At 36.6% G+C, this 72,089-nt stretch overlaps 4 protein-coding genes across 4 annotated transcripts; 3 read left to right on the top strand and 1 right to left on the bottom strand.

The window, feature by feature from the left end:
- Positions 1–15,226: 15,226 nt before the first annotated feature.
- On the bottom strand, positions 15,227–32,731 carry LOC132630074 (26S proteasome regulatory subunit 8 homolog A-like). Its single transcript, XM_060345594.1, has 9 exons — positions 32,432–32,731; positions 29,713–29,810; positions 18,075–18,299; positions 17,905–17,967; positions 17,630–17,793; positions 16,797–16,953; positions 16,581–16,679; positions 15,924–16,034; positions 15,227–15,718 (listed from the first exon to the last, which is right to left on the bottom strand). Exons 1-9 carry the CDS (start codon positions 32,646–32,648, stop codon positions 15,578–15,580), a joined length of 1,275 nt encoding a protein of 424 aa, XP_060201577.1. The 5' UTR covers positions 32,649–32,731; the 3' UTR covers positions 15,227–15,577.
- Positions 32,732–52,517: 19,786 nt separating this feature from the next.
- Positions 52,518–53,519, top strand: LOC132630200 (F-box protein CPR1-like). The gene has a single exon (XM_060345781.1). The coding sequence runs from the start codon at positions 52,518–52,520 to the stop codon at positions 53,517–53,519; it is 1,002 nt and encodes a 333-aa protein (XP_060201764.1).
- Positions 53,520–57,967: 4,448 nt separating this feature from the next.
- On the top strand, positions 57,968–64,765 carry LOC132630072 (dnaJ protein P58IPK homolog). Its single transcript, XM_060345592.1, has 9 exons — positions 57,968–58,200; positions 59,600–59,765; positions 60,883–61,084; positions 61,187–61,347; positions 61,709–61,802; positions 62,209–62,421; positions 62,582–62,662; positions 63,383–63,601; positions 64,267–64,765. The coding sequence occupies exons 1-9, from the start codon at positions 58,095–58,097 to the stop codon at positions 64,441–64,443; spliced, it is 1,419 nt and encodes a 472-aa protein (XP_060201575.1). The 5' UTR covers positions 57,968–58,094; the 3' UTR covers positions 64,444–64,765.
- A 1,736-nt stretch (positions 64,766–66,501) lies between these two features.
- On the top strand, positions 66,502–68,380 carry LOC132630071 (serine carboxypeptidase-like 50). Its single transcript, XM_060345591.1, has 2 exons — positions 66,502–67,667; positions 67,884–68,380. The coding sequence occupies exons 1-2, from the start codon at positions 66,628–66,630 to the stop codon at positions 68,236–68,238; spliced, it is 1,395 nt and encodes a 464-aa protein (XP_060201574.1). The 5' UTR covers positions 66,502–66,627; the 3' UTR covers positions 68,239–68,380.
- The last annotated feature ends 3,709 nt before the right edge of the window (positions 68,381–72,089 follow it).

Genomic DNA, 72,089 nt, shown 5'->3' with positions numbered 1-72,089 from the left:
TCCAGTCCTAGGAGGGACCACAGCAGAAGCATAATCAGCTTCATTGATGAAAATTCTGCAAATATATTCTCATCTTCATCCTCTTCTGGTGCAGGTGGGTTCACTTGGAGTCCACCTTGGTTTCCTTGATTTCGATTCTGTCTTCCTGCCATGTTCACCTAGTTCACCACAACAGCAAACAAGGTGTGATGGAATAGAAAAAGTTTTAAAGAAGAATACGCAACAATCAGTAATTTCAAAACCGTATTCCCCGGCAACGGCGCCAAAATTTGATACGCTCAAATTACATGTATGAGTGGCGTAAAGCGATCGTTGTCAAATATAATAACCCAAACAAAGTTGGGGTCAAAACCCACAGGAAATATGGAGAGAAAAGGGTACTAATTGTATGTGATACCAGTCTTTAATGACTTTAATCCTATTCCGAATAGTTTGAAATATTTGTTGTGTAATGTAATTGAATACTGTGACTTGAATTGTACTTAATGCGAGAGGGAGACTAAGGTTGTGTTCCCCACTTTGATTAGATATTATGCTTCAGGTTTCAATGTGATATACTTCTAATGGTTGTTCTAAGAGCATGTACTTGATCTCTTAAGGACTTCCTAATGTTTTCCAACAGTTAGGCCGTATTTCTTCTTTATGATTTTTTCAAATGTAAAAGAGTTGAACTCGAAGAGCGGCCAATAATTCCAATTAGACTTGTTCTTATCCCTAAGTTAGTCTATTAAACGAGGGTTAACGCCCCGAGTCATTGTTATTCAATCTTACTAATACTAACTCTCTTTCCCCAGAAAAGTTAGTATAATGGCTTAGGCTAATGCTTGCAATCATTACCCAATGCTAACGCACAAAGATAGAATAAATACCAACAACCATTATGCATATATCAATAGTAGAAACCCATTCACATAATACCCATCACGGGGTCCACAACCTTAGAACTAAAATTAGCTACTCACCATTTTGGTTAACAAAGAAAGCTTAAAAGTTAACATAATATACTTACAATGCTAATACAATATGGAATGAAGGTGAAGTTGGTGCTTTAAATGCTCCAACCACTTCACAAATATCCAAGGTTTAAAGTTAATGTTCCAAAAGATCAGAATGAATGTTAAAAACCTAACTTTAAGTATTTATAGGGCCAAAAATCGCGCCAAAGTTCTGGAAAAAAATACCCTTTCGCGGCATCGTTACGGACCGTAACACACGTTACGGTTCGTCCTTCGGTTCCGTCCTTTGTCAACTTGATATAAGTCAACCGTTACGGCTTCTTGCAATGGACCGTAACACAGGTTACGGTCCGTATCTTCTAGCGGATCTTGGCTTCAGTGTTTAGTGGCCAATGCGTTACGCCATGATGTTACGCCTCGTAACCTGCGTTACGGACCGTCCTTCTGGGCGTAACATGTGACACTACTTAGGCTTCTTACTGGAAATTACGGTACACGTTACGGCCCGTAGCATGAGTTACGGACCATCCTTTATAGCGGCACGTATCTAGATCTTCCTCTCTGGGTACGAATCACGTTACGGTCCGTAACTCGAGTTACGGACCGTCCTTTTGCTCCAAGTTTTTCATTTTTCAGCATTTCTTATCATTTTTGTTCCTTAGTCAACCAACCCTACAAAACACCAAAATAACATAAGAAACGATGTAAAAACACTTAAAAACAAGCAACACTTCTAGTGAAAAAGACATAAAATGTGCCAAAATTCATGGCACATCACTATCCAAAATGTATTTCAGTAAGAGTGAATCAGTCTCTAATATAAAAGTGTATACATGTTGATATAGACAGTATCTTGCAGCTTTAAGAAGAGCCATAGCCTCACTTTCAATATTTGTACTATCCTCTATTTCTTTTGCCCTTGCATACACCAGATCTCCTTTAGAATCTCTCACACAAAATGCAAATGAGCTTCTCCCAGGATTCCCCCTAGTGTGATAAGTATTGCACTTCAAGCATTCATCAGGAGGTAAGTTCCACCAAACCTTAGTAACTTACAACTTTGAGTATAATTCTCTAATATTCTCAGAATTGCAGGCCACCTATGAGGTACTATTTGAATACCTGGCTTCCTCACCCTTACCAAATGTTGAATATTGGTAGAGGCTTGATATATGACCCTCCTGATGGAAATATTGTTCCTATGCTTATCCCCATTCCTCTTCTTCCATAATTCCCAGACTATAATAGAAGGAATAGCATAGAAAATAGGTTTCATTCTAAGCAGCACATCAGCATACCACCACTTCACAATCACTTGATGCAAATGCATCCCTTCTATATTGATACCAGCAGCAGCACAGAAATAGGACCATGTTCTCTGAGCAGTTTCACATCTTAAGAAAATGTGAGGTACAGTTTCTTCCTTAGGTGATGCACAACAAGAACACATAGATGGCATATGATAACCCCAACTCCTGATCACATCATCCAATGGCACTTTGAAATGTCACACCCTCCACATCAAGAATGATATTTTAAATGGCAACCTTTTCACCCATATCTTCTTGTAAACATCCTTTTTTTCTCCTTTGCTTCTGATATACTCCCATGCAGACTTGATAGTAAAATCACCCTTAGTTTCAAGCATCCACCAAGGCTTATCTAATTCATCCCCTTTGGCAGGTGGTTGAATATCATTCAATATATAATCAGCAAGATCTTCAGGCAAATTATTTCTGATAGCAGGCTCATGCCACCTACCTTCTGTCGCTACATCAGAAACATTATTAATTTCTTCATTGCAGTAAAATTCAGCAGGTGTAAGGAAATAGAGAGGGCCTAAACCAGTCCAATTATCAAACCAAAACAGAGAAGACCCCATTCTAAGCTGCCACCATATCTGATGATCAATCAAATCTCTTGCTTGAAGCATTTTTCTCCATATATGTGAACCTTGTTTCCATGGCACCAAAATAGGATTGTTCTTCTTCAAATACTTGTTACTCATGAAAGAACTCCACAAAGATGGTTTGGTTCTAAAATTCCACCATAACTTAGCCATCAATGCGATGGACATGTCACTAAGCGATCTAAAACCCAAACCACCTTCATCACAAGGCAAGCAAACAGTATCCCATCCTGCCCAATGCCTATTCCGTTCACCAATTGTGTTGCTCCAATAAAATTGAGAAAATATTTTATGCAACTTCTTTATCACAAAAGAAGGTGGATCAACAGCAGAAATCAAGTGTATTGGCATATCCTGTAACACATGTTTCAACAAAATGGCCCTTCCACCAAATGATAGCAGCTTCCCTTTCCATCCTTGAAGTCTGTTTCTCACCTTAGTAATGAGCTCTGAATAAAATGACATCTTACTTCTTGCATAATAAATAGGCCAACCCAGATACATCAAAGGAAATTCCTTCCTTGCAATGCCAGTAACTCTTTCTACCTTCCGAAACTCCTCCTCGCCCACTCTATCATGCAAATATACTGAACTTTTAGCCTTGTTTATCAATTGACCAGAAGCATGTTCATATTCAGTCAAAACATTCATGATCAAACCCAAGGATATCTCACAAGCTGAAGAAAATATGATGGTATCATCTACATAAGCTAAATGATTAATCTTTGGACTCCACTTTGGCAGGCCAAATCCAGTAAACCACAAATTGTTATGTAATTCATTTAAGCTCCTAGACAACACCTCTATAGCAAGAATAAACAATGTAGGTGAAAAAGGATCACCTTGCTTGACACCCCTAGTAGAGTGAAAGAATCCATGTGGCTGACCATTAATAAGAACAGAATACCAGTTATTACCAACGATTTCATAAATCAGGCTGATAAACTGCTCATAGAATCCTATTTTCCTCAGGACATTTGTAAGAAAAATCCATGACAACCTATAATAGGCCTTTGTCATGTCCAATTTCATCACAATATTAAGAACAATAACATTAGCATTCTTCTTGCCTTTATTTGTTCTGAGCCTGATATCAGTGATTATTCCCTAAGTCAATAAGATGTTCTCTACAATGCTTCTACCCCTTACAAATCCTGCTTGATTCTGTGAAATCAAATCAGGCAACAAATGCACCATCCTCTCATGCACTACTCTGGAAAACACCTTGTTCACAAAGTTACTCAAACTAATTGGTCTCATGTCATTAAAAGTCTGAACATCCTTCTTCTTTGGCAACAACACAAGATTAGTATGAGTAATGTACCTTGGCAATTCAAAACCTCTGAAGAAATCCCAAACCATGTTGAAAACATCATCACCAACAATATCCCAACATGTTTGGAAAAAAGGCCAGTAAAACCATCAGGACCACCTGCACTTGCGCTATTTAAACCAAAAATAGCCTGTTTCACCTCTTCTTTGGTTGGAACTGCCACAAGCTCTTCATTTTGCTCTCTACTTATCATGGGAGGAACATGATTGAGAATATCAAACTGTGATGGTACAACAGTTTCATGGAACTGTGCCTAAAAAAATCTCACAGCCTCATCTGCAATTTCCTGCTCATTTTCCAGCCAATTTCCATCACTATTTTGTATTCTTCTAAGCTGCAAGAACTATCTCCTTCCATTTACATACGCATGAAAGAACTTAGAATTCTTGTCCCCATCTTGGAACCACACCATCCCAGCCTTTTGTTTCCAAAATTCCTGTTTCAAGTAGAGGAACCTAGTCATATCTGCCTGCACTTTCATAAGTTTTTCCCTATTTGCATATGAGGGATTAGCTTCAAACATTTCTTCATGGGCCTTAATAACTTCCTGCAAATTAGTAATCTGCTGAAAGATGTCACCATAAGTAGCTTTACTCCATGTTGACAACACTTTCTTCATCTTTTTTAGTTTTGTATTGAAAGTCATGAAAGAGTTAGCAACCACATCTATCTCCCAATTCTCTCTCACAACATATATGAATGTATCATGTTTGGTCCGAAAATTTAAGAATTTGAAGGATTTCTTAAATTGTTGAACCATCTGCTTGCATTCAAGTAACAAAGGGGAATGATCTGAGCCAAGCTTGATTAGATATGTAATTTCCAAGCCTGGGAACAACTGCTGAAATTCAAAATTACCCAAACACCTATCTAGCCTTTGAAAGATACAATCATCAGCCCCTCTGCCATTCCACCAAGTAAATACACTGCCTTTGTAACCCAAATCAGTGAGATTACTTGTTTGAATGCAATGTCTGAAATCCTCAACCTCATTCAATGAAACTGGAAGACCACCATACTTCTCATCTTCATCAGTGATAACATTAATGTCACCACCTACAAGCCATGGAGTGTTCATATCAACTGCAAGATTATACAAATTGTCCTAGAGTTCAATTCTTTCAGTTCTATCATACTTTGCATAGACTAGTGTGACAATCATCTCAATATTCAAATCCCAATTGAACAACTTCAGAGTTAACTATTGTATTGTATCCACGAGAACAGTTGTTGTATATTCTTCATCAACAAAGGCCCATATCTTCCCAGAAACATTACACAGAGCAGTCTCCAAACCAAGCCTTCTTCGATAAGATTCTAACTTATAAGCATGTTGAAAAGGTTCCATCAAGCCTATAAGAAAGAACTTATGTTTATTATGCATTGTAAAAAGCCTTTAAAATGTTTTTTTAGTAACCACTGATCTAATATTCCAAATTAAGGCATTCATCCTTACGAATTGGATTTAGACACAGTTCTCCTTGTTTGCACCCCTAGAACATGGGGCATAGTTGTGTATTTTCTTGTTTTTCTTCTAGACTTACCAGTAGCTTTTTCAATCTGTCTAGGGGATAAGTCACCATCTCTTGCTGCATTTTGAAAATTTTGAGCAGTAGATTCCTCCTCAAGGTTATCACTTCCACCTGGTACTGCAATTGCCAAAATTCCAGTATGTGCCTGATGTTTTACAACCTGATTTTGCTTCTTTTTGCTTGAAACATTACCCTGCAGTACAATCTGTTGTTGCTCATTATTTTTAACAATTTGGTTGCTCTTATTCCTCTGTTGCATACTGTCTTGCTTCTTTGCATTGTTATTGTTATCATGAGCCAGTAAAAACATCAGGAGGTTTCCCTTGTTTTCTACCAGTATCAGTTGGAGTCTCATGGACTGGACTCTCAACCATCCTTTCCATACCATCAATTGGTTTCCCAGCAATGTGCTGCTCTTCAGCACCTTTAACCACCTTTTCAGAGCCGACTGTTTGCCTCTTAACTCCAATCTGTACCTTAGTGCCAATCTCCATCTGGTCTTTCCTGTTATTGCCATCCATTATATCAACTAGGACAGCATTTTGTGGTACCTTTCCTGAATAATTCACCTCTTCATCAGTTGCTTGTGCCTTAAACATTGCATTTCTTTCTTGTGATGAATTTAATGAATCAAAGGATTGGTCTTCTTCCACTTTTTTGTCTGCTGCAACTTTCTCATCCTCCTCCACTTGTTCACTCCACATTTTTCTTTCACCACAGCTGATAGCATCAGTAGCATAGGTAGCTGAAGGAACCTCATTGCATTGTTGATTGACAATAACCAATGGTTCTATTGACTTTTGAAATGAGCTTAAAATCCATTATTTTGTGGCACCAGTGGAATGTCTTCTCTTAATAGGAGAGTAAATAGGAGCATTACTATTCAGAGTTCTTTCAGGACTTTTAACAACTAACTGCATTGCATCAGTGATATTCTCCTTAGATAACACAGTCAATTCTACCAACTGTTTCCATGTAGCATCTTCCTTTGGCAAATTTTCAACATCAACAACTTCCACTACATCTTCTTGTTCATCTACACTTTCACTTAATGCAGCAAACTTGTTGTTTATTTGCACAGTCGTATCATTACTTTTAGAAACAGCAATCCCCGACTTTCCTGCATCATTACCATTGATAGCACCTGGTAAAGTAAGTTGCTTTTGATTATTATTCTCCTCATTAATGTGATTCCTTCCAACTTGCTGCATAGGTGCAGATTTGAATAACCTACACCCTGTTTTTGCCCATTATCATTTGGCAAAGATAGTTGCTTTTGACCATCACCATTAATATTTTCTTGATTTCTGCCCTTTTGTTTTTGCCCCCTGTATATGTCTTGCACATCACCAACAACCTTCCCACTTTGTAGTATTCTAATAACACCTCTGTTGCCTCTGTTAAATTTTTTACCATGATCAGCCCTTTGTACTTTGTTATTCACCTTGCCATTTTCCTGAACATTATTAGCATGTGCAGCTTGTTTACCTTTGCCAACAGTGCTTGCATCTTGATTTTCCTCCACTCCATTATCTTCCTCATCAACTTCTTTCTCACGTAACAGTTATGGATGAAGTTTCCAACAAGTATCCTCCTCGTGTCCTTGCAAACCACACTCTTTACAGTACTTTGGCATGAAATCGTATTGTATATTCACCCACTTGGTTTTAAATTCTCCAGTAGCACTGTTAACAGCTTGAATAGCCACACGTTTAGGATGGTCCTCCATCAAATCAACCTCCACTTTGACACGAGCACAACTTGGTCGTGTTTTATTTTTGGTAGCCATATCCAATGTTAGTGGCTTACCTACTGCCAATGCCATTGAAAACAGTTGGGACTGACCAAAATAATTTGGTGCTAGAGTCGGGAATGATATCCAAGCAATGGCAATGCTCGTTTCTTTCTCCAGATCAAACCATGGGTCCCATTTGAGTGTTCGCATTGGATAATACCATTGTGACCCTTTAATCCAAAACGCAGGCTTGGACATGAGAGTCACATAATCCTCAAATAACTTGCATCGAATCAAAATGTATCTATTACATAGTAAACCAATAGTTGCTTCTATTTTAAGTTCGCATTGCCTAGCGAGTGATGTACGTAAAAACTGCATGTCAGGCAAACCATACGTAAACTTACCAATAACTGCGTATTGTAATTCTTCCTGTATGATCATTTGATCAATTTCTTCCATACTATATTGAATCGCTGGTTCCCCATGTATATAAATGATGGGTTTAAATGGAATTTGTGGGGCAGTGGCCTGATCACCACTGTTCGAATTGTTGGCAACCTGCATATTTGCGTTTAAAGTCACTGGTTTCAATAATTTTGCAAAATAGAGTGGTGGGTTGGGTTGGGGAAGGGGGGCGATCTCAGTAGGAGGAAGCCCATTGACCGGAGTGGCCATAGGCAGCCGAAAAAGTTCTAACTCCGGTGGGTTTTTAGTTCGCCATGAGAGAGAAGCTCTCTAGGGTTTTCCTTATCAATACTTACAGTTAGGCTGCCCTTTTTGATTGAAAGTATAAGTTTAATTTTTTAAACTCAGCTTAAGGGAAAAAAAAATGCATTCATCAGCTTTAGCAATAGGGATTTTTACACTATATATAAAGTCCACCAAAATAATAGCCAGCAAATGTGTGTGTGTGTATATATATATATATATATATATATATATATATATATATAGGAGTATATATTAATTGTATTATAAAAAAAAATACTTCATATTTTGTACATAATTAATATATATTTTCTATATATTAGCTAGTGACTGTAATTATTTTTGATCGAGCACTCAAATGTGTTAAAAGCCCTTAAGAACATGATTGAGCCAACAAATAAAATGGTAAGCCCGAGTTCCCAAAGCCGGTCAAGTAAACATGATGTTGAAATTGCTACCTAGTAGAGTTTTTTGTGGTTTTCACGAGGTGAGCAGTATTTACTTTGGAGCTTGACTAAAAATTCGTACCACAAGTTCTATTTAAGGTAAGACGTTTTCTATCAAAGAAAATTTCATTCTCAGAACTCAAACTCGAGTCCTCTAATAAGAATAAAGTGGTACTTTCTACTCTAGCACAACTTTTGAAGGTTGGAGTAAAAGGTTTCAATTTCATTTAAGACATGAGCTTTTTCTATTTTCACCTTTTCCACAATTGATCACTGGTAAACTCATCCAATTAAAAACAAAGTTCAAATAATCATGTAAATATGAAAAGCAACAAGTAAAAGAATGAGCTAAATCGGATCTGAATAGGCTATAAGTGTAAACAAAGACATGCCAGTGAAGAAATCGGGTAAATCATAAAAAACTTAAGTAGACAACAATATAAAAATATTTACATATTGTTAATAGGTAAATGCAGTAAACATTTAGTAGCACTTTAATTAAGAGTTCTATAATAAAACAACTTCCTATGTATGAGGAAACCTCTCATGTGCCTACTTTTTTGTTAGTAATATCTTCCAAATCGGTTACATCTAGTTTCAATACCAGAACTTCTTCATCCCTATTAAGTGCATATAAAAGGTAAACGAAACATTAATATATATAAAAATTGTATGATACATAATATTTTAAGCATATGCACGCTTGTAACTCTTTTGATTATATAAATATCATATAAGTAATATTCTAAAATTAAATTTCTAGCAGAAAAAACTTATACAAAATATTTATCAATTCTTCTGTAGTTGCTTTTTATATCTTATATACATTTAATTATACCTTGTACAAGTTTTTATTATATATTGTTTACATTTTATTAAACCTTGTATACAATTCATATACCACATATACTTTCATTATACCTTGTATAATAAATTTTATATACCTCGTATAATTTTGTTATACATTTTATTAAACCTTGTATACATTTTATATACCATGTATACATTTATTATATCTTGTGTGATAAATTTTTGTACATCGTATAATTTGATGTGCTCCAAATAATATTTATATAAGCAGTATACATAATATAATAATTCTCTTTCGAATCTGTTGTGAATTTGCTAGATATATTATTTTTTAATAAATATGATTTTTTAAAGATTGTGTCTAAGAAAGAGAATTGATAAAGATAGATATTTATCTGTTGAAGAAGAGAGATAAATGATATAATAGATATGGGTTTATCCCTTCAAGAAGGGAGATAAATGATAATACAAAATGAGTAAATATTATTGAATCCCTAATTTAGGGGGATTCTTTTTGGCATAATATTTTCCTAAATATATCATAAAGGTATAAAATTTGTTATTTTTGAAGAACTTCAAAAGTTGTGCTATTTATGTGCTTAACTCTAAAAGCTTGACTTATGATGTAATTTTCTCGATTATGTTTACAATAATGAAATGGGCCAGCATGACAGGCCGTGTGGTGTTAAATTCATTTTTTTTTGTGCGGATTACCCTTCATTTCGGGTGGTCTTTAAATTTTATCCCTCATATTTGTGGTCTTTAAGTTTTGTTCTTTGCTTGAAAAGGTGGGCGAATACCTGAGGTTCTGCGTTTGAAACCCACTCAGGCACAAAATAAAAAAATAATTTCGCAAGGCAAGGCTGGGGAGGAAAAACTAAAGTTATGCCGGATCCGGCATAACTAAAAGTCTGCCCCATAAGGCAGAACTTTTCCTTAAAGCATAGTTTAGTTATGCCTTATGGGGCAGACTTTTAATTAAGGCATAACCAAAAGTATGCCCCATAAGGCAGAACTTTTCCTTAAAGGCATAGAATTTGCCTTATAAGACAAATTTTTAGTTATGCCTTAAAGAAAAGTTCCACCTTATGGGGCATACTTTTAGTTATGTCTTATGGGGGCACACTTATAGTTAAGGCATAACTAAAAGTATGCTCCATAAGGCAGAGCTTTTTCTTAAGGCATAACTAAAAGTTTGCCTTGAAAAGTAAAAAAAAATATATATATGCCTCAAGGCAACGTCTGCCGGAGGGGGTAGAGCGAAATTCAAACTCTGCCTTGCGAATTTTTTTAAAAATTTTGATTGAATGGAGGTTCGAACCCGAAACCCGTAAATTTTAGACGAAGGGAAAAACTTAAAAACCAGCAATTTAAGGACTAAATTAAAGACCGGCCCAAAAGAAGGACAATATTGCGAATTTTCTCAAAAGAATATCCAGCCCACTAATAGCAATTTGGACTTGGGCCAATGTCATTCCAAGCTAATGGACCCCAATTGTTTTTCTTTAGGGAAAATTTGCACAAACAGGGACACTTTTTAACACTGTTTAAATTTTATCCAAATTTAAGGAATTTGTGCAAAAATAACTTCGGAGGTTATCTTAGGTGAACCACACTAAAGCGTCCTCACAATCTTAACCACAAAGAAAATCGGAGAAAAGGACATAAATGGTCCCATAACTATAAGAGTAGTTTCAAAATAATCCTTAAATTATGCACTTAACGATTTTGGTCTTTTAAGTTTGTCACAAGTTAATAAAAATGGTCCCTTAACTATGAGGGCTGGTTAAAAATAGTCCCTTAAGTATGCACTTAACAGTTTTGGTCCTTTAAGTTCGCCAAAAGTTAACACTTTTAGTCTCCGACAAAATATTCCTCGAATTCTGTTTGTTAGATTTGACGAGAATTATGAAAAAAAAGAGAAAAAAAAATAGCGAGAACTCACATTTAGAGGTACACGTTATTAAAGAAACGGTCAAATACCTCGGGACAGAACCGACGGACGTTAGTAGGTTATAGGGAAAGATCAAGGAATAACCTACAGACTTAATAATCTCAGAAAATAGTGTCTCGGAACATAAAGAGCGTCAGACTCGGTCGATTAAAACGAGGGAGTCCATCAGCTAAGTAAAATACATCAGACTTAAGAAATAAATTAGAAATAACAGAAACTACAAAAGTTGTCACTACTAAAAACAAGCGAAAAAATGATAGACGAAAACCGATGGATAAAATTGAGGAACGCTAGTTTTTAATTTTTATTGTTTTTTACGAAAACCAACGAACGTCCATCAGTTATTTTCGAGGAAAATGGGCGGGTTTTTTTTAAAAAAAAAGTTATCCGTACAATGGAAGTATTTATTTTTATATCAGATTTTCAGTGAAAATGAGTCTAGTGTATTTTATTTAGCCGATGGACTCCCTCAGTTTTAATCGACAGTCCGTCGATTTTTGTGTTCCGAGACACTATTTTCTGACATTATCAAGTTTGTAGGTTTTTCCTCGATTTTTCCCTATAACCGACTAACGTCAGTCGGTTCTATGCCGATGTATTTGACCATTTCTTTAATAATGTGTGCCTCTAAATGTGAGTTCTCGCTATTTTTTTTTTACTTTTTTTTTCATAGTTCTCGTCAAATCTAACAAACAGAGTTCGATGAATATTTTGTCAGAGACTAAAAGTGTTAACTTTTGGCGAACTTAAAGGACCAAAACTGTTTATTTTTAATGAACCCTCATAGTTAAAGGATCATTTTTGTTAACTTGTGACAAACTTAAAGGACCAAAACTGGTAAGTACATAGTTAAAGAATTATTTTGAACCTACTCTCATAGTTAAGGGGTTATTTATGTCCTTTTCTCAAGAAAATCGTTATCCTATTTAGCCATTTTACACCCAAAAAAAAAAAAACGTTAACCACGAAGCTAAAAGTTCCAATCTACAACTCAATGGCATCATCTTCTCTCCACGACCTCCTCTTTCTACAGGATCATTTTCACGATCGTCCTTCAAAAGAACTGATTTTTAATTTTTGATCTTCGCCTAATATTCGAGGTTCTAGGTTCGAATCCAGTCAAAAAAATAGATAAATTGCAAGACAGAGGTTTATAGCAAAATTAGACCTAAAGTTAGGACTTAAGGAAAAATTTTACCCAAAACAAAATTAGTTTGCCTTAAGGCCTATCTTTACCCAAACTTAGGCCTATTCAGCCAAAAGTTAGGTCTTAAGTTAGAGTTTTACCTAACGCAAACTTTGTCCAAACTCTGCCTCATAAGGTGCAAACTTTAACTCAAGGTGGAGTTTGAATCCAAAACTCTACCTTGTGATTTTTTTTTTTAACATTTGACTGAGCGGGTTCGAACTTGGAACCCATGAACTTAGGCGAAGTGCAAAAATTAAAGATCAACAATTTCAGGCAAAAATTAATGACCAGTGCCTTTGATGGACATTCTGCGCAAAAAATGCTTTCCACAATGCTGAAATTCCGGCCCATTCAGTTCAATTATAGGCCCGAAATGCTGAAGCCCGGCCCAATTAATTGACAGTGAAAGCCTTAGTACACCAATATTCACCAGGTATTGCTTACACTCTGTTTGGATGGTCGTTACCCATTGTTTCATAATGTATAGTATCTTATAACTTATCAATGAATACAATATTTGGATAGATGGTATCATTTGTTGTGGTTTTATAACATTTTTATTGTTTGGTTGATTGTATGGTACTGTATAATAATATGTAAGTTTAAAAATTTGTAACAGTGTGTACATATATTTTTGAATTTTTGAAGATAAATATCAAGTTTGAGAAAGTTATAAGATTTTATGTTGGTTAAATATTTTTTGTCAAAACTAATAAATTACTAAGTTTGCATGGATAAATTCTTAAAAAATAAAATTACATAATTTATTTGTAATGATTTTATTTGGAGGTCACGTCATGAACCAAAAATAAAAAATAAAAAGCGGTGAGTGTCCTTTTCTAATAAAAAAGAGAGCGTGGTGAGCAAGTTCGTCAATTATACAATTGACTGCCGTAACTTTTGACTGAGACCCCTTGTATAAATTTTTGGGTCCGTCATTGGTTATAAGTACGTAATTATAGGTAAACACAATGCATGCGAATTGTTATAAGCATGCAATGTCTAATAGCTATGTATTATTTCATCCCAAAATTTGTCGATTTTTCCTTTTCACCTTTCTATAAGTAAATCATGTACTCCAAAAACGCCCTAAATTTTTAGCGAACTTAGTGGAGTATAATAGTAGAAAACTTTTTGTGCTCCTATAATTAGGTAAATATGTAAGATCTTTTTTTTTTTTTAATTGTCTGAAACAGTCAAACAAGGATTCCTCAATCATAACAAGAATCAAGTTGAGGATTTGGGAATAGAAATCCTAAAAGGTGACGAAATGTGCAAAGCACCTGTGTCTTTTCACTCGGGCCTGTTTGAAAAGCCACCCAGGTAATTAGAATTGAGTATAATTGGGAGTAATTATAAAATTTAATTTATTTATTTGACTAAGTAATTACTTAGTTAGGTAAGAATTGGATGTAATTGAGAGGTGTAATTGGAATTTTTTTTGGCGCGGGGGAGGGGGGGGGGGGGGGGGGGGGGGAGTTGATAATTGAGTGTAATTACACCTTGTAATTATAAGATTACTTTTTACTAGTTTCTTTCTTTTTTGTTTTATTTTATTTTAATTTATTTTTATTTCTGTTTTTTTAACTTCTTTTTTATTTTTATTTTTAAGTATATTTTTCTTTGTACTATTTATCGTTCTTTCCCTTTTCTCATTCCCAACCTTCTTCTTGTGATTTCATCTAATTGCTCGTATTTTTTTTATTAGAAAGAATGAGCCATTAACAAACTTGCATATAATGACTGGTGTTATTAAAATAGAATTTCGTTGTAAATGAGATTATAGACTTATATTTTTCCTTTCTTTTAAATTATATGTACTTAAGTTATGTTGAAAATTACTCATGTAATTTTAAAATTTAACATAAGAGTATTATATTAAATTATATTAAACTTTTTTTGGATTTTGAATTTAGGTTATATTTTCGATTTTAATTTATTTATTTTAGTACTATTGACTTGTTATTTCACATTTCATACAGTTTATTTTTCACTTACAGTTGATAGATTTATTTTTGACAAACATTTGAATAATGTTAATAACATTAAATTTATGAATATTAATTTTTTTGTCAAACATCCGATCTATGATGTTCTCACAAAAAATCTACTTTTATTTTTTATGATTAATGAAAATTATTATTAATTTGAAAAAATATATATCAATTTTTTTAAAAATATTAGTTACAAATATATGATTATTGATTAATATAGTTTCAAGAATAATATGTTGTTAAATACATAATTTAATATCATTTATAAAGGAACATATTTTTTAAATATTTAATTATCAATGATAATTAAATTTTATTTTTAAAATAAACTGTGAAATTACACTTATCTAACCAAACAATACACTTGTAATTACACTGTAATTACGTGATGACAAACAAACAGGTCATTGTTATTAATCACAATATTGTGTAATTACTAGGCTGCATAATTATTATCCTAGTAATTACACCAATTCCAATTACCAGGTGACTTTCCAAAGATACCCTAAAAGCATGTGTTGTGTTGCTTTATGTGCATTTAAACCATCTGGTTTATGCGAGTGCATCGAGGCACAGGATGGTTATAGACATTTCAGATGCAAATATCCACATAAAAGAAAAGAAATGTAAAATTATGTCCAAACAGAAAGTACCAACTTATACTGAAGAAGTACTACTATAGATACGTAAAAAACACTTACGTGGTCTGAATTTCATGATCTTAACAGAAACGCATGAGAAAACAGCTACGGACAGGCAATAAGTACAATATCCAACTCGACTCATGATTAAATCAAATGCAAGACTAAAGCTCCATAAATCAGCCAAAAACAAGAAGCTAAGCTTCTATATTTGCTGGCTAAAGAAGTTAGTGGTTCCATATGTTTAGGCATTCCTTGAGCACGGAATGTATACGTTCAATATCCACGAATAGAAAAGTTGACACAGTAAATGCACTAACATCCACGAGTAGAATATTGTTTGCCATTTTGGTGTTCCCCCCGTCATTTATTTCCACAGCTTTCGCAGAGACATATTCTTCTCAGTCTCTTTCTTCATTACCTTGGCAACTGCCATCTCAAAATCTTCTTGTGTCACGTGTACCCTCCTCTCCCTTAGTGCAAACATTCCTGCTTCTGTACAGACAGCCTGCAGATAGATCATAAGACACATAAGAGCATGGAAACTATAAGGCAAGTAAAGATCTCTCACAAGGTAAAGGCCACAAAGTCCCTCAGATGTTAGATCACAAGTTTTAACAGGCTAAATAAGTAGGCTCTCAAGCAACCAAGTTGCGCATGAAAAGGTATGTTAAATATCAATAAAGCCAAATGGACATGCTATCAGTAAATACCTTAAGTTCTGCCCCGGAAGCACCATTCATCTTCTCAGCAATTTTCTTCAAGTCAATCCCTCGCATCAAGTTCATCTTCCTAGAATGAATCTTCAAAATGTCGAAACGGGACTGCAGAACAATGAACAGATAATTGATTAAGGTGAATCATCAGAGTGTTCTAGAACTAACGACAAAAAGCATGCAGCAATGTGAAGAAGCATAGAGGAATGCATAGATATTGCTGTATCCTTTCATACATGTTTAAACACCTCTGGTACTATACTCCTTCTGGTCCTATTCATCTGTGTTTATGGCACAACCCATTAAGAAAACCATTTAATAGCATTAATCTTGAGGGGTATTTTGACTAGATTACCTTTTATCTCTTCCTTAAGTGAGTAATTAACGACTGCCGTTTTGGAGTAATAAGGGTGGATTTGGAAAAAGATAATTAATTCCTTACTGGTAATATTTCAAACCAAAAAAAAATTCCTTACAGGTAATATTTCAAACCAAAAAAATTTTGGGCTAAAAAGACAGGGAGTAATAAACAAAACCAGAGAAGCACGCGACCAAGAAGGAGAGAGCTAAGATCCAAGAAGCTGGTAACAATATACTGAAACAATGGATACTGATGTTAACATCTTATATCTTCTAAACTATGAGAAACCACACCTCTTCATTGGGATTTGGAAATTCAATCTTCCTGTCAATTCTTCCAGGTCTCAGGAGTGCTTGATCCAGAATATCAATGCGGTTTGTAGCCATCAAAACCTGAAAGCCAGGACAAGAATTTTTTTTCTCAGCTTTACCATCTCCGAAAGATATACATGTAAACTAGGCAATATATATATATATATATATGCAAGCGATGCAGATAGCTAAACATGCCTTAATTTTGTTTGATGCTTCAAATCCATCAAGTTGATTAAGAAGCTCCAACATTGTTCTCTGCACTTCACTATCACCATTGCCACTTCCTGATTCCATTCTCGCAGATCCAATACTGTCTATTTCATCCATAAAAATGATAGAAGGAGCATGTTCCCTGATAATAAATTCAACATTAGCCATTTCTAGAACTGAGCTAATTGTACAACAAGCGAGAGAGAAAACAACGAATTTTTTATTCATGGAACACGTGTCAGCAAAAGGAAGATGAAAAAGAACTAAGAGAATTTAAATACTAATATAAGTGGCTAATGTATATGTGCCCCAAGAGTTTGATTTAATATATTTTTATATAATCACTTTTTAACTGATCAAAAGAACATTTACTTCATATCACCCCCCACCACCAGCCCCCCCCCCCCTTTTTTTTTTTGAATAACTGCGAAATCCATTATTTTCAACTTTGGAACTTGGTGGATAATGAGCTCGCCCCTCTACTCATCCCTACTTAAATACCAAACTTGGTTCACAGAAGTACTTGAACTCGTGACTCGCACCTACCACTCATCCCATGATGTACGCTACCTTCATATCAATTATGAATACCGAAGAATGAAACATGAACAAATTGCAGTTCCATATTGTAGGCTAACCCAATGTAGGGATCAAACTTGACCTTAGCAGCTTAACATATTGAGCCTAAAAAATTGCAGTCCAATGAATTTGATGGTAATAAGATCAGAAAGATACACAGACGGAATTGATTTGGGAATAAAACTCATGGACATCAGAGATAAATGTGCTGAGTACCAAAACTAAAATGAAGATCTAACCTGGCCATGACAAAGAGTTCTCTCACCATACGAGAACCTTCTCCAATATATTTCTGCACCAGTTCAGAACCAGAGACCCGAATGAAGGTACAATCAGTATGATGTGCAACTGCCCTCGCCAACAATGTTTTTCCTGTTCCTGGAGGCCCGTAAAGAAGCACTCCCTGTCATTTGAAAAGGAAGAGACAATAAGCACACAGAAAATTGTCCAACCACTGTTATGCTTGAAATACAGACTGAACAAATAGAGAAAACATGGTAAATTGTGAATATACCTTAGGCTGAGCTATTCCAAGAGACTCGAACAGCTCAGGATGTTTAATGGGAAGCTCAATAACCTAGTGCATGAAAAGGCCAAAGGACAAAAAGATTACACGAATCTAGACCAAGGTCTCAGGATAGATCGGCTAAACTACTAAATGCAATAACAGAAAGAAAGAAAAACCTCTTTGATCTCTTTAATTTGCTGGTCAAGGCCACCAATCATGTCATAAGTGGAATCAGGCACTTTCTCAACTTTCATTAGGTTGACCAATGGATCCACTTTGCTGGGCAAAATTAGATGGAGAACATAGCTGTCATTGCGGAGCGCTACTCTAGTTGATGGAGTAATCTTTGTAATGTCAATAGTCTTATCAATGTCAACAACATATTTTCCTTCAGGATGAACCTGGAGCATTACACAAGGTAAGAAGAATAAGCATACCCAATTAACAAGAGATGTATGAAGGATATGAAAACTTATATCCGATCAACATTTAAAGTTGAGTAGAAATTAACAGGCTTTAAGTCAATTAATTTCAGATTTTTAGCATGGGAGAATATTCTGCCTGTAGCCTAGCATCTTTGCTCCTCAACCCAGCTTTTAAATCCTTTTTTTCATCCTTCATTTTCGCATAAACAAAAATAGCAGTAGGAAGACAACTTTGGGCTACTAATACATAGAGCAGATTGTTAAACACAATGAAGCAAAATCTTTACCATATGAATGAGTAAAATATAGTAGAAGCTTCTCATAATCATCCTTTTCTAGGGAATCATATAGAAAGCATTCAAGCAACAGATAATGCTTATTTAGACCAAAATTAGATACTGGCACAGCAGACAAGCCTCTTTCCAGATTATCATGTCCTAATTTTACTTGTTTCTCCATAGAGACCCAATAGAAGGAAAATTTCACCTTCAGCAATTGCCACTGATCATCACCTCAAGACCTAGCCTTCCAAGGTGACATGATAGAATAACTGTACACCCTGAAATCTATGTTGCTCTGACTCTCCAAATTTATTCCTGCACCAGTGTCAGATCCTCCAAAATACACTACTTTCAGAAGATCCTGCACGCACCCGTCGACATTTTTGAAAAGTCCGAGCAACATAACCTAAATTACTCCTGTTCTATTTCATTTGATGCATTTCTTCTTAGTCCGTTTCATGGAGAATGATACATTTCTATATTTGGAAACAGTTTAACTTTCAAGTTCTCATTTTACCCTTAATGAGAGGCTTTTATAGCCAGTTGCCACACAAATGTCATGTCATGTCATGTTCAAATCCACGAGTTTCAAAAATCTTACACACCCGTGTTATGGGCTTATGGCATGCTTGAAACCACAAGTCTGAAGAGTCTCCCTTTCTTAAACTTTTTATCAAATCAAACCTTTCATATAATTTGGAACGGGAGGAGTAATTCTTTATATTCAGAATAAATGTACCACGCTTTCTTTTAGGGCTTTACCTCCTCCTCCTCCTCCTCTTCTCTGTCGTTGCTGCAGCTTCTTTTCCTGTTCTTCTCTCTGTTTTGTTGATTCTTCAGCTTTTATTTTATTTTTCTTTGTTCGTCTTTTTTTCCACATTGTTAATTTATTTAATCCTTTCTTCCTTTTTTCACATAATTCAGCTGGACATAAAAAAAAAAATTCAGTTTCAAGTTATATTAGTTTCAACTTATTCAGCTAATATTTTGTTTAATTATAAGAAAGTCAGCTTATAAATTGATTAATTGCTGCAGCTTTTTTTATTCCTTCTTTCTCTATTTTCCAAGTTGTATAACTAAAAAGGAAGCCCAAAATTAGTTTCTATATATTTGGCTAATCTCATGTTTAATAATAAAAAGTCAGCATATAAATTTGATAAACGACTTCTTCGTTTTTTCTAATAACAGCAATTTAAATGATGTCAACCAATAAATCCGACCGAAGGAGAGACCCAGATTGGGCTTATGGAAGCGAAGTCAATGAAAAAGACAGGACCTCCATTCAATGTATGTTTTGGGACAAAGTTACAAAGGTGGAATTTATCGCCACAGGCAGCATCTCGTTGTTGGTAACAGAAATGTCAAATTTTGTCCAAATGCCCAGAACATGTTAAGGAAGAATTTAAAAAGTATGTTGAGGAAAGTGGTGGTTAGACCGACTATGTTATATGGGGCGGAGTGTTGGCCGGTTAAGATCTCTCACGTTCAAAAGATGAAAGTTGCCGAGATGAGAATGTTAAGATGGATGTGTGGCCACACCAGGAGTGACAGGATTAGGAATGAGCATATTCGGGATAAGGTGGGGGTGGCCTCAGTGGAAGATAAGATGCGAGAAGCGAGATTGAGATGGTTTGGGCATGTGAAAAGGAGAGACACAGATGCCCCAGTGCGGAGGTGTGAGAGGTTGGCCATGGATGGTTTCAGACGAGGTAGGGGTAGACCGAAGAAGTATTGGGGAGAGGTAATTAGACACGACATGGCGCAACTACAGCTTACCGAGGACATGACCTTAGATAGGAGGGTTTGGAGGACCCAAATTAGGGTAGAAGGCTAGTAGATAGTCTCGTTTTCCGGTCTTATTAGTAGTCGCATTATCGCAATATAATTTCTTCTGCTCAGATTTCTGCTATTATCTGTTATTTCATGTGCTTTGATTATCCTGTGTTATCTGTGTCGCTTGCATTATTTCATTTCATATCACTTTGATTCTCTTAACCTTATCTGACTTCTTTTTATGCTTTTATTGAGCCGAGGGTCTTTCGGAAACAGCCGTCCTACCTTGGTAGGAGTAAGATCTACGTACACTCTACCCTCCCCAGACCCCACGATGTGGGATTTCACTGGGTGGTTGTTGTTGTTGTTGTTGTTGAGGAAATAATTGAGATAAGACATTAATCAAAAACTCCATAATGAGCTTCTATCAAGAACTCTACAAGGAATCAGAGAACTGGAGGCCTGATTTCAGCATTCAAGGAAATATTGGTATTACCATAGAAGAAGAAGGTTGGCTGGAAAGGCAGTTTGAAGAGGAGGAGATCTTCAATGGTATCAAATTATGTCCAATTGACAAAGCACCTGGACCAGATGGCCTTCCCAATGTCCTTTTTTCAAGCTTTCTGGGAGATGTTAAAGGATGATATACTTCAAATACTATGTCCAATTGACAAAGCACCTGGACCAGATGACTTCCCAATGTCCTTTTTTCAAGCTTTCGGGGAGATGTTGAAGGATGATATACTTCAAATACTGCAGAATTTTCATTCTCAACAGGTTTTTGAGAAGAGTTTTAATGGAACCTTTGTGGCTTTGATTCCAAAGAAGGTGGGAGCTATTGAGTTGAGGGATTTCAGACCCAACAGTCTCCTAACTGGAACGTACAAAATTATAGCCGAAGTGTTGGCAGAAAGACTAAAGAAGGTGATTGACAAGTTGATCAGTACTCATCAGATGGCTTTCATAAAGGGAAGACAAATTATGGATGCAGCCTTGAGCCAGGAGTAATGTGCAAAATTAGATATTGAGAAGGCTCTTATGACCACCTCAATTGGAACTTCCTACTCAGTATCCTCAAACAAATGGGATTTGGCAACAGATGGTTGAAATGGATAGAATTCTGCAACAAAACTACCAGGTTTTCAATTTTATTTAATGCAGAACCAGTTTTTTTTTCCCCGGCAGAGAGGGGTCTTAGACAGGGAGATCCTCTGTCACCCTTCCTATTTATCATAGCCATGGAGAGTTTCAACAGCATGATGAGGATTGCCACAGAGAATAGATGGGGACAAGGCTTTAGAATTGGAAATAGGGTTGACGAAACACGGGAAATCTGCCAAGCACTTTATGCAGATGGCACAATAGTTTTTTTTGTAATGCTAAGCCTGAGCAAATCAGTTATCTCAGGATGATATCATGATACTAATCATTTTCCAAGCTACATAAGGATTGAAAGTAAACTGGAGGAAAAGCAACATCTTTCCCATCAATGATGTTGCACAGATTCAGGTGTTGGCAAACATTTTGGGCTGTAGAGTGGAAAAGCTACCTACTGTATATCTTCGGATGCCTTTGGGTTCAAAACACAAGGCACTTGAAATTTGGGATGTATTATTGAGAAGACTGAAAAGAAGCTGGCATTGTGGAAGTCTCAGTATCTCTCTCTAGGAGGCAGATTAATTCTGATCAACTCTGTTTTGGACTCTTTGCCAACATATGTGATGTCATTATTTCCCATGCCAAGTAAGGTAATCAAAACTCTGGACATATTGAGAAGGAACTTTCTTTGGCATGGCAACAAAGAAGACAAAGGGGTTTAATCTGGTGAAGTGGGAGGTAGTACAACTGAACAAAGATCAAGGAGGTATGGGGGCCAAAAACTTGAAGCTGCAAAACAACAGTTTACTCATGGAATGGCTCTGGAGATATAATGAGGAGGGCCAAGCTCTTTGGAAGGAGGCCATTCAACAAAAGTATGGGCAGAATGAGCAACGGTGCACTGATGAAGTCACAGACAAAAAGGAGTTGGAGTGTGGAGGAATAATAGGTCCTTATGGGCACCTTTTAGTAGGAATATCAGCTATCATGTGGGCAATGGAAGAAAGATATTCTTCTGGGCAAGGCTCGTTGCAAGGAACTTTCCCTGATCTAGTTGCTATTTGCACAAATCCAGACATCACAATTGAAGAGATATGGACAGCAAAAGGATGGAATCTAGTCTTCAGAAAACTGTTGAACGACTGGGAAGTACAAAGGGTGGCTGAATTGCTAGGAAGAGTGGGAAATTTCACTGGAACGACCACTGAACCAAACACAATTAGATGGAAACACAATGAAGATGATCGGTTCTCAGTGAATAAAGTGGACAAAAGGAGCTTATTTGAGATGGCAAGAAATCCCAAGGGTCCATGGACAGCTACTTGGAAAAGCATGGCACCGACTGAGGTGAAATGTTCATGGCTAGGTGGTGAAGAAAGCATGCCTGACCCATAAAGCACTTCAGAAGACTCTAGATGCCCTTTATGGATGGAAGCAGCAGAAACAAATAGTCACTTGTTCCTTCATTGTAAGGTGACTGCACAAGTTTGGGCACTGACTCTTTATCTGTTTGGCCAAGGAGGAATGGATAATGCCAGAGCACACTGCAGATTTACTAAGCTGCTGGATAAGAAGTGGTAGGAGTAAGAGTCAAAAAAAGTGGTGGAGAACAGTATCAACCTGTATTTGGTGGAACATATGGAAGGAGAGAAATGAAAGAATTTTTAAGACAGATCGAGCTCCATACAAAAGATCAAAGGGAATTGTATCACAACTTCATGTTTTTGGTGTAAAGAGCAATGTATAGAAGATGAAGTACAGATAGTGGACTTCCTAGGAATTTTGTAATTAATATTCTCCTTGTAAGATCTTTTATGGAGGTGGCCAGCATATCCTTAATGCTGAGGAATACAAGTTACCAGTTTCATAAAAAATAAGACATTAAATGAACCATCAATTATTTGTGACTGGTCTTGATGATGAAGATGATGAAATGGCCAAAAATGAAGCCGATGATTCATCAATGCCACTTCCCGCAAAACTACAAAAAGGGAAAGTGTCTCTTCAAGTTGTAGATCCTACTGGTAGGTCTAAAGGTCCTACAGATTTTTATTTTCATGCAGAATCCAAAGGATGCAACTAGGGCAACGAAAAAAGGTGAATATCCGATAGAAGCTACCAAGAGACTTTGAGGGATTGTGCAATTAAAATGTTTGCACGATGCATGTTTGATGCAGGGCTCCCTTTCTATTGTGTAAATTATACGGATGGTTTTTTCAGCTCTCGTTGGGGTCGTAGGCCAATGTGGACCAGAACCAATTATCACGAAGTTAATGTCTTATCTTAAAAAAGGGAGGAGACAAACAAAATTGTAGAGAAAATAAAGTAAACTAGAAGAAGTTTTGATGTTCTATTATGATGGATAAGCGAACAGCAAGAAATGGAAAAATGATCATCGTTGTGTTCGCGAATTTTCCCAAAGGAAGTCTGTTTCTTGAATCCATTGATGTCAGTGACTCTTCTATTGATTTACCAAAATATTCTCCTCATTCAAGCAGATTACAGAGTATCGGGGCAATAAAGTTGTTCAATTGTTACCTACAATACTAGAGAAAATACTTGAAGTGGATGAGATGATGCGGGCAATGTGCCCCCCCCCCCCCCCCCCGGTGCAGCTCATCGTATAAATTTGATGTTCATTTTCAAGGAACGACTCAGTGTTCTTGAGAGCGCGTAGCGCCAAAAAGCAATAGGGGCTTGCTTTGCTTAAAACATGAAGCGCAATTCTTTAATAATTAAAAAAATAACGCTTGCACAGATAATAAATAAATTTCCAAATAAAAAAGAACTCAACCAAAATAATATATGTAAGCAAATGTTTCAATTTAAAATAAAAAATTAGATAGCTAAAAATCCTCCATAGGACGAGCAAAATCAAAACCAAAATATAAATGGATCATCCTATATTTCACATCAAAAAATGGATTAAAATGGTCGAATACATCGATAGCCCCTTAAACCTATTTGCATTTTTCATTTAAACACTTAGATTAAGCCTATATCCAACTGAACACTTATTCTGTGCTCAAACTATCTCTATTAAACATAACATGCTGACATGGCACCAGAAGCAGAAAGAACCCAGTAGATCCTGTTCAGCGAGAAGAAGCAGCCAATTCGAGCCCAAATCAGCAATTGACTTCTTCTGAAAGAGTCCTCAACCTGGACTCTTCTCCTTTATATTTCTATTTTTATTTATTTATTAAAAGGAGTCCCCAGGTTTCTTTTTTCTTCTAAAATCACCGCTTTTTTAAAGAGGCGCTCGCCTCACTTCACGCTTCAGTCGAAGAAGCGAGCGCTTCATACATCTTGCCTAGCCTCCGCATATGAAGCAGAAGACCCTAGCCTCCCTTCGCTTAAAGCGATGAAGAGAGCGCTTTTGACAATTCTAGAACAGCTAGTAAATCAAGTTTTTGATCAAGCAGTTAAGTTGCTTGCTTACATTAGCCAAATGTCACAAATCAAAAAAATTTGGTGAAACTTGCCAAGACAAGATTTGCAATTGCTTTATTGACCTTACAGAAAAACCACAAACAAAAGCACAACATGAAAAAGATGTTCACTTCTTCTGAATACAACAATAATAAATTTGCAAACAAAGCTGAGGGAAATAAACTGCAAGAATTGTTTTGATGCCTGCCTTTTGGAACAATGTTGTTCATGCACTTAAAGTTGGTGGCCATCTGATTAAAGTACTTTATTTGGTGGATGGGGAGAAAAAACCACCAATGTGCTACATTTATGAAGCATTGGATAGGGCTAAGGAAGCTATTCAAGCGGCATTTACTAGTGAGGATAAATATAGAAGAGCTTTTGAGATCATTGATCAAAGGTGGCTGGTTCAACTTGGAGAAGTGTTAGACCCGGCACTCTTTTATGATAACTCTGAGTTGGAAGAAGTTGGTAGAGAAGTGTGGGAGGGATTATTTAAATGTCTTGCTAAGTTGGTCCCTGAAATTATTGACCAAGATGTTATCTTGGATGAGTTTAGTAAATACAAGAAAGCCAATGGACCCTTTAGGATTCCAATGGCTATTAGACAAAGAAAGATAAAGTCACCAGGATATTCTAACTTTTCAATTTTATCTTTTAAGTTAATTCCTCATCCTTGTAGGTTTTTAGAATATTCACAAACCTTTATCATCCTTCCTAAGGAGTAAAAAGTCAATTTGAGTCTTAGCCACCGAACTACGGAAGGTTACCAAGTGTTCCTCCTTCTTTGGGAAACTCGAATTGGCTATCACCAATCCAAAAGCTCTTGCAAAATCCAAAAGGCTTATGACAAAGTTCCAAGACAGATCCTATGGAAATGCTTGGAGGCTAAAAGTGTACCTGTGGCGTACATTAGGGTGATCAAGGACATGTATGAGGGAGCCAAAACCAGGGTGAGGACAGTAGGAGGAGACTCAGAGCACTTTCCAGTTGTGATGGGGTTGCATCAAGGATCAGCTCTTAGTCCGTTTTTATTTGCCTTGGTGATGGATGGATTGACACGGCAAATTCAAGGTGAGGTGCCATGGTGTATGCTTTTCGCGGACGACATAGTCCTGATTGACGAGACTCGTAGCGGAGTTAACGCTAAGCTGGAGTGTTGGAGACATACTCTGGAGTCTAAAGGGTTTACGCTGAGTAGGACCAAGACAGAGTACTTGGAGTGTAAGTTCAGTGAAGCAACTCAGGAGGCTGACTTGGAAGTAAGGCTTGGTACCCAGGCCATCCAGAAGAAAAGTAGTTTCAAGTACCTTGGGTCTATTGTGCAAGGCAGCGGGGAGATTGACGATGATGTCACACATCGTATTGGGGCAGTGTGGATGAAATGGAGGCTTGCTTCCGGAGTGCTATGTGACAAAAAGGTGCCACCAAAACTTAAGGGCAAGTTCTACAAAGTGGTGGTTAGACCGACTATGTTGTATAGGGCGGAGTGTTGGCCAGTTAAGATCTCTCACGTTCAAAAGATGAAAGTTGCCGAGATGAGAATGTTGAGATGGATGTGTGGCCACACCAGGAGTGACAGGATTAGGAATAAGGATATTCGGGATAAGGTGGGGGTGGCCTCGGTGGAAGACAAGATGCGAGAAGCGAGATTGAGATGGTTTGGGCATATGAAGAGGAGAGATACAGATGCCCCAGTGCGGAGGTGTGAGAGGTTGGCCATGGATGGTTTCAGACGAGGTAGGGGTAGGCCGAAGAAGTATTGGGGAGAGGTAATTAGACACGACATGGCGCAATTACAGCTTACCGAGGACATGACCTTAGATAGGAGGGTTTGGAGGACCCAAATTAGGGTAGAAGGCTAGTAGATAGTCTCGTTATCCGTTCTTATTAGTAGTCGCATTATTGCAATATAATTTCTTGTGCTCCGATTTCTGTTATTATGTGTTATTTCCTGTGCTTTGGTTATCCTGTGTCATCTGCTCTGATTTCTGCTATTATCGGTTATTTTCTGTGCTCTGATTATCCTGTATTATCTGTGTCGCTTGCATTATTTCATTTCCATATCGCTTTAAATCTCTTATCCGAATCTCTTAACCTTATCTAACCGTATCTGACTTCTTTTTATGCTTTTATTGAGCCGGGGGTCTTTCGGAAACAGCCGTCCTACCTTGGTAGGAGTCAGGTCTGCGTACACTCTACCCTCCCCAGACCCTACGATGTGGGATTTCACTGGGTTGTTGTTGTTGTTGTTGTTGTTGTTCTACAGTTGAATGGTGGTCTTAATATGGTTTTTCCTCTCCAAACTTACAACAGTGTAGTCAAAGGCACGCTTAACCCTAAAGCTTAGCGCCAAATATGTTGAGCGCTTCGCATCGCCTAGTGGGCGCTGCAGTGTCGCCATCAAGGCTCTAAGACATACTTTTCCTTGCCAATGAGTGTAATCTTGAACAGGCGACATGTAATATTGATATTTCACTTTATCATAATTTTTTTTCCAGCTTCTTTGACCATATATTCATTCTCCAAGCTTAAAATTGTTAAGCGTGGACTAAACATACATATTTGTATTTTTTTTTTCCATATGCGTTTTACTTCATCAAAGTCCACGCTTTATTTGCGCTTTACGCTTAAAGCCCCAACGGACCTTAGAGTTTTTTGTGCTTTCCGCCTTTAATAACACCATTGAGAATGTGATTAGGAAATGGCTTTGGTGCTTCATGGTGCTGCCATTCTGTTGAGGTGGAAGAACACTTGGGATTCACTAGAGGCTCGAAGAGAAGATTTGTACGAACGAGATATCCAACAACAAGAAGGAAAAGGATTGAATAGAGGAACTCCCGAGCATTTGGCGATCTCTTGGTATTCTTCAAGTTTATTTATTCTATCATCTTTAACCACCAGAGAGAATAAAATCTTCATGAGTGTTTTTAGAAAAATCTTCATCTTTCTATATATTTTTATGTAGATAGAAAGCAAGAGAACATGGAGGTCTATTATTTTGGAAGAAAGTCCTGCTCGAACTGCCCAAGTTTAATCCCATTTACGAAAATGTCTTCATTCTAGTTCTCTTCGTTTTAGTTTTTTCTTACGTTCCCCGTGCTATGAAAATATGTTCTACACTTTTGTATTGTTGCCTTCGTATTTTGTTTTAATCAGTTGTCTTTGTATTACCTTTTGTTTGTAGATTCATCTGTATAAGAAATGGTGTACCTGATAGTCAGTTAGGAATTTGTTGTACACTGGTACTTAAAGGCCAAGGGTAGAATTGTGAACAAAATTCTATCCCACTTAATACCAAACACAGGTTTTAGATTATGCTTGGGGTATATCACCAAACAACTGAAAAGAAATAATCTCCCTCTTACAATCCCTGCATTACTAATCTATGTATTACAACCCCCACCCCCCCAACCCACATAGCTTGTTTCCAAACCAAACGACCCCTTACTACATTATTGGACTGGTAAGGGTATTGGGAAGGAGAAAAGAAGAATATGGGAGACCATTCCTTCTTGCATATGGTGGGTGATTCAGAAGGAAAGGAATCAACGATGTTTTGAAAGCAAATATGAAAATATTGATGTATATCTTTTTTGGCTTTTTGGTGTACACTAGAAGATGTTAATATAGCAAATAGGATGTTAGACTTTCTCAGTTTCCTACAGTGATGTAAAGGAACTGATTTAAATATATTTTGGCACAAACTTTATGCTTCTGTTTATAAAATCTTACCATTCTCAACAGAAAAAACCACTGAACGAGGTTATCAAAAAACGAACACTGGGAACAAGTCATAATAACATATCAACATGAAACTTTCAGCCTACATGACAGTTGATTGTCCCCGCCAACTCAACAAACCATTATAACCTTTCATTTGTGACGATACTCTTCAAAAGCATAATAAAAGTTGCTTTTACCTTCTTGTATTAATTTGGATTATCATCTGTCATTACAACCACGTAAGCACTTCAAAAGTTTTGATATAACCACATTTGCAGAAGGCAGGCATCCCACAAAATGCTCCAAATGCACATTGTGTAGATACATTCTTTTTTGTTTCGGTCAGTAAATAGGCGGGTACATGTGTATGTCTGTGTATAATGTATATGTGTAGATATGTATATGTGTGAGTATGTATGTATAAGTGTATGTGCATGTGTGTGCACTTACTAAAAGCAAATCATTTCAAGTCAACGATTTCATAAATTTTAGCGCGTCATCACAGAATATCTCCTCATCCCTGCCAAAGGAAGCTATTCCGGAGCGAAATCTATTTCTTTAAGCAGAAAAAAGAACGCAAATCAATTCGACTAAACAAGATTTATTCCATTCATCTGCAAAAGCAATTGCTAAGGGAGCACTATTGCTGGCAAACAACTCAACCAAGCACGTGACACATAAATGGTCGTGGCTACATGCATTAGTAACGTAGACATTATCGTGAATAGTACACGCTAAATGAACCAAATGCATCCTTTGCCAAGGAAAACTCACAGAAGTGAACCAAAAACACATGAACCATAAGTGGTTGTGGATACGCATTAGAAAAAAAAAAAACATTGATGGGAATAGTTTTCTGAAATATTGACAGGAATAGTAGACGCTACTTGAACCAAATGCATCCATTTACAAGGAAAACCTCACAGAAGCTTCTGTAATAACACCTAATAGGAAAGCATGCGTTTGATGGATTTAATATGGTAGGGAAACACTTCAAATTTCATAGATAACGAAAAGATTTTCCTTTTTTTTTTTTGGTATAGATTAGAAAAAAAACAATGTTTAGATGGCTTGCTTACTTTGACTAAAACTTTTGACTTCCCCATCACCTTAACAACTTCACCAACATATGATCCAGGCTCCTGAAGCAACTGTAATTCTTCCTTAAGCATTCTCACTGCACATACACATACAAGAGAACACATTTGATGAGCCAAGCAGAACATCATTTGATACAGACTGAAAAGTGCCAAATTAAGACTCAAATGACAGCAAAAAGACAAAGCTTAGACAAAATGACAGGCATCAAATCACACAAGTCAAGCAAATCCTTCCAAAAAACCAAGAATAAAAGCCAAAAAAAAGCCTCACATTTTCTGGAAATATGAGGCAATTCAAAATAAATTATCAAACAGATAAAATAGAAAAAAGGATACTGAAAAAAGAGGAGCCAATGACTATCATTTTGCTTGTTTATCAGAATTAACTGGAAGTTGTTGGGGTCCAATAAAACATTAGAAGAAGTTCCATGCTGAAAGATAGAAATTCTTGGCTTTAACAAGTTCTTCTGTCATTTTCCATATTAGAAAATTCATAAAAAGATAACGATTTCACTCCGCTTCTCCAACGTTTCACATAACCCCTACCTGATAAGCTAGAAGATTCCAAAGAGTGTCCAAGAAGAACCAAAAGTATGTCCACTAATATCCTGTTATGTCAAAGCACCATGGTGAATTATTGGCTGCTAAAAAGAATGGGTCTTAGTTGTTGGACGTGGTCATATTTGCTTGCTTCAAATAGGTCAAGTAGTTATTTGACTTCAAGTATATCTTTCAGTTCATGTAGAAAATGTCCTACTTATTAGAGATGTGGCCTGAGAAGTAGGAAAGTTGTCAACTTTCTGTTGTATTTAGATCTTTGTTTAGTCATCAATGAAGGGGCAAGCTTTATTCCCGTTAAACTTACTGGTTCATTCTCATAAGCATAATACTATTTCCATTAAGAATTTTTAAGTTCTGAGTGGGACCTATCATCAGGATCAGAGCTATGACAGCTAACAAGGAACGCATTTAAAACTTGGAGGCAGGGCTGGGACAACTTCAAGATAACATGGGATGGATGGAACTTGGCATTGTCGAGAAGTTCCGTCATTTGGAGGATGCTATACAAAACTTTCTGAGGTCATGCTTTACAGCAAAGATGGAACTAGCAGCAACCCCAGCGACTGTATAAGCCACTTCCGCATTAACTGAGAAGAACATAGGGAGGGAGGCCAATGTTCTCTTCTAAGTTGGTCAAACTTGAATCTCCAAAGTATTTGGTGATGATCCCACAGAATGGTTCACTAGAGTGGATCAATTTTTTGAATACCATGGCACTTTAGCCGAACATAAGGTGTCAGTGGCTTCGTTTCATATGATAGGGGAAGCCAACTAGTGGTGGCAATGGTTGCGGCGGGCTTACCAGGAGGACGGGGAAGAAGTCCATGGGAAATTTTGGTTGAGGAGTTATGGTCACGGTTTGGTCCTTCGTATTGTGAGGACTTTGATGAATCTCTGTCAAAAATATGGAAACTTGGCTCCTTATAAGATTATCAAAATGAGTTTGAAAGGTTGGGCAATAGAGCGCAAGCATTGACTCAAAAGGCCCTGGTAGGCACATTCATGGGCGAACTTAAACCAGATATTGCAGATGGCATAATGTTCAAACCAAAGTCCTTAAAGGAGGCGATTAGCTTGGGTTGAATGTAGGATGAACAATTAGCTAGACAAAAGAAAGCTACACGACAAAGTCTCCAATGAGGTGACTACACCAACACTTGTATGCAGCAATCAAGCAAAAATGCTTTTCAAGAGCTCAAATCATGACTACACCAACACTTGCATTGCCCAATTTTAATAAGCCTTTCATCATTGAGTCAGACGATGAAACTTCCTTCTTATTTTGGAAACTCTTTGATTCCAACTTTCCACATTTTAAGACCACAAGATTAAAAGGCATTTTTGGTACATTGACTACATGCTTCAAAAGTCTACTTTACTTGTTTAAACTCCGTGTCTAAGACAAAACCAGAGGAACAAATTGAAATGGAGAGAGTAAATGAGCTCTACATCATCAAAATCATATTAACAAAGCCCTCTCAACAATATTGGGGACCTAAAGCCAAACTTCAAACGGAAGCCCTAATTTTTTTAAAGAAAAAAATTATCATATATATTTCTCTTTAAAGTCTACTTTTATAGCTTCTTTCAATCAGAAATCATTAATTACTATTTTATAATCGATTTGTTCTAACAATTCTTTTTTCAATTGATAATATAACTAATCCATTCAATCTCTCTTGAGACATCATTAATCGCATATAAGATTTAATCAATTTTAATTTTGAAAAACTTCTTTCAATTGAGGCAAAAGTTACAATCTAGCATACAAAATTACATTTGCGTAGCCATATTTTTAAATTACAACCCGCATAGCCACTTTTTCACAATATACAACTTTATACATCTGGAGTAGATAATGTATCAATCTAGTATAAAAGTAAGAGGTGTTTATATCCAAAAAAATTCAATTGTATACAACAATCTACTAATATTCTTTCAATTGTAGTGAGTGTACAAATATACAATAGGCTTGTGAAGTAAGGGGCAAAAATTGGGCCATTTCGGGTAATTTTACAAGCATAGGCTATTTCGGGTTAGTCATAGAGGGTTATTTTCCCTTTTATTCACCTTATAGTCAAGCCGCCCCTGCATATAAGTAAAAAAGCAAAGAGATCTAGGGTTAAGAGAGACGGACCTTTGGAATTGGTTTCATTACGTTGTGCTTCAAGTCGATTGAGATTGTGTGTCTTTTGTCTGACTTGAAGCTGAAGATCGTGAATATGCTGCATATAATACTGTTTCAGACCTTCACCAGCAGCTTGTTTCCTCCCTTTTGCTGCTGAACAGGACCTACCCTCCTCTCTCTCCGTCTCCATCATCATACCACTCCTCTCAATATCCACTGACGCCATATCACTGATGATTAGGGCAAGCAAACCTTTCTTCAATATCACTGCTACTTTTCTTGCTCAGCGGACAAACCAAAACAATTCAGGTCTTCGTAGCTGCCCTATTTAAAGTTAATTAAGATATACGTAATTTCTTTTCTTTTTAATTTATATTTAATTTCTTTTTTATTTTAATATTTAGTAATATTTTTATATTATTACCTTTCATTTTCTTTTTTTTTTCATTTCCAACATTTACTTCTTATGGGTTCATGTAATTGCTCATATTTTTTTTTTATTTAACGTAACTATTTTATTATTCTAGTTTTTGAAACTACACTTTCTGATATTAGAACGAATGTGTGATTAAAGTAGAATTTCGTTATTGAATAAGGATATAGACTTATACATACTTTCACTTTCTTTTGAATTATATTTACTTAAATCATGTTGGAACTTATTTTATGTTATGCTGGGATTTGACGTAAAAAGTATCATGTTAATTTATTTATTTTTTTTGTGGATTTTGAATTTAAGTTATATTTTCAGTTTCAATTTATTTGCTTTAGTACAATTCACTTGTTGTTTTACATTGCATCTTATTCATTTTCCACTTACGATTGATAGATTATTTTTTTGTTAAATAACTGAATAATGTTATGACATTATTTGTATAAATATTAATCTTTTTGTCAAACATACAGCCCATGATGCTCATACAAAATGTGTGCTTTTAATTTTTATAATTAATTAAATTAAAACATTATTAATTTGAAAAATATATAGAACTATTTTTACAATATTTTACAAATATGTGATTATTAATTATTTTCAAGAAACAATATGTATCTTAAATACTTAATTTAATACATCATTTATAAAGGCACATATTTGTCAAATATTAATTTTAAAACTAATCTAACAATGTAATTACACATGGACAACCAATCAATATGCTTGTAATTACACTATAATTAGGTTATGATAAACAAACACGTCGTGTAATTACACCAATTGCATACATGGATATCAGTAGCTTATCTCATCACTCACGTCAATGGGTGAACTAAGTGCATGTTGATATTGTATATGCTTTATCAACTTCCAACAACTTTTTCTTTTACCGTGAAATCTTCAGACATTCTTCTAAAATTTTAATTTTGGTGTCTTTTATGTAGTTTTAAAATAAATTTTAGTTGATTTTTGTTTTAAGGAATCATTGTCAGTCTGTCATAGATTTTGTTGGTACAAGTTTGTCTTTACTAAAAATTTAATAGTACACTTATGCTACGCATACCTATCTGGTCTATTTTTTGTTCCACTACTCAAGAATTGTTTTCTATCCTTTTATTTGCGCAAGGACATATTAATACCAATAAGAGATTAATGCTAATGAAGATGTAGCTGTCTCTTATGATGAGCTTGGATGAATATGAATTAGTCAATATTGGTTACATATTATATCTGGGATTGTCCAGGTATTAACTATGAACAACAAACCTGCTACTTTTAATTGTGAACAACAAGGATGTTAGCACTTTGTTGTTTCTTATTCATTCTTTTATCTATTTCCAAGTAAGTTGAAGTGCATATATTATTACATACTTTGCTATTTTACTTTTACCATTGTGTGGTTCCTTTTGTTGAGCTGCCTGTTCCATTGGGATATTGATATTCTGAGTTGAAGGGGGTCATTAAATCCATCAAGTTGAAATCTCTAGATGGAATCATGGAATACTTTGGTGTTTATTTTATGTGGATGTGTTAACATGTAATAGATGTCATAATTTAGTGTCTCTCTAGAACAATTTTTTTTTTTTTTGATAAGGCTAGATTTTCAAAGATCTTGCAATTGCTCTGTCTTATCCCAAGAGACTACTATCATAAAAACTTCCTTTATCATTGTCATTACCTAAGTTTCTGCTGTGAACTTCTTTCTATTCTCGGATTTACGATCATTAAAAAATTATTCAAAATGCAGAATGAATCTTTTATCTGTTCCTTTGAACATCTACGTTTTTTGAGCCCCTTGGGATAACTAATTAGTCTTTAGTTTCTTTACCTACGTACAAAGTAAATGAATGATTGCTTCTATAATACATGTTATGTCCACTCAGTCAATTTAACTGTATTAGCACTCTATTTCGGCGGTGTTATATCTGCATGAATTGTGGGCATTAATATTTGCTGAGAAGTAAATGAAATTTATGAAATATTTGCTGAGAAGTAGATGAAATTTATGAAGTTGTTATGCAGTGTCCTCAAGAATTGCCTCTCTTACTTTTATGTTTGGTTGATGAATTAAGACTACCTTCATCTCAATGAAAGCCCGAGGAAATATGAAAGCTATCCTTGCATGCATTTTTGGGCTCACCTACGGGAATGCTAATGACTACAATATCTTCAGTCTCGGGTTGAAGGAAAGCGCAGCAATTTGGATGTTTATATCTATCTGAGAACATTAATGTTAACAATTAGTGTACCTTCTGGGTTCAAGAGACATCCATGAATATGAACATGAGCTTCTCCAGGCTCTACCTGATAGTATTTGTCCGAGTTCTAGTAAGCAGTGAAACTAGTGTGCTTTATTGATGTGATTGTTCATTCTTTTGTGAATCTGTACTAAAACGTCTATTTATTCTTTTGATATTATGCATCATTTAGCTCCTCTGCTGCAACTTTGCTCTTGACTTTTCCGAAAATGGCTAGACCACGTTTGAAGTTCATTATCATTGAAGCTGCTATGCAATAAAAACTAAATTTGCACTTGCCTTGTTTAACGTAGGTGGAACTTGTTAGCAATCTGTATTACCAAAAAAAGAAAAACGTTGAACTAGTAACAAATAATTTCTGGAAAGAAATAACAGAAACTGGAAAATAAGAACAGTGTCTGAAAATTGTGTAAGAACAAAAACCGAGCTCACTGAATGCACAGTGTGTCCTTAAGGAAATTATTCCCCTCAATGTACTCGAGGTGTTGGAATCTTTCCTGTCAAATCCAAATCCTAATCCGAAGCCGAAGCCGAAGCCGAAGCCGAAGCCGAGCCGAGCGACGACGACGGCGCGAGGGGGTCCTTTCCCCCTCAACCCTTTTAGCACCTAGAGTAGGTGTAATGTAATAAATACATTTCTCTTTTCCTCTCTCTTTCCTATGTGGGACAAATGTTTTAACCAAAGCAAAAGGGACCTTTTACATTCCCTTCACTTTCCATCCCATCATTTCCCATTCACTAATATCAAAACCCAACAATCCCCCACATGAATGGGGAATGGCTATAAGATAAAGGAATGCACGTACAAGTGTGTGATATACAAGCGAAGATTAATTGCATCTGAATAAGTAGGTTTCCCTTTGAACTTTCCGTAGTGAACTTATATTGAATATACTCGATCAATCGGTAGATACGATATCTTTGAACCGTCGAACTTTGTTGTATAACTAGACAACATAAGTCACACAACTAACCCTCAACCATCTATGGTTCTCACGGTTGTGTTCGTTTCAGCCATGAACACCGCTTGGTTTCGTGAATGCATAGAGAATGGGCCTTTACCATCATTCCCCTTGAAGCGGCTTATACTTCACACTCATATAGGTGATTTCTAAACGTGTAGTCCTATAGACACACTATCTAGTCATTTTCTGCCAGACTTAGATAATCATTAAAAAGCTTTAATGCTTTATTAACTCATTAAAAAGCCTTAAAGTTTTATCCTTGTTTCTGAACATTGTCATCATCACGAGAATGGGTTGAGTTATTTGACAATGTTGAACCGTCATTCATAACTTTGTTTGATCTCTTTGAACCTAGTTCTTGGGATCTCCAGTCTACTAGGTAGAGTTACCGCCATGATGACTTGTCCTAGGCCTTAACCCCATTCCTCTCGATGATCTTTCAACAACCTCTCTAGATAGGCCTTTCGTTAGCGGATCCGATACATTATCTCTTGACTTTACGTAGTCAATAATGATAACACCACTAGAGAGTAGTTGTCTAACAGTATTGTGTCGCCGTCGAATGTGACGCGATTTTCCATTATACATAACGCTCCCTGCCCTACCTATTGCCGCTTGGCTATCACAATGTATGCATATAGGTGCCAAAGGTTTGGGCCAAAATGGAATATCTTCCAAGAAATTTCGGAGCCATTCAGCTTCTTCACCGGCCTTGTCCAAAACTATAAATTCAGATTCCATTGTAGAGCGGGCGATGCATGTCTGTTTTGATGATTTCCAAGACACTGCTCCTCCACCAACGGTGAAAACATATCCACTCGTGGATTTAACTTCAGATGATCCGGTGATCCAGTTTGCATCACTGTATCCCTCAATTACTGCGGGATATTTATTGTAATGCAAAGCATAGTTTTGGGTGTGTTTCAAATACCCCAAGACTCGTTTCATTGCCATCCAATGAGTTTGATTGGGATTACTCATGAATCGACTCAGCTTACTAATAGCACATGCTATGTCTGGTCGTGTACAATTCATAATATACATCAAACTTCCCAAAACTCGTGCATAGTCCAATTGTGAGTGACTTTCACCTTCATTCTTTTGAAGTGCAAAACTTACATCAATTGGAGTCTTTGCAACATTGAAATTTAAATACTTGAACTTATCAAGTACCTTTTCAATATAATGAGACTGTGATAAAGCTAGACCTTGTGGAGTTTTATGGATCCTAATTCCTAAGATCAAATCAGCAACCCCTAAGTCTTTCATGTCAAATTTGCTAGCAAGCATACGCTTCGTAGCCTTTACATCGGCAATATCTCTACTCATTATCAACATGTCATCAACATATAAACAAACAATGACTTCATGATTTGGAGTATTTTTAATGTAAACACACTTGTCACACTCATTAATCTTAAATCCATTTGCCAACATTGTTTGGTCAAATTTCGCATGCCATTGTTTAGGTGCTTGTTTAAGTCCATAAAGTGATTTGACAAGTTTGCACACTTTCCTTTCTTTACCAGGAATCGCAAAACCCTCAGGTTGTTCCATGTAAATTTCTTCCTCCAATTCTCCATTTAAGAAAGCTGTCTTGACATCCATTTGATGGATTTCAAGACCATATACGGCTGCCAATGCCACTAACACCCGAATAGATGTTAACCTTGTTACCGGCGAATATGTGTCAAAGTAATCAAGGCCTTCTTTTTGTCTATAACCTTTGACCGCAAGTCTTGCCTTATATTTGTCAATAGTGCCATCAGCTTTCATTTTTCTTTTAAAAATCCATTTTGATCCTAAAGGTTTATTTCCAGGAGGAAGATCAACCAATTCCCATGTATGATTGTTCAAAATAGATTCAATCTCACTATTGACTGCCTCTTTCCAAAATGCTGAATCAGAAGAAGACATTGCTGCTTTAAATGTTTGAGGGTCATTTTCAAGCAGGAATGTCACAAAATCTGGTCCAAAGGAAGTAGATATCCTTTGACGTTTGCTACGCCTTGGATCCTCTTCGATTGGTTTACTTTCCTTTGGTTCTTCTCGCGGTCGTTTAGATCTTTCACTTGACGACTCACATTCAGTTTTATACGGATAAATGTTTTCAAAGAATTCAGCATTATCTGATTCAATTACAGTATTAACATGAATTTCGGGATTGTCCGATTTGTGAACCAAAAACCGACAAGCTTTGCTGTTTGTAGCATAGCCAATAAAAACACAATCCACAGTTTTTGGTCCGATTTTTACCCTTTTGGGCAAAGGAACTTGGACCTTTGCTAAACACCCCCACACTTTGAAATATTTCAAGTTGGGTTTTCTTCCTTTCCGTAGCTCATATGGAATAGATTGTGTTTTGCTGTGGGGCACCCTGTTGAGTTTCGATTAGCGGTAAGGATAGCTTCCCCCCACAAGTTCTGCGGTAAACTGGAACTTATTAATAAAGCATTCATCATTTCTTTTAATGTTCGGTTTTTCCTTTCCGCACTTCCATTTGATTGAGGTGTGTATGGGGCAGTAGTTTGATGAATAATTCCATATTCTAAACATATCTCTGCAAAAGGAGATTCATATTCTCCACCCCTATCACTTCTAATCATTTTTATCTTTTTATCCAATTGATTTTCCACTACGTTCTTGTATTGCTTAAATGCATCAATTGCTTCATCCTTACTATTAAGCAAATACACATAACAATATCGAGTGCAATCGTCAATAAAAGTTATAAAATACTTTTTCCCACCGCGAGATGGTATTGACTTCATATCACATAAATCTGTGTGGATTAAGTCTAAAGGATTTGAACTCTTATAAATAGACTTATATGGATGTTTAGCAAACTTAGATTCAACACAAATTTCACATTTGGATTTATTACACTCGAATTTAGGCAATACTTCTAAATTAATCAATTTTCGCAAGGTTTTGTAGTTGACATGTCCTAAACGAACATGTCATAAATCATTTGACTCCAATAAGTAAGACGAAACTGAATTCTTATTAATACTGTCAACAACCATTACATTGAGTTTGAAAAGGCCCTCGGTGAGGTAGCCCTTTCCTATGAACATATCATTCTTACTTATTACAATTTTCTCACTAACCAGCACGCACTTAAACCCGTTTTTTACGAGTAGTCCGGCTGAAACTAAATTCTTCCTAATAGTTGGAACGTGCAGAACATTGTTGAGAGTCAGCATCTTGCCGGAAGTCATCTTCAGAAGTATCTTTTCATATCCTTCAACCTTGGCTGTTGCAGTATTTCCCATAAACAGTTCCTCTTTGGGTCCAGCGGGAGCATAGGTTGTAAATGCTTCTTTTACAGCGCAAACATGTCGAGTGGCACCAGAATCAAGCCACCACTCCTTTGGATTTCCAACCAAATTGCACTCCGATAGCATAGCACACAGATCATCCATGCCATCATTCTTCTCCACCATATTGTCTTGTCCCTTTCCCTTGTCCTTTTTCGGGAGACGACAATCTGGGGCTTTGTGGCCAGCTTTCCCACAATTGAAGCAATTGCCCTTGAATTTTTTCTTATTCTGCTCCTTATTTTTTCCAAAAGGTTTCTTCCTTTTCTTATTCTTTGGAGCAGCTTCTTCAACGATGTTCGCTCCCATAATCGTTGAATTTCCACGCGACTTCTTTTCAGCTGTTTTGTTATCTTCCTCAATCTTGAGACGGATCACAAGATCTTCCAACTTCATTTCCTTGCGCTTGTGCTTTAGATAATTTTTGAAATCTCTCCACGAAGGAGACAACTTTTCTATCATTGCAGCCACTTGAAATGCTTCATTAACTACCATGCCTTCAGCAATAAGGTCATGAAAAATAAGTTAAAGCTCTTGAACTTGGGTTCCAACGGTTCTGCTATCTATCATTTTATAGTCTAGAAACTTAGCAACCACAAATTTTTTCAAGCATGCGTCTTCAGTCTTATATTTCTTCTCAAGTGCATCCCACAATTCTTTAGAAGATTTCATAGCACTGTAGACATTGTACAAATCATCATCCAATGCACTTAGGATGTAGCCCTTGCATAGAAAATCCGCCTGTTTCCATGCCTCAGAAATCATAAATTTTTCATTTGGCGGCATATCGGCAGCAGGCACAAGAGGGTCTTCGTTGGTGAATTTTTGCATACCAAGAGTGGTAAGCCAAAAGAACACTCTTTGCTGCCATCCTTTGAAGTTGGCTCCAGAAAATTTCCCTGGTTTTTCCGCCGGTGGCACAGCAGTGCGGCTTGTTGCCGCAACAGTCGCGGAAGTAGTAGCAGTTTCACTTGCCATTTCTTTTCACTGTCAAAATAGACAGACTGTGTTAATACTCAGAATATCAAAACTTTTATAACAGCAACGATGAAGGTTTTATATTCTTCAAATCGTTGTACAAGTATGAACTTTAATATTCCAATGAAGTTTTTATGTCTTCAAGTCAGAATATGAAGTTTCATACGGAGTAGAAAACCACACAGGTTTTAGTCTCCAAAGCAGAATACAAATTAATATTTATATATATTAAATTATAATTTCCTTAAGATTGTTAGCAATCTGTATTACCAAAAAAAGAAAAACGTTGAACTAGTAACAAATAATTTCTGGAAAGAAATAACAGAAACTGGAAAATAAGAACAGTGTCTGAAAATTGTGTAAGAACAAAAACCGAGCCCACTGAATGCACAGTGTGTCCTTAAGGAAATTATTCCCCTCAATGTACCCGAGGTGTTGGAATCTTTCCTCCTAGGATAGAACGATTTACTCACCAAAATAGCGGTACAGCAAATTAAGGTGACTGCGAGCCACTCGAAGGCAGTATGTCACATGAGAATTTTAAGAAGTGCAGAAAAGAAGATGAATATCAGAGATTTTTCGTAAGGAACAATTCTGAGGATCAACAGAAATATATAGCCTGTTTGGGAAACGATTTGCAACTTTTCAGAAAAGGTTTGCAACTTTTCAGAAAAGGTTGCAACCTTTCAGAAAATTCCGTTGGGAAAAACGGAGGGATGTCACACCCCATTTTAACCGGGTCTGATTTATTTATGAGTACAACATATTGGTGATTCCTAAATTGTTTTATTTGTTTTAAGGAGTCGCCACCTAATTAATTTAACGGTGAATTAGGACACCTAGAGTTTAACTAAGGCAAAGTTAAAACTAAACCTCAATTAATAGTCTGCTTAACCAGTGTGATTCTAGGTAAGGGCTCTATATTATCCTAAAGGGAAGGGGTTAGGCATCCTTTAGAATCCGTTAACTTACGGTTATCCGACCAAACTTAGGTTAATTAATTAGGGCTAAAGATACAAATATAATATTTAAGATTAAAAAAAATAGCTTATAAATACTGCTAAAATTTTAAAGAAAAAATATAAAATGTTGCTTTAGAGAAAATATAATGATTTGCATAAAAGAAGATTTTAAATGTCATTTCGAATAGAACTTATAAAAATTGCTGAAACTCTAAGGAATAATGCTTTTGAAAATAAGATTTGCATAGAATATATAAATAGACGAAAATACGGGTTTTGTGCAATGTTTTAATAAATATTTGAAACAACTCGAAATGATGAGATGTTAATTGATTTTGTGATTTAAGAGCAAAAATGTAGAAAGACAGCTTATGTGAGCTTTGTTTGTCTTTTCATTAACTGTGCTTAAAAAGCATGCGTAATTGGCTCAAAACTTAAAGAATTATTTATAAAATATATTCGAGCTTATATTTGCGTATTAGTGACGTTTTGGAAATATGACTCCCTTTACTTGAAGTATATATAGTTACGTTATTTGCAAATCAATAGTTCTAATGAAAATGAATATTGCAGATGCTACAAATAGTTTAAACGAAAACAAAAGGAGGAAATGAATCTTATGGAATTAGTTATTAGTTCTCCTTAAATTAGCTAACCATTACTAAAACTAAACCCCACTAATTTCGCTAAAGTTTTATCTAAGTTAAGAAAATAAAAATAAAATAAGGTTAATCATACAAAGCAACTAAAAATATACAACAGTAAAACAAGATAGAGGGGAAGAGAATTGAATAGATCTGGCCCATTTTCCAGGCCCAACTACTGCGGACTGTTCCTGCTATTGGGCTTTGGCCCAATAAATTTTATATATTGATGTTGCGGATTGGCTTGATGGGGAATGACTCGAGAGGATTTTGTTAGGCTTTTAGCCCAACATCAAATGCGGAGGATGAAGAATGTCTCGAACTCATATGCGATGGTCATGCACAAAACGGAAGAAAAGGATTAGAGTATAATCAATACATAAGGCCATATATAATATAAATTTCAAGCAAGCGAATCAACGTCTTGTATACATACTATGTATATTTGAATAAACACCATGTATACATAATCGCACAGATTTCAGCTCGCGTTTTGAAGTATTTTAAAAGAGTGCACTAAACATCCATGATCCTCTACTGGATTTTCATTTCACTACCCGACTCTCAAATTTTTAACAACCAATAATCTTAAGAAAGGTGGACAGCAAAGGCACAAACTGAGCATGAGCAAATACATGTAATGACCAGGGCAATATCTTATCGATCTCTGCTTCTTTCCAAACTAATAAAGACCTGTCCGTTGTTTGGTTATGCTTTAATGTCTTAAAGAACTTCCCCAAACTTCAACATACAAGAGAGAGAGAGAAAAAATATATACTTCAAACTAACAAGAGGAAAACACAAGATTCAAACTTAGTTAATCTTGTGCAATGACAAATCTTATCTAAATCGAAGCATGTAAGGTCACGCAAAGAATTTGGATCAGCATTCCTAGAAATAGTATATCTCGGTATACCTTAAATATACAAGTCCCATTATACCCGAAGGGCACCACGAGACTGTATACTTCAGGTATATCTGAGTATATCATTCTATAATTGGACATATAACATTTAAAAGAACAATGCAAACCAGTCAACCTCAAATTCAATTATCATACTATATTCTTATCTCTCAAAGCAATGCAAGCTACCTTTCATAAGAGGAATATGATATTTCAGGGGAGGAGACGAGTAGAGACATGCATATGAGACTCATTCTAGACCACACGACAGTTTCGCAGGTTTAATGACAAAAGGTTTAGGCTTTAGGCGAAAAATAAACAAAGAGATCGACACAACAGGGGACATACAGGCACCTCTTACACAGATGGGACAAGGACCTCATACAACGACATTTGAAACAGAAGCAAACAACACGTCGAGCAAGTCTGATGATATCCTGAAAATTTAGCTAGACATTCTTCACTTTAATAGCCCAACACAACATTTTCATGGCTTGGCTTTTATCAGCAGGTTGGTAAACAACAACATGGGTATAGGAACAAGCATGAGCAAACACAAGATCCTCTTTGTACGTTAAAATAACCTGACAAACATTTACTAGTTAAACTTGCTACAACAAACAAAACTGAAATGGTCCTAGCAGTTCAGACTGGTACATAAACTCAACTAAGGGTGTAAACAAAATGCAGTGCCTGTATTTAGGCTCAAATATTCACAATCTCATTCAGACACATTAAAGTAGAGAAGGTGAAACTCATCTGTAAACAGCTGATAAACTCATATAACAGCTAAACGAAACTGAGGACCAAAAGATTGTTTCCATGTTTCATACCCACACCATAGCCAATGTAAAGCTTAACATCCATGAAATTTAATTAACCGATCCCATGCTAATTTAAACATTCAACTGGGTATATTGATGTGGTTGCTGCCGTGTTTGTTGATACTAATTTTGAACAAACAGAAACAGGAACTGAAAACTACGCACCAAACATTAAAACATAATGACCATAGCTAGCTAATTTGATCACATATATCAATTAAACGCGAGTGAGGATCAAACAACAGCAATCAACCGCAGAATAAAAAAAAACTAAAATGAAACTAAATCACGTCAAGACGTAAGCATACATACATTTGTTAACTACTAAGCAAAATCAAGACATAGGCATTTTTCTAATCCAACCAGCAGATAACATTCTTCACAAACCACAAACTGAATTAACCTAATAATGTGTTAAATCATAAAGTCGATGAACTAATGCTAAGACATAACAACTAAGAAACCGAAAGTGCGAAAAAATGAAAATAAACAAAAGGGGATTAACACACCTTCTTCGGGTGCAACGAAGTGGGTACGAAGCCTTCGATGTACACTCGAACACTTTTTATCAGAGAATAAACGGGATTTCAAAAGAAATTTATTTCAGAACTTTTGTCTTCAGGGGATTCTTGCGACCCGAAAAAAAACTACAAAATAGGGGGTTTTGGGGGTTCAAGAACTGTGATTCTTAGGGGATTTCCTGCGATTCTCGAACCTGTCCTAAACGATTTCAAGCCGCGACCATTTATAGGGTTTTGGCTCGTTTGAGTTGAAGAAAAAGAAGAGAGGAGCGGGGGGGACAAGCGGCGTGGTGGGGATGAAGATGATGAAGGAAGGGAGTGGGGGAAAGGGAACGGCGTGGTGGGGAAAAGGGAAGAGGAGCGGCGGTGGTGGGGGTGAGTGCGGCGTGGTGGGGTGAAGAGAGACGAAGGAGAGGAGAGAAAGAGGAAAGAGAAAGGGGCGGGTGAGGGTGAAAATGAAGGAAATGTTAGGGTTAAGTTGGGTTGAGGGAATAAAACGTGAAATGGGCCGGGTCGGGTAATATTTTAGGCAATGGGCTAGTTGGGTAGAAAAAATATGGGTTGAGTTGAATTAAAATGTTATACCCCGTATTTTTATACGTCGAGCTATTCGCAAAAGAATCGACGTGAGATAAAGACGGAACCTTTCCCGGATACGAAATAGAAATTTTAATTTTCAATTAGAACATAAATTGTTTATAAATTGTATTTAGGGTAAAAATATTATTATTGGAAATTAAGAATTAATTAATTGTGATTAGATTATTAGACAATACTTAGTGATTAATTAAAAATTAATTAGCTTAATTAGGTTTGGTGGGCCCCACCCGATCATTCTTCAAAAAAAAAAAGTTATTAAAAATTATGATAAATAAATATAATAATGAAATAAAGCTAAGTTAGTGGGTCAACATGGGGAAAAGCACGTGTAGGGAAATTGGGAACAATATATGTATAGTTAAATGAAAAGTGGATGAACATTTCATCTCACACTTTGCAAAGCAAGTTTCAGAAAAACAAAAGTGAAGGCATCAAATGCATGCCACCTTAGAAGGGCACGTGTAGGGCCTAGACAATGCATATATTATATTAGCAACATGACCATAGTCATCATATCCAACATTTCAAAAGCTTGAACAAAAAAAAAAAAAAAAAAAAAAAAAAAAAGAAACTCCCTCCATTGAAGCTCACGGCCAAGAAGGCAAAAAAAAATAAAAAATCATCCCCTTTTTTTAGCTCCTCTAAAATTATTCCATTGATGTAAACCCACTATATTGAGGTCCCTAAGTAGCGTGGAAGCATCGTTGGAGCGATCAACCCATTATTTTCATCTTTTGGAAACCCTAGGCTATTGGAAAGTTGAAGAAGAAAGGTAAGCATTCATTATGTTTTTGTGTTATGAAGGTTATATTCATGTTGTAGTATCTTATAATGGTTGGAAATCATGAAATATAGTATGATTGGAAGTGGGTTGTGTGATGGGTGTGCTAGCCGTGTAAATGGGTATTGTGATTGGGTTGTTGAATAAATTCCTTGTAGCATGTTAAATTGTTGTAGTGTGTAGGATGGCTAAGAATCATCAATATATGTATATGTGTAGTGATAGATGAATATGGGTCATGCTATATGCCAAAGAACACACTAATGTCGCTTAGCGTTTTAATGGTTGTTGTGATGACTTCTAGTTTAGAAATGAAAGTTTAATGTCCCAAAGTGATATGGTGAATTGTTGCGGGCTGTTTTGAGGCTGGTCGTGCATTTGACATGAATTGTATATTTTATGAAAATGACATCGTTATATTGTGGATTGTGACGCAAAACATGACTTGAAAATGAGGAAAAATGAAAAGAGGGTTGCTCGGCTAGGGACTGTTTTCGGCCCAAAATGGAAAAAAAATAATTTGGGTTGTTGGAATTATTATGTGAATTGTTTAGAATGTTCTTGAATGTTGTTAGTATGGGTTTGGGTTAATAATCAAATGTACGAATGATATTGTGGCTTTAAAGTAAGCCATAGAATTGAATAATTGGGAAGTTGTCGAATGGCGTAAAGGAGAGCTACCATTATTATTTTGCTTTTCGAATTGGTTGTTGATGTTGTTAGGTTGGTTGTTGTTGTTGTTTTGGTTGATATGGCCGAATCAAATTCTCGGGGTAGCCTATTTACAGGGGAAATGCTGCCGAATTTTCTGTAGAATTTAATGAATAGTTTGAATGAATGGTTTAAGTCCCCTTAGCTAATGTTTGGTATTCGTTGGCGTATTTGTAGACCTTGGGGAGCCCGAGGCGTAGGTTGGGATTGACTTTAGATTGGCGATCTTGGGGTGCGTACGAGGTATGTAAAGCAACCTTCCTTCTTTTGGCATGCCTTAGTTTCACATAGGCTAGATTAGAGCTTTAAGGGAATTCCAAATTCGAGATCCGAGCATGTTATGATCCATATATATATTCTTTGGCACTCTTATGTATGTTTTTATGAAATATGAACCATGATGTATTTGAAGTAATCGCTTTCCGAACTTCGCATAGAAAATGTTCACTTTAGGGAATTTTGTAATCTCTGAATGCCATATTTTTCGCATAGAGGCTCGGATCGCTCCAATAATTTTTATAGGAGTTTGCTTGATGTATAATGGGTATGTTTTTCATAGGCGGGCTCAGTTCGGGTCTATACTCGTCCGTGGGTCCCGCGACGCCCTTTATGTAAATTCGACAACTTTGAATCAAAAAGTGATAATTATTATTCCGATTTCGAATATGACTATTTTACTTATCCTTCGGATTTATAATAATGATTTTATGCATATGATTCCTCACTACTCCGCTCGTGCCTACTATGTTATCGTTCGCCGGTTCTGTTGTCGTGCGCTTTGTGATACATTCCGGTGTTATGCTGTGATTATGGTTCACCGTGCTCCTTGCTCGAGGGCCGGGTTCCACTTATGTTTGGCGTTATGCTGTGTTTGGCGTTATGCTGTGTTGTGATGTGTGACGGGGATTCAGAGATTTGAAACTTTCTGGTGTTATGCTGTGTTGTGGCGCCATCGACAGGCGGGCGACCACATTTTCCTGTGCCCTATGCATAATTTATACTTTGGAAATAAACATTTTGATATTTTTTTATATGTATTATTTTCTATATATCTGATTCGATTATTGTTCAGATTTATTTCTGTACCTTCTGCTTTGCATACTCAGTACATATTTCGTACTGACCCCCTTCTCCGGGGGCTGCGTTTCATGCCCGCAGGTACGGACGCACATCCTGGTGATCCACCTGTTTAGGACACCCTTTCTGCTATTCGGAGTGCTCCTCTCTTTCCGGAGCTTATACTTTTGGTATATATATTTTTATTAGTGCATTTGTATATATTCGTTCATGGGTACGGCGGGGCCCTGTCCTGTCATATGATTCTGTCGGTCTGTTTAGAGGTCTGTGGACATGTTTGTGGGTTAGAGTCTTTCTGTATGGATGTATGTACATGTCGTTTGGGCGATCCCATACGCCGAGGCGGCCGGTCCGCATATGTTGTTTGGGCGATCCTATATGCCGAGGCGGCCGGTCCGCATATGTTTATATATTGCTTGGTTAGCCCTGTGTGGCTTTTGTTGGTATTTTCTGCGTGCAGGGTATATTGGATAGTCCGTAAAACAAAGGAAACTCTACCGAAATTTTTCTGGAAATTACCTAAATTTGAAATAAAGCCTTGTCGGCTTCCGCCATATACTAGAATGAGTTAATAGAATTTGAGATAATATTTGATAGATGGGTTCGGGTGCCCAGATCGGGCACTAGTCACGGCTTACGGGGTTGGGTCGTGACATAAAATGTTGGGTTGGTCCGTTTGGGCTGGTGATTAAAATGTGGATTGGGCATTAAAATGGGTTGGGATGAATTAAAATGGCTGGTAAATTAAAATGTGGATTGGTTTTGTGAATTGATCCGAAAATAGTGTGAGTTGGTTGGGCTACTACATTTTAAATAAAAGACCTATTTAAATAACTTGTGTTAAAATATTACTCGATATAAAATACGCAATTATTAGTACTCAGATAATAAAAAAATGGCGTTGTAATAGCCGTGCAATAATATTTCGAAAATCCACAGTAAAAAAATTATTATTTAATTAGGCGAAGATAAATGCGATGTGAGTGCGTAAACCGGTAAAATGTGCTAAAATGATAAAATAATAATAATAATAGTAAATAATAATAATAATAATAATAATAGTAACTGTAATAGAATAATAAAACGTGAGTATTAATAAGAGGCTAATAATTATAGTAAAATATAAATATATATTTTTTAATTTTCCCAAAATATTAGAAGCATAAATAGGTATTTCGGAGGAGAGGCGGGACAAAATTGGGTGTCAACAAGGGAAATGTTTTAAATTAATCCGGGAAAGAAAGAAACGGGTCGCGGGTGAGACAAGCGGATCCGGGTCACTAACGGGTCAGGATCTGGAAATAATTAATTAATTAATTAAATTAAAATTAAAAGAATTTTGGTCCAAAAAGATTATCAATCAATCAGATCATTTGACCAAATCCAAAGCCGAAGCCAAAGCCGAAGCCGAAGCCGAACGACGACGACGACGGCGCGAGGGGGTCCTTTCCCCCTCAACCCTACATTTCTCTTTTCCTCTCTCTTTCCTATGTGAGACAAATGCGTTAACCAAAGCAAAAGGGACCTTTTACATTCCCTTCACTTTCCATCCCATCATTTCTCATTCACTAATATCAAAACCCAACAGAACTTTGGATCTATATAATGATCAGCACATGTGCGTGCTATTTGGGATGAAGTTTAGTGAGAATAATGATCAGTGCAATAATCCTGAAGGCTTTGCTAGGTTCCTTGATTCGCTTTAATCTATTCCAATGAAAGCAGTACAAGTGATCATGCCAAAGCAGACTCAACTCTTAAGGTACTTTTCAACGAATTGTTTAGTTTGTGAATGTGTTCACTATGTAATAATTCTTATAAAATGATCTGCAACATATAACAGTCTATTTATAAATTTCACTGTCAAGAAGGATTACCTTTCACCAAAGCCCTTTGGGCATACCATTGGAGCAATGCATAAGTAGACTATCGTGGTACTACTGTGTCCTGTTCCTATCTTGCTTAAATGCAATTATGGGTCTTCCTATTCGACTGACATCTTATACTTAGCATGTTACTGCTGATATTTCGAACCACAAAAAACAATTAGGGTGTATGCTAAAAAAAGTGAAATGTTGCTAGCTTCGGCTATCAGTTTAACATGGCCAGGAAATCTTGGGTACGATGGAGTGGCCTTCTATATGGCATGAGGCAGACTATAATCAGGATATTGAACTTAGTTTACGCTACAAAAGAGAGTGCATAGACTTTGATCAAAATATCTCCTGGTAACAATAAATGTGTTAAGACGTTTGTCTACGAAGAGTAAAATCTGGCTAATTTTTGCTGAGTAATTGACTTGTAGTGAAGTTTGTTTGTCTTTCATCTTATTCTCAATCACTTTCTTTTCCAAGTGATGCTAGCCTCACCTTTTCACTCAGGAATTGGTAACTTCCAGTCCCCTGCCAAGGTCACCTGAAATTTCCAATGCAAGAAGTGATGAATTCAAGGATCTGGAAGATGGGTAGATCAAAAGCTTTATTATTCAATGTTGGGTGTAACAGTAGATAATATTGATCACTTTATCTTTTTATCCATCTTAGATATTGAATTTCAGTAGAAAAATCAAAAGAATGAGTCGCACCAAAATATAATCGTTCTAGAATAAAATATTCCTCAAACTGGTCCTTGGGATGAAGGCATGCAACAAACCATGGCGAGCTGGATTGGCTGATCCAAGATCTAATGCTGACAACTTGACCTTTAGTGGAACTCTTAATGCTACTACTAATTCAACTCCTGCTAATATGCCAAGAGATGGAAGTTCTAACCAAAGAAGGGATGATATCTGTTAGTAAAAATTGAGAACAATATAGATCAGTAACAAGTAAAACAAGAATTAATTCGGTTCGGTTCGGTTTTTTGAAGTTCGGTTCGGTTCGGTTTCGGTTTTTCTAATTCGGTTTTCTGCTTGTAAAATGGACTTTCTTTTTAATTAAAAATGAGCTATTTCGATTTAGGAATTTCTCCATTTGAACCTCGATGTGCAATGTTGTACGCTAGAAATGTTTGTAAAGGTTGTTTATTGCTATCTTTTCTTCTACCAGGAAGTGGATAGAGAGGTCTAGCCAAGCATCCAACAAGAAGTAGCAGAAACTTTCTGTGATATAAGGGACAACTACCTTCAATCCCACGGTAGTTGAGTTGCCCACATTAATTCTTTATATTCCTTCTGTGATATAGTTAACCCCAGTTATATTATGCACCATCATTATATAATAAAAAAAAATGACTACATCATAGCAATTGAAATAAGTAATATCTGGCTGAACTTTCAATTTTATCCAACTAAGAAGTAACTAATTAAGACTGCTCCCCTTTTGATTTGGAGCTAAGATTCCCTGTTTGAATATGATACACAAAAAAAGTATAGCAGCATTTTCCGAATTCAAAAACTAGTCTTCCCTTCTCAATTAATACTAACATGCATCTCCAAGTGTGCATTTAGAATAGGCAGTAGCCTTAAAAAAATCAGTAGCTAACAAGCAGTAGCAAGGCAGCGAGTGGAGTGGGCTTAGGAATTAGGATAGTTGGACATATTAATTTGAGTCTTAGGGATAGGCTTCAGGACTTGGATAGTTGGATATATTAATTTGGGCATGAGAGAGTGGAGTGGGCTGAGTGATATGAGGGTTGTAAAAACTATTTAGTAAATTTTCGGTTTAACCGAAGAACCGAAAAACCGGTGAACCGGAACCGAACACCGAATTTTCTATTAAAAAAAATCGAAAAACCGAAAAATCGAATTAATTCGGTTCGGTCCGGTTTTTCGGTTTTCCGTGTTTATGCCCACCCCTAGGCTACTATATTTGCTGCCAAACGGATCCCTTTTACAATAAATTAAATAGCGTATTAGAGGGCAATGACAAAAGCCACAAAAAGTATTGACTAAGAAAACCTTGGGAATTTTTAGCGGCTATTTAAATTGCAGTTGAGAATTGCCGCTAAAATACAGGACTTTTGCCGGCCATTATATGGTCCTTTACCAGCGATCACTTGAATGGCCGGTGAAGCCTTTACCCGCGGCAGCTTCAGCGGCCAATTTGCAATTGCCGGTAAAGGTTTTAGCGGCCATTTGTATTGCCACTAAAACTCATATATAGTTTTTTTTTTGTAGTAGTAGATAATTATAACTGCTACTGTAAATTATTAAAAAATCAGCAGCTATACCCAGATGAATAATTAAAATAAAACAACATTATTTTACTTACCAAATGAATGGAAATAAACTATGAATAGCGTAGTGCTACACCAATGAAATCCTTCCGAAAATTACGTAAATCGGGTGAGTTTGTTTTTTTTATTTTTTTTCTTGAGCAACGTTTTTCTAAATAAAAGAAGAAAGCAGCAGCAGCAAAAGAGGAGGAGGAGGGGGGAAACTGCTGAAAAAAACAAAACAAAAAAAAAAGATTCAAAACTTTTAAAAAAAAAAATCTGAGATATGGGGTGGGAGGAGGGGGGTTGGTAAAAAAAGTCAAAACGTTTTTTAAAAAAAAAACTGGGGACGGGAGAAGGAGCAAGAGGAGGGGTTGGTGGATCTTTTGGGATTAAATAAGATATTTTTATATTTTGTAAAAATTAAGAAATTTTAAAATATACGTTTTAGACCTCAATTTTCCCCAAATTTAATTGGATTTTGGATTGGAGTGGTCCCCACATGCCGCCTACAGTAATCTGAACTCCTGAGTGTCAACCTAAGTTAAATCATCATTTCATTTCAAACAAAGTTTAGCAATGACACAAAAGAAGAAAGTATCCATTGTAAATACGATTAGCAATGGAGAAGAAAAGTTCAATCTTTTGTATAATCATAGGACCAAAAAGTTCAAGCTTTCCAGATGCCAATCCATTGTAAATACGATTAGCAATGGAGAAGAAAAGCTCAATAATCAGATTAGCAATGGGACCCGAAAGTTCAAGCTTTCCAGATGTCAACAGAAGAAAGCAGTACCAATTTGCAAAGGTATTCCCTTTGCGAGATGTGTGTGTTTGATTTTAACTGCCAGCTTCTGACTACAATTGTTTAACTAAATTGCAGGGGGGAAGAGGCCGTCAAATGATGTTGATGAGGTCAATTGTGTTGCAAGGCATTAATCAGTGATCCTTACTTTAAGATGAAGCATCACATTCATGCCAAGGATGACCAAAATTCCCAAAAAATTCTTATTTGCCAATGCTGCCGTGGTAAGGATGATATGTTTAACTTCTATTCTTCTCATATATTATTGATTCGACTGGTTGAGGATCAACAGAAACTTGATTGCCCTTCGAACTGTAAACCACTGGCTGTCGAAATATTTTGTTGCTGTGATGGATTGGTTCTTTTTCAAGTTTCTAATAGACTCGATAGACACCTTTTGCTATGGAACCCCTCCACAAGAGAATCAATACTAGTTCCCCATCCAGAATCTGCACTAGATGATTGTGTATGCGGGTTGGGATATGAAGCAACTAGTGATGACTATAAGATCCTTACGATTAACCTGAATGCAAGTTTTTGTGACAATGTTTGGATTGAAATTCTCGTGCTAAAAAGTGGTTCCTGGAGAAGAATCGGTAAATATCCTACTGGCGTTCATCGTGTTAGGGGTTTTAGGGATTGTGGTACAGATGATTTGCCATTTGTACATGGAGCATTTCATTGGCTTGGTATGTTACGATATCCTACTATCATTTCACAATATCATACTATCATTTCATTTAATATTTCAAATGAGGTATATGGAGAGATACCGTTGTTGGAGCGAATGTTAAATAGATTCCGCATGCAGTTCATCGAGCATGGTGTTTCAGTATTGAGAGGAATGCTTTGCTTTTACTCTACATACAGTGATACGTGGGAGGGCACTTTTAAGTTGTGGGTAATGAAAGACTATGGTATCAAGGAATCTTGGACTAAATTAATTACAATACAAGAGGCTAATCTTTTTCATTCCGCCAGACCGAAACATATGTTTGCGGATGGTGAAGTGCTGATGTGCTGTAAAAGTAGCGGACGTCTTAGTTCTGTATTCAGGACATCTGGAGGACCGTTTGGATTTTGGCCTCAACGTACCACCGCTAAGCAAGGAATTGTCTATACGGAGAGCTTGATCTCGCCTAAATTACTTTCTTAGTGTGCCTATGTATGATCATGACTCTTTTTCCCTTTTTATTTTCTCGAAGATCATGTAACAATCTCTTATTCTATTAAATTTATCCATTGCTGCTAAATTTTAGGTTTTGAATGTATTTACCAAAGTTGTGAGCTTACTTATTTAGTGTCCTCGGAGGAGCCATCTCTTTGCTAAGAAGTGATTGAAACCCCCCTCTATTTCATTTCAAATGGCTGTTAACTATTAAAGCTTTGGGATTATCTGCAGCATGTCACCTATACTCTTGTTTGTTAACAGATTGAAGTGGATTAAATTCACTAAATAAACTGTCATTTCATATTACTGTCTTTCTTTTTTCTTTGTAAATTTCCTATTATGCAAGAGTTAGTTGCTGATTTTGAGCTTTTCCTTCCCATTTGCCTCCCCCCCCCCCCCCCCCCCTCAACCCCAACAGTATCCACCTCCTTTTATTTCACATAGATATCAAGCAAATAATTTTTATGATTGAAGATGTTTCTCACAAAAGGATGCCTACTTGAAATGTAAGTTTTATAGAAGAGTTATAAGAGCTACTATGTCATATAGTAGTGAATGTGGGCTTCTAAAGTCCAGCATATTTAAAATATGAGTGTTGTGGCGATGCGGATGCTAAAATGAATGTGCGATTACACAAGATTAGATAAAATTAAAAATGATCACATTTGCCAGATGGTGCAAGTGGCACACATTGAAGATAAAATGAGAGAAAGTCGCTTGAGATGGTTTGGTCATGTCCTGCGTTGTATTGACCTATAGACGCATCGGTCCGTAGGTATAAAACGATAGTGAGTTAAGGTGTTAAAAGGAGATGGGTAGACCTAAAATCACATGGAAGAAAGTTGTCTCGAAAGACCTGCTAATCTTTGGGATCAATGCAGACTTAGCTAAAGAAGCTAAACGAATAATTAAATTTACTGGTTCTAGTTAACTAACTGGCAAGAAGCTGAAAATATCCCCTTAATTTGTCTCCTATATTTCTCCCACCATACAATTACCCATGCATCCGCCATGGAATTAGTTTTCGGAACCAATATACGTGCTAATGATCAGCAAAAACTGGCAATTATAGGGTAGTAATCTCGCCTTTATAACATCAACGATAATGTTCGAACAACCACTGAGAAGATGGACGGATTTGCATATAGCCTTGATGGCTGCCTTCTCTTCAAAATATTTTCAAGTTCCAAAAACTGGTCCCATCGACCTGTTTTTGGGTGAAATTTCACTTTCACTCGCAAAACTTTAAGTTTTTTCCAAGTAAAATGTATGTCCAAACACAACTTCAAGAACTCAAATTTTCAAATTTCAACTTCAAACTGGAGCTTAGGTCAGAAGATCATATGCATTTGAAACTAATGATTTTATCAAAACCTTAAATTCTTCTTTTTCATTTGCTTCATGACTGCATCTAATAGAACTGTTGGAAATAAACTCTGTGTAATACAAAGAATAAAAATATTGTCCTCTCTCCTCTCTTTATTCTTGTGTCGTCCACTTTTATTTATTTGTAGTTGTCTTATATGAAAGACCATTATCCCTCATTGTTGTGAAAAGAACTTTCTTGCTCCTTACATTGAATTGTGTGTTATTGGCTTGTAAAGAGTTAGTAAAAAGAAGTGGCCTTGTACCCTTGAGAAATGGGTTGGCAAGGTAAAACGGATCAATTTTCACTACACGTGAGATATACTTGATGTCAAATCCAAATCCGATTTTGCAAATATTATTTTGAGCTAACCCGAAAGGCCGAAATATATCAAAATAAATGCTTACAATGACAACCTATATTTTCGTACATTAGTTAGTTTAATTGCGATCTACATTTTTCGAACGTTAAGACGCGTTTTTGGTCTTCACCTTTACCTCCCATAAATTGTCATCTATGGATATATAAAAGTCCATATTTCTCTTGAAGAACACACATAAAAACCTCTCTCAGTCATAAAGTGCGTTTGTTTTAAAAAATTTACAATTATTTAATAAGTCTAAATGATAAGATCTATAACAAAGTTTTTAATATCACTAAAATAGTATCGATATATGATTTTCTAGAGAATAAATTCCATCTCATTATTATAAAACTACTACCAATCACCACCTATAACCACCATCTTCAACTCAATTACCATCACCGTAAATCACCACAATCGATCATCACCATTACTAGCCAGAATTTACAATTGTCACTGCTAACATCCATTACCACTTCATCCACTAATTACTACTAGCAATTAGCACCATCAAACACCATTGTGTACCACCAACCACACTATTAGTTTTCACCACCAGTAACTGCTGCCAACCACAATCATTAACCATTATCAACCACCATCACCACTAGCTATTACATTTCCACAATACGGTAACCATGGGTCATTTAGTAGCTGGTTAGACGTTATGCAAGTATTGTTAATACCTGCATAAGTTATTGGAGGATTTATGTATTATATTATGCGAGAATTAGCAATGCAGGGTTTAGTTATTCGTGTATTAGTTATTCTATCTTCTATCCAGCATAAAATAACACATTGATTCCCTCATAACTTATACATTTATGAGTTATATGCGGGTTTCTAAGTTGCAAAGCAAACATCGTATTAATTTTATACATGAATAACTTAGCTCTTAACAAACTACCAAACATGGTATTACTTATGCAAGATTTGATTTATGCATAACTCACCTCCAAACCAGCTACCAAAAGACTAGGGGTGGCAAATGGGCAAGTTGGACTGAATTTGGGCAGATCAAAATGGACTGAGTTAAGAAATGAGCGGGTTATTACCCTGTCCAAATGTTACTCGGGCTGAAATAGGTTAAAAGTGGGTCAAAACCTAACCCCCCCATTCTTACCAAGCGTTAATTACCTTATTTGTTCTTTTATAATTCTTTAATACCTAATATTTTTTTTCTTTATTATGGTTATATATAACATATCAAATAAATAAAAAAATTGAACATATTTTCACAAAAATTCTCATGGATCAATTTGGGTTAGACAACATTTTTTTTGCGCGAATTGTCCTTCTTTTGGGGTGGTCTTTAAATTTTGCCCCTCATATTTGTGGTCTTTAAGTTTTGCCCTTCGCTTGGAAAGGTCGGCAAATACCTGAGGTTCTGGGTTCGAACCCCCGCTCAGGCATAAAATAAAAAAATAATTTCGCAAGGCAGGGCTGGGGGCCGTGTATACCGGATCCGGCATACATGCCTTAAGGAAAAACTAAAGTTATGCCGAATCCGGCATAACTAAAAGTCTATCCCACAAGGCAGAACTTTTCCTTAAGGCATAGGCTTTGCCTTATAAGGCAATTTTTTAGTTATGCCCTAAGGAAAAGTTCTGTCTTATCAGACATACTTTTAGTTATGTCTTATGGGGCACACTTTTAGTTAAGGCATAACTAAAAATATGCCCCATAAGGCGAAACTTTTCCTTAAGGCATAACTAAAAGTTTGCCTCGAAAAGCAAAATAAAATAAAATATATGCCTCAAGGCAAAGTCTGCCCCATCCGGCAGACTTTTAGTTAAGCATAACTAAAAGTTTACCAGAGGGGACAGAGTGAAATTCAAACTCTGCCTTGCGATTTTTTTTTTAAAATTTTTGACTGAGCGGGGGTTCAAACTCGGAACCCATGAATTTTAGGCGAAGGGCAAAAATTAAAGACCACCCCAAAAGAAGGGTAATTCTGCGAATTGCCCCTAGATATCAGCCCAAATTTCAATAGACTGAGCTAAAAAATGAGTGGATCAATAACCCGTTTAAGCTTGAGCGAGTTGGCGGGTTATGATTTCGTGGGCTAAATTTGTCACCCCTACAAAAATACCCTGCCATCATTCAAACCACTACCAACCTCGCTCATTTATACCCAACTATCATTATAATTTTTCTTTAAAAATATTTTAGTTATATAATATTAGATTAATTACTCCTAATATTTTATATAAATTTTATATTTATATTTAAACAAAAATATTTTACATGTTCAGATTTTGAGAAAAAACAAAAAACTTCATGTGAAGACAAAAAAAACTAATTTCTACCACTAAAGTATGTGGTGCAGCGGATGAGGCTGCTGAGGTCTCGGGTTGAGTCCTGAATATGAAAAAATTCTTAGTAGGGAGAGCTTTCCCCGAATGAGTCCCTATGAGGCGTGAATTCGATATAATCGGGCTCCAATACAGGTACCAGACACCGAATAGGAAATAGAAAAAAAAATGTAATTTCTTCTAATCGAAACAAATTAAATTTAATTCCCCTAACGAGAGAAAAAGCACATAGCAAATCCGACGTGTGAAGATCTCAATGGACAAACCCACAGACACCAACTAAATCAAAGACACGTGGAGATTACTGATAGGCTAATCTAACGTGGTATGACATGATAATAATCCTTTTAACCTTTGAACCCTTTTGTCATCACTTGTAACACAAAAATATAACTTCACATTGTTTCAAAAAAAACACAAATCTATATATATCTTTCTTTGATATTACACACACACACAGATACATATATGTTATATGTATTGTATGTATCTATAGCCAATTAAAAATCTAAATAATGGAGCCATTGATGAAACTATGGAGCTTTTTATTTACAGCATTAATACTCAACTTTATATTTGCTTGCCAACTTTTCTTTCTTCAACCCCTTGTATCTGCATTAGGTAAAGATCAAATTTTTATGATTATATTGTTTGATTCTGGATTTGGGGTTTCTTGATTTTTTTAGCTGTAAATTTGGATACCAAGATTTGTGCATTTTTGAATGAATATATGTGATTATAATAGTGACAGCTCATTTGGGGATTTAACTTTCAAGATTTGAGCAAAATCTTATGAATAGAATGACTATTGAGTATTAGAATCTATCCACTTATGTAATTTCTACTTGGAAAGTATAAAAAAATCATAAATTTAATTGTTAAAGAAATTAGTAGTGAAAAAGGATAAATTTTTACTCGATTAAAATGTATATTGTTAGGCAATTTTGCTTTATTTTTCTTCTCTTTAATGTTGATAATGAGGATGTGAGGCATCATTTTAGATAAGGATGTTAGTGAAAAAAAAAAGGTTAGACAGAAAGTTCAACTGTGCCAATCTTAGGTTATGCAGTAGTGAGTGAGAACTATATTGGGAAAACCGATGAAACGGGGGTAATTATATTGCTGCAGTGATGAAAATGTGGGCCATTGGTACTTAAAATGGGGGGGGGGGGGGGGGGGGGGGGAAGGAGCTATTGGGTTGGGGAAGGGAATTAAATTGTTGTTCAATGTTGTCTTGAGTGAGACCAGCAGTTTGTATTTGCGATAAGGATGAACCGACGAGATCATGTGCCTCTTAATATCTTTAGCGTGATTCAAATTATCACGTTTGGAGCTTGAACTAAAAACTTGAAGACGTAAGGCTAGGAATGTGGTCCCACTTGGTTTAATGTGGGTTGTTTGGAGAGACATAGGAGAGCTTTTGAGGGAGTAGAGTCGATCTTTTTTCAGTTGAGGAGTAGTGTCCGATCTCTTATTTTCTTTTGGCGCACCCATAGATTTCCTGGTTGTATAGATGATTGGGTGGAGTTTGTAGAGAATTGTATCCTGTTGTAGATGATTTACCTGTTGGTGTGCCCGTTGTATGCGGTCAATTTTTGGCCATGTTTATGAATGAAAATACGTTTACTTGATAAAAAAAAAATACTTCAATATTTTTTTGCTCATATTTGTCAAGGCTCATTTTTCTTGGTTGAAATGGGGAGGCTCTTGATGAGAATGATTATTTCTTATTATTCAAGCTCCTGCTAGCATCAAGTAATGTAAGTTGCATCTTATCGAGGGGCGGTTTTAATACTTAATGGGAAGGGAGTTTCATGCCTACTCGTTATGTGTCTAAGTCCCCCTCTCCAATTATTGCTGTTAGGATCAAGGAGATAATCTTCATGTAAGGGATGAAACATCAGGGTTTATTTATCCATCTAGTTAGGAAACACAAAGGAGCATGCTTTACAGATTTTTTGTCTTGTAATTGAAGTGGCGCATATTGTTCTCTGATATTTTTGCTACTCTTGACGTGTAGACACCAAACCTGGTGATGCTGCTGCATTGTTTGAGAGAGTTACAAAAAATGTAAAAGTTAAGAAATACAGTGAGGCACTTAATGATCTAAATGCAGCCATAGAGGCAGACCCAGCGCTTTCAGAGGCGTATTGGCACCGTGCATCTCTCCTTCGTCAATTGTGCAGGTTGAAATCAATAATTTATTTATTTATTTATTTTTCTTATGCCAGCTCAAAACTCATGTATGCCTTTGATTCTAGAGATCAATTCACTAGCATATTAGAAGTGGGGTCTTCCTGATAATAGCTTGCTTGATGTATGTGGACATATATTTTAGACGCTTCCTATCATCTTCCATTTAATGCTGGGTAGATTTGCAGCTTCTAGACAGCAAAGAATTACGATGATAGTGTTTGTTTAGTAGGGTGGGCAACAACAACATACCCAGTGTAATCCCACAAGTGGGGTCTAGGGAGGGTGATGTGTACGCAGACCTTACCCCTACCTTGTGAAGGTAGAGAGGTTGTTTCCGATAGACCCTCGGCTCAAGTAAAGCAAGCAGGTTTGAAAAGTAAATACAGTAGTGAAAAAACCATGTTGCAAATAACGTAGAAAAGAATAGTAACAACAAATAATACGATAATTGAACCATGTTTAGTAGGGTATCCATTCAACGTATTGTGGGATTTCACTGGATGTTGTTGTTGTTGTTTCAGCTAGTCTAGAATAAATGTAGGTTCGAGATATCTATGTTGCTAGCTGTGTGGATATGGAACACCCGTTTGCATTATGTCCGGACTCCGGAGCTTGAAGGTGGCGGAGGTAGGATTTTTGCCAAGGGGATTAAAAAAAAAAATCACCTAAAGCTAAAAAGATGCTTCACTGTGGTTAGCAAGACTTGAACTTGTGTCCTCTAAGAGAATTTGAATTACCCTTTACCACTGAGCTGAGCTTCTGGCTTGAGTCAGGGAGATTCAACATTTAATATAATACATAAAAGACAGATTTGACCCTATATATAAAGTGTAACTTACCGACAAAGGGTGTTTGGATCCCCTTCCTTCTACCTAAATCCGTCCATGCTTGAATATACCAGTATATCCTCAAAACTACTGTTCCCAGAGTCAACTCCTGTACTTCTTCATTCATTGGCATCTTCCTCAAGTTACCTAAATATCTCAAATTGTGGGCTACTTACTTTTGAATGGTGCATAAATGTATCTATGATCCCTCAAGCCTTGTTTCTGATTAGTTAGCATTCAAGCATCTATGATTTAGGAGATCTCTTTTTGGCTAATGTAGATATGAGGAATCAGAAAAAAGCTACAAAAAGTTTCTGGAGATGAAACCAAGAGACTCAGCTGCAGAGAAGGAGCTTTCTCAGTTGCTCCAAGCCAAGAGCGCTTTTGATTCAGCTACCAGCCTGTTGGACACAGGTGACATTAAAAAAGCATTGGAATATATTGATAAAGTCGTACTCGTTTTCTCTCCAGCATGCTCCAAGGTATTCATTTTAACAATTTGAGGTTTTTTTCATCTTTAAGGATGTGGTTGTATGGTATTATTGATGTACCAATAATAATGTCTTCTACTTATGAATTTCTAGGCCAAACTCCTTAAGGTGAAGCTATTGCTAGCAGATAAAGATTATTCTGGTGTCATATTGGAGGCAGGATACATGCTTAAAGAGGATGAAGATAATCTGGAGGCTTTGCTGTTAAGAGGCCGTGCCTACTACTATCTAGCTGATCATGATGTTGCCTTAAGGTATGCCTGACAAACTATCAATTTGGTCCACTGTGTCCTGCCTCCCACTACACCAATCCAAGAAAAGGGAATTCAGCATAAAGGTGAAAAGAGAGAACCCCAAAAAAGGAATTTTACGTTGTATAGCCATCTAATAGCCGGAAAATGTATATCTTTTGTATATTAATGTATATATACATATAATATACATATTTTATACATAACTAATGTATAATTTTTATATATTTGGCTAGTGGCTGTAATTATTTTTGACAAGCGGCCAAATTTATGACTTCCCTTTAAAAAATGGAGGGAAAATTTGGAAAAAAACCTAACATTATGTTATGGAGATTTGTAAGAAGCTTTTTACACCCTTCTTCAGGCACTACCAAAAAGGTCTCCGTTCAGACCCAGAGCATGGGGAATTGAAGAAAACGTATTTTGGCTTGAAAAACTTGCTGAAAAAGACTAAAAGTGTAAGCCTCCTTATCTTCCCTTTTTCCTCTTTCTAGGCATTTGGCCATAGATTTCAAATATTTCTCAATTTATTTGGAATTTATGGAGTTGGAATTGGAGTTGGAGTTGAAGATGGAGTTGTGTTTGGTTATACTTTTAGCAAAGTATATTTGGAGCAATGTTCATGTTTGAATGTACTTAAATACAACTTCAAAAGCGAAATTTAAGTTGGAAAATAGTAACTTGCTTTCCAAATTTGAAATACAACTTCAAGTTGGACTTGGAATTTTCATGGCCATACACTGATTTTCAAATAAAGTGAAAAAGTATTCCGGAAAAAAAGTGAATGACTTTTATGGCCAAACGGGTCCGTGTCTCCAAGATGTGCTACAATGTGAAATTCTCAAACCCTAAGCTTTCATGCAGGCAGAAGATAATGCAAGTAAGGGTAAGCTTCGTCTTGCCGTGGAGGAGTACAGAGCAGCCTTGGCATTGGACCCCAACCATTCTGCACATAATGTAAATCTTCATCTTGGTTTGTGTAAAGTCTTGGTGAAGCTGGGAAGGGGGAAGGATGCTATATCAAGCTGTTCAGAAGCCCTTGAGCTTGATGGAGAGCTTATTGATGCTCTAGTGCAGGTTCTATCTTTATCCGATTTTTACTATTTTCAACCTTTAAACAAATACAGTCAATGACATTAGGATGACCGAATTGTATTAGACCAAGTTGTTTGCTTAGAAATATCTTGTTTCCACCATAAAAAATCCTGAATCTTTGAGTTGGACATATTTTTTACAGAGGGGTGAAGCCAAGCTTCTAACAGAAGATTGGGAGGGAGCTGTTGCAGATCTGAAAGAAGCAGCTGAAAAATCTCCTCAGGTTTGTTGGCAACATTTTGCTGTGGTTTTCTTTTTCCCTTTTTAAACCTCTTCTCCTCAGCGTGATGTTTCTTAATGTAGTATACTACATCTAAGATGAGACAAAACGTTGGCAGGACAACTCAATCTTGCCCAACACATGGTAGATATATGATATGATATGTGTTTTTCTCGTAACAAGGATTAGATTTTCCAAGTTTTGTGCTCCCTCTGTCCCAATTTCTGTGAAGTTTATGTGAAGGTGTTTGACTGGGCGCGGAGTTTAAGAGAAAAGGAAGACTTTTCAAACTTTCGGTCTAAAATACGCCGTAGAAATTTTGTGACTATAAATCATCTCATTAAGGCTAAAATGGAAAATTAAAAGTGAAATTGTTACTAAAATAGATGCGTCATTCTTTTTGGAACTGACTAAAAAGGAAAGAGTGTTGCATAAATTGGGACGGAGGGAGTAATAATATGACCAAAAAGTCGGCATATGAAAATGAAAAGAAAAAGATACATGATTCAGTGCCTCCAAGTAAAGTAAAGTTGTTCCTTTTGACTTAAACTAAGTTCGTATGGTTTTTGTTCAAGCGATTGTTGTTGCTTATCTGCTGATTTTTGTATATGAATCCATATATGTATGTACATATATATATGTATGTATGTGGTCCTTTCTTTCGAGGTTTATCTTTTTAGCCTTAATCTGGATATCAAATAATCCCGAAGTACACTTCTATAGGATAGGAATATTCGTGAAGCGCTGATGAGGGCTGAGAGATCATTGAAATTGAGTCAAAGGAAGGATTGGTACAAGATCTTGGGAGTGTCAAAGACAGCATCTGTAGCAGAGATCAAAAAGGCATACAAAAAGCTTGCTCTGCAATGGCATCCTGACAAGAACGTTGAAAACAGAGAAGAAGCCGAAAACAAGTTTCGTGAAATAGCAGCTGCATATGAGGTTTGTTTTTGTTTTCTTCTCCATCATTTTCATTTGATCTGTTCGGTTCTTATTTGGTTTTGCAACAGTCTTAAGATACCTCATAATGGAGGGCAACATTCTTAATAGCTCCAAATGTTTGATATTTTGGGGGTCATTTTATTCTACAAGATATCTTTATGAGCATCAGCGGTGACCAGATTATGCTAAAAAGTTTCTGACAATTCTTTGCCAATTTGGTTCTTTTACTGTATCAGAGATACTTGGCCCAGTGCATGTTTCCTGGTTTAGTGTTCCGACATGTGGTTTTCTTGCTCCATACATACTGGAAATATTAGATGCGGTCCCTTATCTTGGCTGGGTAGTAGGTTCAAAAAATGTCCCTTAAGTATTAACTGCATAGTTTTGGTCCTTTAAGTTTGTCAAAAATGAGCACTTTTTGTCTCCGTCAAATATTTACCAAGTCCGATTGTTAAATATCACATAAATTAATTTGAAAATGTGCATAATCTGTGTTCAGATAATGTTGTATAAAATGGTCTGTTTTCAACTTTCTACCCTTAGTTTCTCCTCTATTAGCGCATTTTGAGGATGTTATTTTGTTTAATCGTGATTTGGAAACCAAAGAATGAAATACCTGTTTGGACTTTCTGCTAGTTGTCTGAATGGCATGCATCTCTTAACAGGTTCTCGGGGATGAGGAAAAACGTACACGATATGATCAGGGAGAAGACATTGATGACATGGGTTCAGGAATGGGCGGTGGGGGATTCAACCCATTCGGCGGAGGAGGAGGGCAGCAGTATACGTTCCACTTTGAAGGTGGTTTTCCAGGTGGGGGATTTGGCGGATTCAATTTTTGACCTCCATGGTGTTCGTTTGTCATGTTTCCCAATGGCTTTGCCAAGAAACTCCTCACATGGTTGCTGCAAGGGATGCACAACACCAAGTACAGTAGGCTATTATACTCATTCCCGAGAAGTTTTTGCTTCGCGAATACCATTTTTTCTTTCTTTTATGTATTCAGTAGCAGTAGACTTGAGGAGAATTGAGAATTATTCGGATCGATAACAGATCCATGTGTAACTTCCTAACTCGAATGGAATGTTGTGGAGCAGATAACTGATGTAGTTACATTATCAAATACTAATTATTCTGAAGCCAAGTGACAGAAGATTCGAATTACTTTCTCATTTCTATACTGGCTAGTTTGGAATAGAGGCATGGTTGGTTGAGGGGTTAATTGATGGTCATCAAACTTATTTTTTGTAACATTTAAGTCACAAAATTATTTTTGTAACAGTAATCACTAAACTAGCTATATTTGTAATACTAAAGTGACGTAGTTTTTTGCAACAGTGAAATTACTGAGTTATGAGTTAGTTGTCTAGGAAATGCATATTACTGGAAAGTTAAATTTTTGGCGTTGGAAAATGATCATTTTGTCACTGCGTACTCCGTGAGAAATCTTTTTGTCTCAAAAATTTACCTTAAGCATAAACGAAAACGAATTTTGAGTTGCTCAAATCATATGTATAAATTTGGATGAGTTGACAAAGCACATTTTTTGTCATCGCCTCGTGAAAGAAAGATAGTGGCAAAAGAATGTTTTTTAAAAACCGATGTCTCATGCCGACCCCGTCTACCGTTGCTACTACAGTATTACATCCGGAAACAAATTCAATGTCCGTAAGGCGGATTTACGATGCTTGAGGAAAAAAGTAGTTGTGGTGCCAAGGACACCGCGTGGAAGGTTTCTCTCGGGTGGCGAGGGCCGAGGGTTCAAATCTGTCCAACAACATATTTATATACCTTGTGGGATTACACTGGGTATGTTGTTGAACACAACAATTGACATACTAGGATGAAAAGAGAAACATGAGTATAAAAAATTATATTTCATCAATAATTGAAGGGTATTTTAATAACTTGAAGGTGCTCTTTTTCTATCTTTTCACTAATCATTCACTATCTTAATATTAAAGTTGGACTGAACTTGGTAGCAATATAAAAGGTAAGATTTGTATTAATTAAAAAGGGTACAATAATTGCTGAACACTTTCATGCTCGGAATTAGATAGCAGAGATGAGGATGCTCGGATAGTTGTGTGGGCATGTTCGGAGAGATATGATTAGCAATGAAGTTGTACGGGATAATGTGGGAGCGGCATTAGTGGTAGACAATATGAGGGAAGTCAGGCTGAGGTGGTTCCGGCATGGGAAGCGGAGGTTGGAGGATGCGCAGGTAAGGAGGTGCGAGAGGTTGGTTGTAGCAGGAGTTAGGAAAGGTAAAAGTAGACCGAAGAAGAACTGGGGAGATGATTAGACAAGACATGGTATAGCTTCAGCTGAATGAGGACATGACCTTAAATAAGAAAATATGGAGGTCGAGAATTAGGGTTAAAAGTTAATAGGTAGCTAAGTTTTTAATAGTAATATTTAGTTTTCTCGTAGTTTCTTATTCCTCAATATATATTACTATTTCTTGTCATATCTATTTTGTATCTTGCTATTTTACCGTCTCTTTCTTACAATCTTGTGCCAATTACTTTTCCTGTGAGGCGTCTAGCGGAAACAAATCTTGCTACTTTCTCTTTTATTGGCGCCCGATAGGTACATAGGCTTCTCTGGTACGAAATGGGCCATTTCAAATAGGTTCATTGCTCCAGCCTAGAATAATATTAATCCAACATGGGATAGGAACCGAACTGTCTCACGACGTTCTAAACCCGCCCCCTCGGGACTACTAGTAGCTTCGGTCATTGGCCGCCATGGCCCAAACGAAAGTAAAAAGACTTAGTCTCAACGGCATTTCCGCCAATCACTCCAACAGTGCCAACCTAAAAAGAGGATGGAAAGTGGATTTAAGGATCGATAGTCTCACTTATGGGATTATACCGGCTATTACTCTGAATTCTCAGAGATAAGAATATCCGCCTGTGTAGTAGAATATTTACCTTGTACTTATGGACAAGCACAACAATAAAATTAAGGCATTTTCTTATCTTTAGTACCTCCACTTTATAACTGACACAGGTCAATCATCAATGCCCTTGTTGGAGCTACCATCAATGGAGTCCAAACTAAAACAACTACACCTCTTTATACTCCTCTTATTACTCACCAATTGCTTATCATCATTAGCAATAACTCTTGAATCTTCCTTTCCTGAAGAAGCACTCCCAACAAAATCAGGCTACCTAATAGTTAACACAACAACTAATTCATCAATTTTTTACACTTTTTATGAAGCTCAAAAACCAAGAACCAATCTTTATGAAACCCCAATTCTCATTTGGCTTCAAGGTGGTCCTGGTTGTTCATCCATGCTTGGAAACTTCTATGAATTAGGTCCTTTTCGCGTTTCGTTTTCTCTCAGGCATAACGTCGAACACCTTACGCTCGAACAAAATCCAGGGTCCTGGAATCGTGTTTTCGGGCTCCTTTTTCTTGATAATCCAATTGGAACTGGATTTAGTATTGCTACAAGTCCAGATGAGATACCAAGAAACCAACATGATGTTGCTAGACATCTTTTTACTGCTGTAACCAAATTTATCGCGTTGGATCGTCTGTTTGAAAATCGACCTATTTATCTCACTGGTGAAAGTTATGCTGGAAAATATGTGCCATCATTTGGTTACTATACACTGAAAAAGAACGAGGGGTTGCCTAAATCGAGACGATTAAATTTAGCTGGGATTGCTATTGGTAATGGACTAACTGACCCTGAAACTCAAGTGGGAACTCATGCTTTAAGTGCTTATTATTCAGGGTTGATTAATGAAAAGCAAAAGGTGAAATTGGAAATGCTTCAAAAGGAAGCAATTCAACTTACTAGAAATGGAAATTGGAGCGAGGCAACAAGTGCTAGATCAAAGGTGTTGGGGACGTTGAGTAATATGACAGGGCTTGCGACTTTATATGATTTTAGGAGGCTAAAGACTTATGAAGATGAATTGGTTGCTAAGTTTTTAAGCAATGTAGAGATTAAGAGGGCTCTAAAAGCGAGAGAATCGATAGCTTTCGACGTGTGCAGTGATTTGGTAGGCAAAGTGTTGCACGAGGACGTGATGAAAAGTGTGAGGTACTGTTGGTTTTCTAAAAGATGGTGCAGCAGCAAAAAGATTAAACATTGAAATTGTACTTGAAAACAGAAAATCTGCAGAATAAAACTCAAAATACTAAAATATCTTACCAAACGTATCTAAATAAATTTAAATTTAAACAAAGACTCATCCTGCAAATAAACTACTTATTATTGTTCTAGTAAATTTGCAGTAACAAAAGCAATTTTCAACAGGTACATGGTGGAGTTCTTGGTTAGGAATACTAAGGTGTTGTTATACCAGGGGCAGTGTGATTTGAGAGATGGAGTGGTGTCAACCGAGGCATGGATGAAGAAGATGAAGTGGGACGGAATTGGAAAGTTTTTGGAGGCGGAGCGGAATGTTTGGAGAGTGAACGGCGAGCTTGCTGGATATATGCAGAAGTGGGAGAATTTGACCCATGTTGTGATAATGAACGCAGGACATCTTGTGCCTACCGATCAAGCAGTGAATTCTCAGGCGATGATTGAAGATTGGGTATTGGAAAAAGGATTGGTCTCCACGGGTCAGATTAAGCAAAAGCCAAGCAATATTGGTAAATCGCTTTGAGTTGCTTTTTGGCATGTGCTACTCTGTTGTTGTAGTTGTGCTATGGCTTCCTACAAATTTGAGTTTTATCCTTGTTGTATCAGTTCCTTACACGAAGTTTGAAATGTCTTAAATAGAAATAAAAGGCAAAACCTTCTGATAATTGCAAGCAGTGTTCATTTGACCATCACTAGTTTCTCTTGCTCCCCTTGCTTGTTCTTCCTTGATATTCACATTTCATGTTTTCTGGGAATGAAAAACTAAGAGTGTGTCTGGTATGAGGAAAACACTTTCTAGGAAAACAATGAGGAAAATGACTTCCATTACAAGTTCCATAAATAACATTTTAAGTTCATTGTCTCCTCCCCACCCAACCAATGCCCCAAACCCTTGACCATCCCACTTCCCAAAGTGTTTTGCTAGATTAGATATGCTCTTGCTTACTTACCAAACACTAGAAAATAAGCAAAAAACCCCATTTGTTTTCAAATAAAAAAATCATGGAAAACATTTTCCTTCGTACCAAACACACCCTAAGATGTTGCATCCTAACAATTCAGATGCATTGCAGTTACAGGTACCTGACCCATCAAATAGATGTGATCTTAAGAAAAGTAGATAATTGTGGAGGGGCATATTGAAGTTTAGTAGGGAATGACACAATTTTCATGGTAAATTGATAGACATAATTTACCCACTAAGATAAGGTAACGTCGCTCTGGAAACACAACATTTGTTCAAATAATAACATCCTATTTTCAGTTTATTCACACAAGTGCTCTATCTAATTTCTCGTAGTCATTCTTCCAGACTAATAGTTTAATAGAGTAGTAATGAATCTGGGAGGTGAGTATTTCATTCTTTTGCCTCAAGGTGGAGTAGCCGAGTAGATTAACCAAGACAGGTGACTCTGTCAATTATTGCTCTGAAATTGTCAATGATTGAAAAGAAAAAGAGTAATTTTTTTAAGGTCAGCATCTAATCTCATTATATGTGTTTAGATAAAGAAAGTGCGCATAATCGGAGGAAGAACACTATTTTTTTTGGTTTGGAGAGGAAAACAAACAACATTGGCCAATAACACCATTAGACCAGTCTATATTTTCTTCGACAACAATAGAAGTAGCTTGTTCTTCTGCCGAGGGTCAACCGGAAACAGCCTACCTGCCTGCTAAGGTCTAGGGGTAAGGTCTGCGTACACTCTATCCTCCCCAGACCCCACTTTGTGGGATTTCACTGGGTGTGTTGTTGTTGTTGTACAATAGAAGTAGCTAAAGGTATTCAATCTCCTCCGTCCTGCTCCTTCAAACATAGGGATTTCATTCTTATAAAGATCTGTTATTTACTCAATATTGACACTTTCATCCTCACTCCACCCAGATTTTTATTGTGGAGTCCATGTGAGTACCAGCAGTGGACCACCTCAAGCTCCTTTTTTACCTTATTGCCTCATGCAACATATGCGTACTGTTTTGAGGTGATAAATGAGAAGAGGAAAATCAGTTAGGATCTCTCTAAGCTAAAGCCATTTCATTGACAAAAGATGACAGTCAGACTGAAGCAACAAATGTCAGAATTAAGGTTTCCAAAACATGGCTGGATTGGAAACATTCTAGTATCCCAAGGCAAAAGCCATATGCAGTGATACATTTAAGAAATTATTTCACCAAGGGTACTACTACCTGGATCCAAGAATAGCAACATGGACTTGATGCCTCCGCGGAAGCTTTTTGATAACCGTGACCCAAAAGTCAGCATAGGAAAGAAAAAAGAATCATTTTCTGTCTGCAGTCTAAGTGAGGTCCTTCCTTTTGACTCGAACCAAGTTAGCGTGGTTTTTGCACAAGCGATTTGTTGTTCTTTTTGTGGGCCTTTCTGTAGAGGTGTATCTTTTTAGCCTTAATCTATGAACACTTCTATAGGATATAAATATTTGTCTTTGTTGCTCAGACCCTTCAAAACCCCCGTTGCACCAGTGTCGATCCGATACGATTTGGGTGTGAGATCCACACCGGATTTGGTCACCTTACCTCGGGTGCTTTTGACTACATTTATGACCAAGCGGTATAGATTAATTGGGTATTTGGTTTGATTTTCGGGTTCATGTCATATATAGTTATATAAAGTATGGGAATGTTATTGCTATAACACGAGATATCTTATGAGATGTTTATAAAGAATTAAATCTTATTAGTTTTAGTTCAATAACTTTTATTAATCAAGGTATATACTTATATATGTCAAAAGGGAGCTTTGGAGCAACGGTAAAGTTGTCTCCGTGTGACCTATAAGTCACGGATTCGAGCTGTGGAATCAGCTCTTGATGCTTGTATCCGGATATCCTGCCTACATTATACCCCCTTGGGGTGCAGCCTTCCCCAGACCCTGCGTGAAACACGAGATGCTTCGTGAACAAGGTCTGTCCTTTATATACTATATATGTTGTAGTATACATTTATTGGCCGTATCTCCGCACAGTATCTGCACCCGGATCCATAACCCTGAATCCTAAAATTTATGTGATGAAGAATTTGACCTCTAGATCTGCATCCGAGTCCGAGCAACATAGATATTCGTGAGACACTGATGAGGGAGGAGAGATCTTTGAAATTGAGCCAACGGAAAGATTGGTACAAGATTTTGGGAGTGTCAAAGATATGGTCTGTATTAGAGATCAAAAAGGCGTACAGAAAGCTTGTTCTGCAATGACATCCTGAGAAGAATGTTGACAACAGAGAAGAAGCAGAAACAAGTTTCGTGAAATACCAGCCGCATATGAGGTTTGTTGCTTTGTTTTTTTCCATCTTTTCAGATTTCGTTTGATCCGTGGCTGTTTCTGTTCTTACTTGGTTTTGCAATTGTTGTGTGATACCTGATATATTGGTGGGCAGAATTCTTAATAGCTTCAACCTTTTCATTATTTTGGGTCATCTTATTTTATTCTACAAGATATCTTTGTGTGCATCGGCGGTGACCAGATCAAGCTTAAAAGTTTCTGAAGACCCTTTGCCAATCTGGTCATTTTACTACTGTGTCAAAGATATTGGGGTTTCCATGTTTTCTGGGTTAGTTTTCCGATTTGTGGTTTTTTGGCTCTATACATACTGAAAATATTTGTAAGTAGCTACTTTGCAATGTTAGATTGATAACACAAGTGAGAAATTTCAGATAAAGTAGTTTGGAAATATTATGTCAGTGCATGGTGGGTGGTGACATTTATGGGTTGAATTTGTATGCCAATCTGTTAACAGATAGCGTTGTGTAAAATGGTCTTTCTTCAACTTTTCCCCTGTTTGCTTCTCCTTTATTATCATTTTGCCCAACGTTACTTTGCTATAATCGTGATTTGAAAAAGGATGACTTCTTTGAACATTTTGCTATTTGTCTCAATGTCATGCCAGTCATCCTTTGAACATTTTGCTATTTGTCTCAATGTCATGCCTCTCTTACCAGATCCTCGGCTGTGAGGAAAAACATACATGATATGACGGGGGAGAAGACATCGTGATATGGGTTCAGGAATGGGAGGCGGGGTGGGGAGGGGGTGTGGGGTTTTGTTTGGGTGTGTGTGTGTGTGGGGGGGGGGGGGGGGGGGGGTTCAACCCATTCGGCGGAGGACCGCAGCCGCTTAATTCCACTCTGAAGGAGGATTTCCAGGTGGGGGATTTAGAGGATTCCACTTTTTACCTCGATGGTGTTTGTTTTTCATGTTTTCTTAATGGCGTTGCCAAGGAACTCCTCACATGGTTGCTGCAAGGATGCAGAGTACAAAGTACAGAAGGCTCTTATACTCCTCTCCAAGAAGTTCTGCTCTGTGGATACCATTTTTTTTTTCTTCTCTAATGGAATGTTGTGGAGCGGGTAACTGATGT

Source organism: Lycium barbarum, chromosome 3 (assembly GCF_019175385.1).
Source record: "Lycium barbarum isolate Lr01 chromosome 3, ASM1917538v2, whole genome shotgun sequence".
Classification (NCBI taxonomy): domain Eukaryota; kingdom Viridiplantae; phylum Streptophyta; class Magnoliopsida; order Solanales; family Solanaceae; genus Lycium; species Lycium barbarum.
The sequence above is the reverse complement of the archived record's forward strand: the minus strand, read 5'-3'. Positions and strand labels throughout refer to the sequence as shown.

Excerpts from the sequence above, each read along its gene's own strand:
- LOC132630200 (XM_060345781.1), top strand. The coding sequence starts at position 52,518 with ATGAAGCATCACATTCATGCCAAGGATGACCAAAATTCCCAAAAAATT.
- LOC132630074 (XM_060345594.1), bottom strand. The coding sequence starts at position 32,648 with ATGGCGTCAGTGGATATTGAGAGGAGTGGTATGATGATGGAGACGGAG. Across the intron at positions 17,794-17,904 it reads TTGGAATAGCTCAGCCTAAG|GGAGTGCTTCTTTACGGGCC; the intron begins GTATATTCACAA and ends TTCAAATGACAG. Across the intron at positions 16,680-16,796 it reads AAGCATCAAACAAAATTAAG|GTTTTGATGGCTACAAACCG; the intron begins GCATGTTTAGCT and ends CCTGGCTTTCAG.
- LOC132630071 (XM_060345591.1), top strand. The coding sequence starts at position 66,628 with ATGCCCTTGTTGGAGCTACCATCAATGGAGTCCAAACTAAAACAACTA. Across the intron at positions 67,668-67,883 it reads GACGTGATGAAAAGTGTGAG|GTACATGGTGGAGTTCTTGG; the intron begins GTACTGTTGGTT and ends AATTTTCAACAG.
- LOC132630072 (XM_060345592.1), top strand. The coding sequence starts at position 58,095 with ATGGAGCCATTGATGAAACTATGGAGCTTTTTATTTACAGCATTAATA. Across the intron at positions 59,766-60,882 it reads CTCCTTCGTCAATTGTGCAG|ATATGAGGAATCAGAAAAAA; the intron begins GTTGAAATCAAT and ends TGGCTAATGTAG. Across the intron at positions 61,803-62,208 it reads TGCTGAAAAAGACTAAAAGT|GCAGAAGATAATGCAAGTAA; the intron begins GTAAGCCTCCTT and ends GCTTTCATGCAG.